The sequence below is a fragment of the Helianthus annuus genome, chromosome 1, assembly GCF_002127325.2.
Source record: "Helianthus annuus cultivar XRQ/B chromosome 1, HanXRQr2.0-SUNRISE, whole genome shotgun sequence".
In the NCBI taxonomy this organism is placed as follows: Eukaryota; Viridiplantae; Streptophyta; class Magnoliopsida; order Asterales; family Asteraceae; genus Helianthus; species Helianthus annuus.
In genome coordinates this window covers 144,075,986-144,148,074 of record NC_035433.2, presented here as the reverse complement: position 1 = coordinate 144,148,074, position 72,089 = coordinate 144,075,986, and the positions used below count along the sequence as shown (strand labels likewise).

General features: G+C 36.6%; 5 protein-coding genes and 1 pseudogene across 6 annotated transcripts in view; 5 read left to right on the top strand and 1 right to left on the bottom strand.

The window, feature by feature from the left end:
• The window catches only part of LOC118480969 (disease resistance protein RGA2-like), a 2,062-nt gene extending 1,753 nt beyond the window's left edge, over positions 1 to 309 (top strand). The window contains exon 2 of one of the 2 annotated variants that reach the window (XM_035975998.1): positions 1 to 309. This exon is cut by the window's left edge and continues 348 nt beyond it. The gene's annotated coding sequence lies outside the window, so the exon portion shown is untranslated. The other variant, XM_035976001.1, reaches the window with a different exon arrangement.
• A 28,644-nt stretch (positions 310 to 28,953) lies between these two features.
• LOC110864308 (elongation factor 1-beta 2) lies at positions 28,954 to 33,647 on the top strand. The gene is made up of 6 exons (XM_022113362.2): positions 28,954 to 29,176; positions 29,291 to 29,410; positions 30,499 to 30,568; positions 32,074 to 32,203; positions 32,330 to 32,443; positions 33,254 to 33,647. The coding sequence occupies exons 1-6, from the start codon at positions 29,091 to 29,093 to the stop codon at positions 33,415 to 33,417; spliced, it is 684 nt and encodes a 227-aa protein (XP_021969054.1). The 5' UTR covers positions 28,954 to 29,090; the 3' UTR covers positions 33,418 to 33,647.
• Positions 33,648 to 35,065: 1,418 nt separating this feature from the next.
• On the top strand, positions 35,066 to 39,993 carry LOC110864310 (ATP synthase subunit d, mitochondrial). The gene is made up of 5 exons (XM_022113364.2): positions 35,066 to 35,370; positions 38,288 to 38,369; positions 38,614 to 38,678; positions 39,440 to 39,526; positions 39,675 to 39,993. Exons 1-5 carry the CDS (start codon positions 35,200 to 35,202, stop codon positions 39,774 to 39,776), a joined length of 507 nt encoding a protein of 168 aa, XP_021969056.1. The 5' UTR covers positions 35,066 to 35,199; the 3' UTR covers positions 39,777 to 39,993.
• A 2,044-nt stretch (positions 39,994 to 42,037) lies between these two features.
• On the bottom strand, positions 42,038 to 46,939 carry LOC110864309 (tetraspanin-3). Its single transcript, XM_022113363.2, has 3 exons — positions 46,771 to 46,939; positions 45,674 to 46,067; positions 42,038 to 42,752 (listed from the first exon to the last, which is right to left on the bottom strand). The coding sequence occupies exons 1-3, from the start codon at positions 46,887 to 46,889 to the stop codon at positions 42,405 to 42,407; spliced, it is 861 nt and encodes a 286-aa protein (XP_021969055.1). The 5' UTR covers positions 46,890 to 46,939; the 3' UTR covers positions 42,038 to 42,404.
• A 13,844-nt stretch (positions 46,940 to 60,783) lies between these two features.
• Positions 60,784 to 66,776, top strand: LOC110864311 (protein NRT1/ PTR FAMILY 2.7). The gene is made up of 3 exons (XM_022113365.2): positions 60,784 to 60,933; positions 61,044 to 61,797; positions 65,719 to 66,776. Exons 1-3 carry the CDS (start codon positions 60,864 to 60,866, stop codon positions 66,539 to 66,541), a joined length of 1,647 nt encoding a protein of 548 aa, XP_021969057.1. The 5' UTR covers positions 60,784 to 60,863; the 3' UTR covers positions 66,542 to 66,776.
• A 5,264-nt stretch (positions 66,777 to 72,040) lies between these two features.
• The window catches only part of LOC110864312, a 2,994-nt pseudogene continuing 2,945 nt past the window's right edge, over positions 72,041 to 72,089 (top strand).

The window sequence follows — 72,089 nt, the reverse complement described above, 5'->3', positions numbered from 1 at the left end:
AGGTAGTCGGGCAACAAGTTGCGCCGCCACCCCCTTAAAATGAGTTAAGATCATGTATATTTTGTTTTACGGTGTTTGTTCCAATGAAATTATATGTTGTTCATAGTTGTCTTTATCAATGTTTTAAAAACCGGTTTAAACCGGCCTATAGTACCGGTTGAACTGTCCGGTAAAACCGGTTAAACCATCCGGTACGGTATAAAAACTGGATTTTGAAACATTGGTCTTTATATATAATTACGTTTTGAAGCTTTCCAGTGAATACATATGTATTATTTGATGGAAAAAGACTCAAATCCTGGAAAAATAACATCACTTTCTCTCCACATCCAGGTTCCATACCCGACCCGATTATTGCCATATCCGGTTTTTAACCTTGTTGACCATACTTATGACCCAATACAGGATTTGTGCACCACTATTCTTTGATAGACATATGAAGACAGAAAACTTGTAACCCTTTATAATTCTAAAGTCCCGGTCAATAGTGATGTTTTTTTAATAGAGACCCAAAAAACCGACCAGAATAAAATTAACACGTACCCAATTATGGTGTTATCTGATTAAACTGAACCCGAACAAGATGGAACCCGAAACTTGAAAGTCTAAAGTTCCTCCCATATGTTTCGTTTTTTTGTTTTGAAAATGATGTCTTCTTTTTAGTTTATAATTGGTTGATACGGTTTGATTTTGTGCTTATTGTATCTGACGTTTTTAGGTAATAAATATGTTTAATGCATGGGTTTGAACGAAATATCATATTGGGAGTGTTTGTATTTGACGATTTTAGTTTCTTGATGTTTTGTTTATTTTGATTCACTGTGAAAATTATTATTATTATTATTATTATTATTATTATTATTATTATTATTATTATTATTTGGGGGGGGGGGGGTCGGATTGGGGAAGACAAAGCGGAAATGACAATAATTTCGGGTGTTAACCAAGAAAGTAAACGCCGTTTGTGTTAAAACTAGGAGGGGTGGGGGGGGGGGCTTGGTTTGGGGCTTTGAGCGACAAGTGGCAAGCTGGTGGGGTCACATGGATAGTGCGGCGTGGCGGGGCTGCTGGCTGGGTGTGGGTTGGTGTGGCCAGCAATGTGTCATTTGTTACTTTTTTATTTTTTTTAAACTATTTAAATTTTATTTTAACTAAAACAGAATACGAAATATAATTTAAAAAAACTGCAAATAAAATTAAGAAATAAAACTATATAAAATAAAAAAGAAAATAAATACTTCAAGATTCGCCCATATCATATTTCTTTAAGATTTCTTGTTTCATCTTCAGCGTCAATTCCAATTCTGGGCCGCTAAGGTGATCGACGTTCATGGTGAGAAATTTCATGTCGCGTTTTTCTTTGTTATATGTATTTTTATCGTACACGACTTGCATATTTTTCTTAATCTCCATCCTTTGTTGTTGGATGAAATTGAATGTGTCGATTCTCGTTCCAATTTTCCAACTGGTCGGTGTACAACCCTTTACCCGAGCTGGCCGAGCTAGGGGCCGAACCTGAGGCCGAACCCGATGCCGAACCAGATCTCCCTCTTTGAACCCGCTTTTTTGACGTGTCTCTACCTGGTGGGCGATGAGAATCATCAAAATCATCCAAATTTAGATCAAGCTCTTGATCACGAGTATCGGACTGAGCTTGGGACGAGGGTGTTCGTGCTCTTTTTGATGAAGTTGATTCGCTAGCAGTAGGCACTCTCGCTCATTTAGAAGCGTACCTACATATGTCCCAACAATGCATGTACTTGAACTCATGCTTCTTGTTATCTCTGTATTCCAGAATGACGTTCTTGATAAAGCCCGCCTCCCTTTCACCGCTCCTTGACGAGGTCCTCGCCTTATGGAAAAATCCGTTGAACGTGGTGACTTGTGTATTTATGTCACCTCACTTGGACGAGAGGCTATCATTTTCACGATACACCTCCTCGCTTCTCATTTGCGTGTGAAAGGATTTCTTAATAGAATCCCAAAAATGTTGGCGGTGTCGTGAATTCCCTATGCAAAGAAAAATAATAATAATAATAATAATAATAGTAATAATAATAATAAGCATTATAAAAAATATATTAAACTAAAAAGGTAATATTGTTATGAGTAAATTACGTTTTTGGCCCATGTGGTTATATCACTTTTACTATATTAGCCCAAAATAAAAAAATTTAACATATCTGCCCCCATGGTCTCTATAACTAACCATTTTGGCCCCTAACCACCATGATCTCTAGACTTAGGGGCCAAAATGGTTAGTTATAGAGACCATGGGGGCAGATATGTTAAAAATTCTTATTTTAGGCTAATATAGTAAAAGTGATATAACCACAGGGGCCAAGAACGTAATTTACTCTATTGTTATATAAAAAAAATACCTTCAATTAGATCTTGTGATTCGTTGATATAACATTTTGTCAAAACGGTTTCTACTAGTGGCGTCCACTTGAATGAAGTTCGTTGAGCGGCCGCTATGGCTTTCTCATCCATTTTTTGTGGCTTCTTTTTTTCGCGGGTTTTGATGACGAACCGCTCACGCCTTGCGGTTGTGTTTCAGGAACCGGATCGGGTTGGGAAAGGTTAATGACGGGAATAGATGATTCATCGTATGGAAAATTCGTGTAAACACGGTTTCCTATATATGACGCGGCAGCCGCTAGGTCGGGAAGCAGTGAGTAGATGAAAAGGCCGCTAGGTCGGTTTGTTGGTTGACGGTTTTGTGGCGGGCTAGGGTTCGGGGGTTCTTGATATCCAAAAGGGTTGGTCGGGTCGTATCCACGGCAAAAGAATGCATTGTAAAGGACGTGGGTTAAATTTATAAAAAAATAAAAAGATAGAAGAAGTAAAGATGTAGAAAAAGTGGTAAAAAATTGTACAAAAGGGGTAGTATTTATAGGGTACAAAAAATCATTTTTTTAATTTAACTAGCTGTTTCGCTAACGGCTACCCCCAATGGTCTGATTTCCCCAGCCAATCTCAGCTAGCCAGGCACCGAGCTTCATAGCGACGTTGGCTGGGTAACGCCAAGCCAACGCTGCCACAGAGTGAGCTAGCCAGCGTTGGCTAGCTTCTCCACCCCAACCAACGTCACCACTCACCGCGGTCTAAATGTTGTACTCTGTAGCAAAACATGAACTTAAAAGGTTGTTTTTAGCAAATCTTAAAATGAAAGGTAGAGTATATAGTTTCGATGAAACTAAAGATTGTTTTGTGTAATTATTATTATATATAAAAGAGTAAATGTTTGGCTAAAGTATAAAGACATTTGTCTTTTAGTGCATGAAAATTATAGTGATTTTTTTTAATGAGAATTTTGGTTATTTTTAACTTATGTTGACCACTAAAGACTATGGGGTTGTTTGTTTATCTTTGAGTAAACTGCAATTTTACCCCCGGGGTTTGGGGTGATTGGCACTCTTACCCCCCCCCCTCACAAAATAATTGAAATTTTACCCCCCAACGTTTGCTGTTATGTCGCAACCTTACCCTCGGCCTCAAATTTGTTAACAGATCTGTTAACTTTAATGTGAAATGACTATAATGCCCTTTCATATTACCCTATGTGTTTTGTTATATTATGTAATATTACCCCCTGCCACCACCACAACCACCACTGCCACCTCCAGCCACCACCCTCAACCACCTCCAGCCACCACCCTCCAACACTCTCAACCACTTCTCTCTCTCGCCGCTGTCCATTTAACTCAAATCACCCCCAACCCTCAACCACCTCAGTTCAATTCATCTTGTTCATACATAAAGATTCAATATTTTTGTCAGTAAAATTCACAATTTATCAAATATCAGTTTAATTCATCTTGTTCATACATAAAGATTCAATATTTTCACTGAAAACAACAAACAACTGCCTACTGTTAACTGTTAAACAAACAATAAGATAACTAAACCTGAGTAGAAGACATCTCAAATTTAGAAACCGACACAACGAGCTTATGATCATTCAACATTAAGTTTTGAGATGTCATTAAAGCTGCTTTCGGAACCCTAAGTACCAATTGGCCTACATAATCCTCCTGAATGTAAAATCAACCAAAACAACACACTATTTACACACAGAAGCTGAAATTTGGAAGGGATGAAGAGGTATTAGTTACCCGTCGGCGTTAGGGAAGTAGGATATAGAGAGATATTGTCCCAAACATGAAGGCGTGTGATGATTGTTAGGGTTTTGTTGTTGGTGTTCGTTGAGGTGGATGAAGTGAGAATCTGAAATTCCGAGAGCGGTTGCCCAATTCATGCAGTTGTGTAGCTTTTGTGTTTCCTCCATCTCCGTCGCTACCTCCTCTGTTGCTGCGTAACATCGTCACCACCTTCAATCACCGTACACCTCCACAACCACCACTACCCCGTGCACCACCAACCTTCACCAATCGTTAGGGTTAGGGTTTCAGATTTTGGGTTTGGAGAAGAAAGGGGTGAACGGAGACTGGTGCTGCGTAGGGTTTCATCGAGATGGTTCCAGACGACCAGAGGTGGGCGTGCGTATCTCGAATCAGCAAGGAGAAGAAGGTGTACGTCTCTTCAAATAACTGATTGTGTAATTGTTTGTTGATCGATCAGTGAGGGGGGAGAGGAAGAGGTTGTCTCTAATCGGCAAGAAGTATCCATCCCCAATCAACAACAAAAAGAAGAAGAAGAAGAGGCTGTGCTTATCCCCAATCAACAAGAAGAATGAGCTGCGGTTCTCTTCAACAGGCAAGAGGAGGATCTGGGTTATTTGATGATGATGATGATGATAATTTGATTTTATAAATAATAATAATAATAATAATAATAATAATAATAATAATAATAAAATATGGGGTAAGATTACCAAAATACCCCTACCTATAACAGTCAAGTAACTGTTGACTGACGGCAGGGGGTAAAATTGCGACAGAACATCAACGTTGGGGGGTAAAATTGCAATTATTTCGTGAGGGGGGTAAGAGTGCCAATCACCCCAAACCTCAGGGGGTAAAATTGCAGTTTACTCTTTATCTTTTAATGGGGCTCTTAGTGGTTCAGACCTTTTATTGATTCAACACTTAATGGTTCAGACTGTTTGTTTCACAAGCAAATGTCTGAATGGTTCAGAGATTTGTGTCTGAATGATTAACAATTATACAGAGTCTGAATGGTTAAAACCTCTAATCTGAATTGGTCAGACATTTGTCTCTGAACGATTAAGCATTATACTGGCTCTTAATGGTTCAGACTTCTTATTGGTTTAACACTTAATGATTTAGGCCTCTTACTAGTTTAACACTTAATCATTCAGAAGTTACCAAACAGCCCCTATAATTATTTTACAGCCCAAGAGTTTCCTTATATAAAAAAACATTTTTTTAAGATTCAACTCTCTTTATATTTTACTTTGTATTATAATAACTAGTTTATAAACCCGTATATTACACGGATTAAATATAAAAAAAAAACTTAGATTGAATAATATTTTAATTTATAAGTATTATAAGTGTTTTGGTCAAAAATCACACAAGGATAATGTAACCAAACTTTATGTAAACGGGGTATGATGCTTGGTTAATTATGAAAGTAAAGGATCACTTCTGTGATAAAGATGCAAAGACACAATGATTTATACGAGGAAAAAGCCCTTGATCAATGTATGATCTCCGGCATAAAAAACCTCGGGTGATGGCAACTACCGATCACCAACTTCAATATAAGAAAAATATAGTTACAACTTCGGATAGTAATGAGCTGAGTACAAGGATCACTATTGTTTTGAGTGTCTAAGTGTGTGAGAATTGTGTTGTATGTCGTGTCTCCCCTTCCAAATGATGGAGAGTGGTATTTATACAAGTGTAGGTGACCTATTTTAGGTAAAAGGACTAATTATCAGCTCATTACCCCTTTAGAAATAAAAGACAATCTAGCCTAAATTGTCGCCCATACATCAAGCCAAGTTTCCATATCCTGTGCAACGTCTATCTCTGATTATGCTCCTGCCATAATTGTGAAGACGCGTCCCTTGATCATGATGCTAAGAGCGTATCCTGCTAGATATTCCTGCAAAATAACATTGCATTAAGTGAAGGTGACCGTTAGCATGAGGATCCTTTGATGGTCCATGATCCTGATCCTGAAGTCCTGCTGAGGATCACTGTCTGCCAAAGAAACAAGGATCACTGGTTAGGATCACGTGTAAGGATCACCTATAATAAAAATCCAGCCCTAACAATTGCCCCCAAAATATAAGGAGTTTATTGTAAATTAATGAGTTGTATTTTGTTCCGATCTTATCTCCAACGGGCGACTCCGAATAACTAGCCGTTACACATGGACTAGCCGTTGTGATCATTACGTCATAGATGTGACAATCCCTGCAGATCATGATTATAAATAGGAGATAGGGTGAGGATCAGTTTGTATTTAAATTCAGGATATACTCCCTTTATAATCTCCACCGAAGATTGATCAGGTATTCTCCTCTTCTCTCTTTCCTTCCTATATTTTCTTTGCTCTGTTTTTTGCTCCGTCTCTATTTCTGTTCCGTCACAAACATGTTGCTCCGGAATTCTCCACATAAGGATTCCAAGAAGGATAGTCCCCTGAAAGGCCAGGGGATTATCAAGGATTCCCCTACGGAGCGATGTTGCTTTACTGACGTTCACGTAGACAGAATTCGTCATTGCTTTCCGGCGAATACTGTTTTCAAATCCTTCGTTCCTACAGCTTTGAGCGACTTTGTTTCAGATGTTTGGGTGGCTTTTCCTGCTACCCCGTTCACCATAGGGTTTTCATATCCTTTTCCAGACTTTACCCAGTCTTTCTTTTCCTTAACCGGCATTTCTTACATCCAAGCTATGCCGATGATCTGGAGGGTTCTGTATACCTTCGAGAGGATCATCGAGCAGGAAGGGATTGATCTGGGGATGGCGGAGTTGGCTAATCTTTATGATCTCACCACATTTGGTTCTCACCGGTATTTGTTGAAACGGAAAGCCGGGGTGGATCATCCTGTCTTCAAGGTTACTAAGAACGATACAAACTGGAAGCGTCGCTTTTTCTTTGTTAGGAGGGATTCTATCCCAGAAGGGAAGGATCTGCCCAAGGAATGGGCCACTCATGGTAGGATAGAGGATCCTCGAAGGATCACTATCAGCCCTGTCTCATATAATGAGGATCACTAATGTCTCTTTTTATCTCTTGTGCAGCTATATCCATTGCTCATCTGAAATTGACCCCTGCTGCAAGAGAAAGAGTGTTAGCTTTTAAAAAGCTTGATCCTGAGGTCAGAAGTTTTCAAGTCACCGTCCAAGATTCACAAGAAGTATCCTCTGCATCTGCCACTATGTCAAGTAAGTATCCTTATAGAAAATGAATTATATGTAAGATTGTTTGATTAATAAGGCAACTTATCTTGTTTTTTGATTGTGTAGGCGCTGGGAAGTCTGCCAGGTCTGTCAAATCTGCTTCTAAATTTGGGATAGATGATCTCACCAACGTCAAGTCTTCGAGGAAGAAGGCTCCTGCTGCCAGTCCTTCAGTTTCAGCCCCCAAGGCACCTATCCGGGGCAAGGGAAAAAAGAGGAAAACCTCTGAAGATCTCCAAGGATTTCCCCTCCTCCGTCAGCAATTCCTTGACTACGTGAATGAGGTAAGGATCACTGCCCCTGTTGATTATCCGTTTCGAATATCCTGTTTGTGTATCCTGTTTCTTTGAGGATCATCCGGTTCTGAACTTACCTTATTCCCCTCTTTGCAGAAACTTGCCGAGATCGAGACCTATCTTGGCCATGTTGAGGATCAAGAGAGCCAGATTGCCGACCTTCAACAAATGGGCATGCTTAAGGATCTCAAGATAGCAGATCTTGAGAAGGAACTCCGGGCCACGAAGGATGAGGCTGCTCAGAGGTTGATCGATATGGATAACGAGAAGCAGGAGATCACCCAAGATGCCAAGGTCTCCGCGGCAATTGCTATGTACAAGATACAACTTCAGATGGCTGAGGAGGCTCAGGATCCTATCTTTGACAAAAGCTCGTGGGACGTTGAAGGTTGGAAGGCAAGGCTGGCAGACCTTGAGGACGAGGATGAGGCTGAGGATATTCCCATGCTGGAAGGCGGTGATGCTGAAAAGGATCAGGGTGGAGAGGCTGGTGGTGATGGAGCAGCGAAGGAGTAGGCTGCATGATTGGGCGATGATGGATATTGTTGACTAGGCCGGAGCCCAATTTTTTTAGGTTTAGTAATGGTTTTTTGTGGTTGTTGATGGTTTGTGAACAATTATGGTCTGTAATCTTCGAACAATAGTTTTTAGGGTTAAGGATCCTGGATCCTTTGAACAGTAGGTAGGATTGCAAAAGGTGGAGGGATCCTCTGTTTGGGGGATGAAGCCTTTGTGATCCTGCCGCTTTTAATTTCCTGCACAATGCTAAGACCGCATAGACAATGGACACCCGTTGCCAACCCATGTGGACGGGCCACGTTTTGCTGGTAGAAACGTGGGTTGGCAATTTTGACAACTTTTTGCAAGGGTTAAAGATCCTTTTGCTAATAATATAACCTTAATCTTTCTGGCTTATCCCGTGTTGTTATCCTTATCTTCTTGTTTCTCAATTGTTTTTGGTAGTATATTTGTTAAAGTGACAAGAGTTAAAAATATGCTTAATAAATTTAGGATATGATCCTAGATCAAATATCCTCATATTGAAGATTCTCAAAGTACTTTAGTTCAAGGATCATAGGTTCAGTTGTCAAGGTCTAAAGGTTTTTCAAATGAATAATGAAATTAAAAATAGTTAAGGATCATACCTGAGGATCCAAGTTAGGATCCTAACCTTTAATCGGGATAACCACAAGTAAAACTTTAATGGATGATAAGGATTAAGGATCCTTATTTGTTTAACTTCGAGAACCTGAAAGATGTAACATATCTTGGGACTAAGCCAATGTAAGAGATAAATTAGTAGCTGGGGACATGCCCAAAGGATAACTGAGAATGATCCTGGAGGATCACTGGGGACAAGCCCATAGGATAACTGGGGACAAGCCCAAAGGATCGTATGTAAACTGGAGTATGGCCCTTTCTGGCGACTATCCAAACTTAGTGACATGAAAATGTCAAAACCTTAGCTAATGTGAAAACGTTAGAAACCTTAGGAACGGATGTATGGTACGTCTACCATTATACGTAGGATCCTAAATATAGCCAGTACGATGAGGTTGTCAGCCCCGGAAGTGGGTACTGGTCCCAAAGACGTGAACTATATCAGGATCATCGTGCGCTGCTGGCGGAAACTGGGGATAATCCCAAGGATAACTGGGGTTGGACCCAAGGATCTGCGGTGCTTTTGAAGATCTTTGACGATATGCTGAAGATACCTGAGCTATCATAACTCAAATGTTTCGTGAGTAGAGGATGAAGGATACATGATCCTTATCCTTAGGTAAAAAGTAAGAAAATGCAATAGTTTCTAGGATAAGCATATTACCAGAGTAAGGATCACTGATATCACCGGGATCCTTCAAGGATACTTCAATGTAAGGATCACATGCATGAAGGATCATGTTCACATGAAATATTTCTTTAAGTGAACAGCATTCCAGGCTCTTGGCAATAAGTTTCCTTCCATGGTTAGCAACCTGTATGCCCCTTTTCCTGCTTCAGCCTCAATCAAGTAAGGGCCTTCCCACTTTGGTGCTAACTTTCCGTCAGCAGGATTAATAGTGTTTTGGAATGCTTTTCTAAACACCATATCTCCGACTTGAAATTTCCTTATCCTAACATTTTTGTTGTAAGCACCAGCCATTCTTTGTTGGTAGCTTGCCATCCTTATCCTAGCCAGATCCCTGATTTCTTCAATAGTATCCAAATCCTGAGCCAGGATTGTAGCATTCTCTTCAGGATCACGAGCACTTGTTCTAGCAGTTGGGATCACCATCTTTGTTGGGATCACTGCTTCTGCCCCAAATACTAAAGAAAAGGGTGTTTGACCAGTGGCATTCTTGGGAGTTGTTCTATCAGCCCATAGCACATAAGGTAACTCCTCTGCCCATTTTCCCTTCTTGGATCCTAGCTTCTTTTTCAGATTGTTGATGATGATCTTGTTGGATGATTCTGCTTGTCCATTGGCTTGTGGATGAACTGGTGTTGATGTTATCATCTTGATTCCCCAACTGTCACAAAAGTTAGTGGTTCTGCTTCCAATGAATTGGGAGCCATTATCACATACAATTTCAGAGGGAATGCCAAATCTAGTTATAATGTTTCTTTTAATGAAGGATATGACTTCCTTTTCTCTGACTTGGGCGAAGGCTTCAGCTTCTATCCACTTAGAAAAATAGTCAGTCATGGCAAGCATAAATACTTTTCCACCAGGTGCTTTAGGAAGCTTGCCAACTATATCCATTCCCCATCTCATGAATGGCCAAGAGGATGGTATTGGGTGCAAAAATTCAGCTGGCTGATGGAGGATATTGCTATGTCTTTGGCAAGGATCACACTTCTTAGCATACTCTACAGCATCCCTTTTCATGGTTGGCCAGTAGTATCCCGTTCTAAGGATCCTCGAGAACAATGCTCTGCCCCCAGTGTGGTTTCCACAATCTCCTTCGTGGAAATCTTTCAATACTTCTTCAATTTCAGGATCCTCAATACATCTCAAGTATGGTCCTGCAAGAGATCGCTTATATAATACATCATTCAAAATTGTGAATTGAGATACCTTAATCCTGAAAGCTCTAGGATTTTCTTTCATCGGAATCTCCCCGTGTTGCAAGTATCTCATGATTGGTGAGATCCATGATCCTGAATAAGGTTGAGCTTCTTCACTAGGGATCATCGCAGTATCCTCTTCTATTTCCATGGCCACCTGATTTTTGATAGCAGGAGCCAGGATATGGATGATAGGGATACTTATATCTTCTGGAATCTTCAAGGATGATCCTAGGTTGGCTAATGCATCAGCCTCTGTGTTTTCCTCCCTTGGTACCTGTGTCAGACTGAAAGAAACAAAAGAGAGTGCCAATTCTTTGACTATCTCTAAATACTTGGTTAGTTTTTCACCTTTAACAGCGTAGGATCCATTAAAGTGATTAGTGATCAACAATGAGTCTACATATACTTCAAGATATTTTACCCCCATATCCTTAGCGATTTGCAAGCCAACAATTAAGGCTTCATATTCAGCCTCATTGTTAGTTGCTTGGAATTCACAGGCTATGGAGTGGGGTATTATGTCCCCCTGTGGCGATTTTAGTAGGATCCCGAGCCCTGTGCCCTTGATATTTGAGGATCCGTCAGTGTGTAATATCCAAGGATCCTTGGTTTCATCCAGCTGCTGGACCTCCAATTCTGCTTCTTTTTGTAGATCACTACTGAAATCAGCCACAAAGTCAGCTAAGGCTTGTGATTTAATGGCTGTTCTTGGTTCATATCTTATATCATGGGCACTAAGCTTCACTGCCCACTTAGCCATTCTCCCTGACATCTCCGGTTTCCTGAGGACATTCTTAATTGGAAAGTTAGTTTTAACAACAATAGTATGGGTTTCAAAATAATGCCTTAACTTAGTGGATGCCATGATTAATGCGAGAATAAGTTTTTCGAGGTGTGAGTACCTGGATTCGGTATCAAGTAAACTTTTACTTACATAGTAGATAGGATATTGTGTACCTTCATGATCCTTGACAAGGACAGCACTTACAGCGGTTGAGGATACCGCCAGGTATAAGGATAACACATCTCCTTTTTCCGGTTTTGCTAATGCTGGTGCTGAGGACATATATTCTTTAAGGGCTTGTAAAGCGTTCTCATGCTTCTCAGTCCATTCAAACTTCTTATTCTTCCTTAGGATATCGTAGAATTCTTTGCATTTTTCTGAGGATTTCGATATGAACCTGTTCAAAGCTGCTATCCTGCCTGTCAGTCTTTGAACATCCTTGGCATTGGCAGGAGATTTGATATTTACTAATGCTTTGATTTGTTCCGGGCTTGCTTCAATGCCCCTCTGGGTTACCATGTATCCTAAGAACTTTCCTGCCTTAACACCAAAATGGCATTTCGAAGGATTAAGTTTCATGTTGTAACTATCAAGGATATCGAATGCTTCTTCCAAATCCCTTAGGTGATCCTCAGCTTTCTTTGACTTGACCACCATGTCATCTATGTACACCTCCATAGTTTTTCCAATTTGATCTTTGAACATCATATTCACCAGCCTTTGATATGTTGCACCTGCATTTCTTAGTCCAAAAGGCATGGCAATATAACAATATAAACCGGTTGGGGTCATAAAGGCTGTATTCTCTTGGTCAGATGGTTCCATCTGAATTTGTTGGAATCCAGATGATGCATCCATAAAGGTCAACAGTTCATGCCCCGCCGTTGCATCCACCATGGAGTCAATGTGGGGTAATGGGAAAGGATCCTTGGGACATGCCTTATTCAAATCAGTGAAATCGACACATACCCTCCACTTTCCATTTTTCTTTTGGACAACGACCACATTGGCTAACCATTTTGGATATTTTACCTCTCTGATCATACCTGCTCGAAGTAGTCTCTCTACTTTTTCTTGGATAATGGCATTCCTTTCTGGTGCAAACTTCCTCCTTTTTTGATGGATTGGTTTGATAGTCCTGTCAATGCCGAGTTTATGAGTAATAATATCCTTAGATATACCTGTCATGTCTTCATGTTTCCAAGCAAAGGTGGATTTTCGTCTTTTGAGGAAGGATAGTAAATCTTCTTTCATCTTGCCAAGGATCCCTGACCCGATATAGATTTTTGACTCAGGATCACTAGGATCCAAAAGGGTTTCGTCCACATCCTTTTCCCTTGCCTCCAAGACGTTCCTCGGAGGATACTGTAATTGCTATTGCTCCCTTGGCTTCGAGGTTGGCTTCATAGATGAGGTATAACAATCCTTAGCCTCCTGCTGATCACTGTCGATCTTGATTATCCCCCATGGGCTAGGGAGCTTCACACATTGATGGTAGGTGGATGGGACTGCTTTCATATCGTGTATCCAAGGTCTGCCAAGGATAACGTTGCAACAAGATAAACAGTCAATAACACAAAATTTCTGATAATTATGTAATCCTTCCACGTAGATTGGGAGTTTGATGTCCCCCAGAGTTTTCTTCGTTTCTCCACTGAATCCTACAAGCACGGAGGATCTTGGTGTGATGTCTGATTCTGGGATACCCATTTTCTTCAGAACATCAAGCTGGATAATGTTCACTGAGCTTCCTCCATCGATAAGGATCCTGCGGACAAAATGGTTAGAGATAAAGAGAGTAATAACTAAACTATCATGATGAGGATCCTGAATGTTAATGCGATCATCCTCATCAAATGTTATCGTCTTCCCTTCTGAAACACTTGAAGTTCTAATAGGCCTTTCTCCATTATCCATTTTTGATTCTTTTGCATGTCTTTTGGCCGCCGAGAAGGATGTACCACAGATGTCTGATCCTCCGGATATAAAGTTGATCACTTGTGCATTTGCCGGAGGTGCTGGAGCTTTTTCGGGGATCCTTTCAGGATCCTGGGTCCTTTGCTTTTTTCTTCCCAATAATTCTTTTAGGTGCCCCTTGCTTAACAGATATCCAATCTCTTTTCTTAAAGCTATGCATTCTTCAGTTAGATGCCCGAAATCCTCATGGTATGCACACCATTTTGACTTGTCTTTAGTCCCAGATGGTTTATCATTCTTCCTGGGCCACCTAGCTTTTTCACCTAGATTCTGCATTGCAAGGATTAGTTCATGATTATCAACGGAAAAACAATATTCTGAGATTGGAGGATAATCTTCATCATCCTCTTCTTGGTCAACAGCATGCACATTCTTGTTCTCATTTCTATGGTAGGATTTGAATTTGTTGTTCTTGAAGGAGGATCCTTGCTTCTCCTGTTTTGAGGATCCTACTTGTCTCTCCTGGATCCTCTTGTCATCCTCTAGCCGGATGAACCTGAGTGCTCGAGTTCTTACTTCATCTAGATTCCTGCATGGTGTCATAACAAGATCTTCATAGAATAATGAATCCTTAAGCAGTCCCATTTTGAAGGCTTCAACAGCCGTAGCCATATCCAAGTTGGGAATGTCCAAGGATTCTTTACTAAATTTAGTTATATAATCCCTTAATGATTCATTATGATTTTGAGTTATCCTGTACAAATCACTAGTTAATTTTTCAAATTTTCTACTACAAGAGAATTGGTTATTGAATAAATTAACTAAATTAGCAAATGAAGTAATAGAATAGGGGGGAAGACTTAGCAGCCACTTAAGAGCTGATCCAGTAAGAGTGGATCCAAATCCTTTACATAGGCATGCTTCCTTCAACTTTTCTGGGATAGGATTTGTTTTGGTCAAAAATCACACAAGGATAATGTAACCAAACTTTATGTAAACGGGGTATGATGCTTGGTTAATTATGAAAGTAAAGGATCACTTCTGTGATAAAGATGCAAAGACACAGTGATTTGTACGAGGAAAAAGCCCTTGATCAATATATGATCTCCGGCACAAAAAACCTCGGGTGATGGCAACTACCGATCACCAAACTTCAATATAAGAACAAAATGGTTACAACTTTGGATGATAATGAGCTGAGTACAAGGATCACTATTGCTTTTGGTGTCTAAGTGTGTGAGAGTTGCGTTGTATGTCGTGTCTCTTTTTTTCGAATGAGGAAGAGTGGTATTTATACAAGTGTAGGTGACCTATTTTAGGTAAAAGGACTAATTATCAGCTCATTACCCCTTTGGAAATAAAAGACAATCTAGCCTAAATTGCTGCCCATAAATCAAGCCATGTTTCCATATCCTGTGCAACGTCTATCTCCGATTAAGCTCTTGCCATAATTGTGAAGACGCGTCCCTTGATCATGATGCTTAGAGCGTATCCTGCTAGATATTCCTGCAAAAATAACATTGCATTAAGCGAAGATGATCGTTAGTATGAGGATCCTATAATGTCCCATGATCCTGATCCTGAAGTCCTGCTGAGGATCACTGCCTGCCAAAGAAACAAGGATCAATGGTTAGGATCACGTGTAAGGATCACCTATAATAAAAATCCAGCCCTAACAATTGCCCCCAAAATATAAGGAGTTTATTGTAAATTGACGAGTTATATTTTGTTTTGATCTTATCTCCAACGGGCAACTCCGAATAACTAGCCGTTAATATTGAACTAGCCGTTGCGATCATTACGTCATAGATGTGACAATCCCTGCAAATCATGATTATAAATAGGAGATAGGGTTAGGATCACTCTGCATTTAAATTCGAGATATCTTCCCTTTATAATCGCTACCGAAGACTGATCAGGTATCCTCTTCTTCTCTCTTTCCTTTCTTCCTACTCTTTGCTCTGTTTTTTTCTGCTCCGTCTCTGTTTCTATTCCGTCACAAATATGTTGCTCCGGAATTCCCCACACAAGGATTCCAAGAAGGATAGTCCCCTAAAAGGCCAGGGGATTATCAAGGATTCCCCTACGGAGCGATGTTGCTTTACTGACGCTCACGTAGACAGAATTCGTCATTGCTTTCCAGCGAATACTGTTTTCAAATCCTTTGTTCCTACAGCTTTGAGCGACTTTGTTTCAGATGTTTGGGTGGCTTTCCCTGCTACTCCGTTCACGATAGGGTTTTCATATCCTTTTCCAGACTTTACCCAGTCTTTCTTTTCCTTAACCGGCATTTCTTACATCCAAGCTATGCCGATGATCTGGAGGGTTCTGTATACCTTCGAGAGGATCATTGAGCAGGAAGGGATTGATCTGGGAATGGCGGAGTTGGCCGATTTGTATGATCTCACCACATTTGGTTCTCACCGGTATTTGTTGAAACGGAAAGCCGGGGAGGATCATCCTGTCTTCAAGGTCACTAAGAATGATACAAACTGGAAGCGTCGCTTTTTCTTTGTTAGGAGGGATTCCATCCCAGATGGGAAGGATCTGCCCAAGGAATGGGCCACTCATGGTAGGATAGAGGATCCTCTAAGGATCACTATCAGCCCTGTCTCATATAATGAGGATCACTAATATCTCTTTTTATTTCTTGTGCAGCTATATCCATTGCTCATCTGAAATTAAGCCCTGCTGCAAAAGAGAGAGTCCTAGCTTTTAAAAAGCTTAATCCTGAAGTTAGAAGTTTCCAAGTCACCGTCCAAGATTCTCAAGAAGTATCCTCTGCATCTGCCACTATGTCAAGTAAGTATCCTTATAGAAAATAAATTATATGTAGGATTGTTTGATTAATAAAGCAACTTATCTTGTTTTTTGATTGTGTAGGTGCTGGAAAGTCTGCCAGGTCTGTCAAATCTGCTTCTAAATTTGGGATAGATGATCTCACCAACGTCAAGTCTTCGAGGAAGAAGGCTCCTGCTGCCAGTCCTTCAGTTTCAGCCCCCAAGGCATCTATCCGGGGCAAGGGAAAAAAGAGGAAAACCTCTGAAGATCTCCAAGGATTTCCCCTCCTCCGTCAGCAATTCCTTGACTACGTGAATGAGGTAAGGATCACTGCCCCTGTTGGTCATCCGTTTCGAATATCCTGTTTGTGTATCCTGTTTCTTTGAGGATCATCCGGTTTTGAACTTGCCTTATTTCCCTCTTTGCAGAAACTTGCCGAGATCGAGACCTATCTTGGCCATGTTGAGGATCAAGAGAGCCAGATTGCCGACCTTCAACAAATGGGCGTGCTTAAGGATCTCAAGATAGCAGATCTTGAGAAGGAACTCCGGGCCACGAAGGATGAGGCTGCTCAGAGGTTGACTGATATGGATAACGAGAAGCAGGAGATCACCCAAGATGCCAAGGTCTCCGCGGCAATTGCTATGTACAAGATACAACTTCAGATGGCTGAGGAGGCTCAGGATCCTACCTTTGACAAAAGCTCGTGGGACGTTGAAGGTTGGAAGGCAAGGCTGGCGGACCTGGAGGACGAGGATGAGGCTGAGGATATCCCCATGCTGGAAGGCGGTGATGCTGAAAAGGATCAGGGTGGAGATGCTGGTGGTGACGGAGCAGCGAAGGTGTAGGCTGCATGATTGGGCGATGATGGATATTGTTGACTAGGCCGGAGCCCAATTTTTTAGGTTTGGTAATGGTTTTTTGTGGTTGTTGATGGTTTGAAACAATTATGGTCTGTAATCTTCGAACAATAGTTTTTAGGGTTAAGGATCCTGGATCCTTTAGACAACAGGTAGGATTGCAAAAGGTGGAGGGATCCTCTGTTTGGGGGATGAAGCCTTTGTGATCCTGCCGCTTTTAATTTCCTGCACAATGCTAAGACCGCATAGACAATGGACACCCTTTGCCAACCCATGTGGACGGGCCACGTTTTGCTGGTAGAAATGTGGGTTGGCAATTTTGACAACTTTTTTGAAAGGGTTAAAGATCCTTTTGTTTAATAATATAACTTTAATTTTTCTGGCTTATCTCGTGTTGTTATCCTTATCTTCTTGTTTCTTGATTGTTTTTGTAGTATATTTGTTAAAGTAACAAGAGTTGAAAATATGTTTAATAAATTTAGGATATGATCCTAGATCAAATATCCTGACATTGAAAATTCTCAAAGTATTTTAGTTCAAGGATCATAGGTTTGGTTGTCAAAGTGTAAGGGTTGGTTAGGATAATGAGTATAATCAAAATGGTCAAGGATCATACCTGAGGATCCAAGTTAGGATCCTAACCTTCAATCGAGACAATCGTAGATAAGATTTTGATGGATAATAAGGATTAAGGATCCTTATGTGTTCTAACTTTGACAATCCTGAAAAACGAAGCACAACTTGGGACTAAGCCAATGTAAGAAATAAATTAGTAACTGGGGGCACGCCCAAAGGATAACTGAGAATGATCCCGGAGGATCACTGGGGACAAGCCCAAAGGATAACTGAGAATGATCCCGGAGGATCACTGGGGACAAGCCCAAAGGATAACTGGGGACAAGCCCAAAGGATAACTGGGGACAAGCCCAAAGGATCGTATGTAAACTGGAGTATGGCCCTTTCTGGCGACTATCCAAACTTAGTGACATGAAAATGTCAAAACCTTAGCTAACGTGAAAACGTTAGAAACCTTAGGAACGGATGTATGGTACGTCTACCATTATACGTAGGATTCTAAATATAGCCAGTACGATGAGGTTGTCAGCCCCGTAAGTGGGTACTGGTCCCAAAGACGTGAACTATATCAGGATCATCGTGCGCTGCTGGCGGAAACTGGGGATAATCCCAAGGATAACTGGGGTTGGACCCAAGGATCTGCGATGCTTTTGAAGATCTTTGACGATATGCTGAAGATACCTGAACTATCATAACTCAAAGGGTTTGTGAGTAGAGGATGAAGGATACATGATCCTTATCCTTAGGTAAAAAGTAAGAAAATGCAATAGTTTCTAGGATAAGCATATTACCAGAGTAAGGATCACTGATATCACCGGGATCCTTCAAGGATACTTCAATGTAAGGATCACATGCATGAAGGATCATGTTCACATGAAATATTTCTTTAAGTGAACGGCATTCCAGGCTCTTGGTAACAAGTTTCCTTCCATGGTTAGCAACCTGTATGCCCCCTTTCCTGCTTCAGCTTCAATCAAGTAGGGACCTTCCCATTTTGGTGCTAACTTCCCGTCAGCAGGATTGATAGTATTTTGAAATGCTTTTCTCAACACCATATCTCCGACTTGGAATTTCCTTAATCTGACATTTTTGTTGTAGGCACCAGCCATTCTTTGTTGGTAGCTTGCCATCCTTATCCTAGCTAGATCCCTGATTTCTTCAGTAGTATCCAAATCCTGAGCTAGAATTGTAGCATTTTCTTCAGGATCACGAGCACTTGTTCTAGCAGTTGGGATCACCATTTCTGTTGGGATCACTGCTTCTGCCCCAAATACTAAAGAGAAAGGTGTTTGACCAGTGGCATTCTTGGGAGTTGTTCTATCAGCCCATAGCACATAAGGTAACTCCTCTGCCCATTTCCCCTTCTTGGATCCTAGCTTCTTCTTCAGATTGTTGATGATGATCTTGTTGGATGATTCTGCTTGACCATTGGCTTGTGGATGAACTGGTGTTGATGTTATCATCTTGATTCCCCAACTGTCACAAAAGTTAGTGGTTCTGCTTCCAATGAATTGGGAGCCATTATCACATACAATTTCAGAGGGAATGCCAAATCTAGTTATAATATTTCTTTTGATGAAGGATATGACTTCCTTTTCTCTGACTTGGGCGAAGGCTTCAGCTTCTATCCACTTAGAAAAATAGTCAGTCATGGCAAGCATAAATACTTTTCCACCAGGTGCTTTAGGAAGCTTGCCCACTATATCCATTCCCCATCTCATGAATGGCCAAGAGGATGGTATAGGGTGTAGCAGTTCAGGTGGTTGATGAAGGATATTGCTGTGTCTTTGACAAGGATCACATTTCCTAGCATATTCTACAGCATCCCTTTTCATGGTTGGCCAGTAGTATCCTGTTCTAAGGATCCTTGAGAATAATGCCCTGCCCCCAGTGTGGTTTCCACAATCTCCTTCATGGAAGTCTCTCAACACTTCTTCAATTTCAGGATCCTCAATACATCTTAAGTATGGTCCTGCAAGGGATCGTTTATATAGCACATTATTTAAGATTGTAAACTGAGATACCTTGATCCGGAAAGCTCTAGGATTTTCTCCCATTGGAATCTCTCCGTTTTGCAAGTATTTCATGATTGGTGAGACCCATGATCCTGAATAAGATTGAGCTTCTTCACTAGGGATTATTGCAGTATCCTCTTCTATTTCCATGGCCACTTGATTTTCAATAGCAGGAGCTAGGATATGGATGATAGGGATACTTATGTCTTCTGGAATTTTTAAGGATGATCCTAAGTTGGCCAATGCATCAGCTTCCGTGTTATCCTCCCTCGGTACCTGTGTTAAGCTGAAAGAAACAAAAGAGAGTGCCAATTTTTTGACTATCTCTAAATATTTGGTTAGTTTTTCACCTTTAACAGCATAGGATCCGTTAAAGTGATTGGTGATCAATAATGAGTCTACATATACTTTAAGATATTCTACCCCCATATCCTTAGCAATTTGCAAGCCAGCAATCAAGGCTTCATACTCAGCCTCATTGTTAGTTGCTTGGAACTCACAGGCTATGGAGTGGGGTATTATGTCCCCCTGTGGCGATTTTAGTAGGATCCCGAGCCCTGTGCCCTTGACATTTGAGGATCCGTCAGTGTGTAATATCCAAGGATCCTTGGTTTCATCCAGCTGCTGGACCTCCAATTCTGCTTCTTTTTGTAGATCACTACTGAAATCAGCCACAAAGTCGGCTAAGGCTTGTGATTTAATGGCTGTTCTTGGTTCATATCTTATATCATGGGCGCTAAGCTTCACTGCCCACTTAGCCATTCTCCCTGACATCTCCGGTTTCCTGAGGACATTCTTAATTGGAAAATTAGTTTTAACAACAATAGTATGGGTTTCAAAATAATGCCTTAACTTAGTGGATGCCATGATTAATGCAAGAATAAGTTTTTCGAGGTGTGAGTACCTGGATTCGGCATCAAGTAGACTTTTACTTACATAGTAGATAGGATATTGTGTACCTTCGTGATCCTTGACAAGGACAGCACTTACAGCGGTTGAGGATACCGCCAGGTATAAGGATAACACATCTCCTTTTTCCGGTTTTGCTAATGCTGGTGCTGAGGACATATATTCTTTAAGGGCTTGTAAAGCGTTCTCATGCTTCTCAGTCCATTCAAACTTCTTATTCTTCCTTAGGATATCGTAGAATTCTTTGCATTTTTCTGAGGATTTCGATATGAACCTGTTCAAAGCTGCTATCCTGCCTGTCAGTCTTTGAACATCCTTGGCATTGGCAGGAGATTTGATATTTACTAATGCTTTGATTTGTTCCGGGCTTGCTTCAATGCCCCTCTGAGTTACCATGTATCCTAGGAACTTTCCTGCCTTAACACCAAAATGGCATTTTGAAGGATTAAGTTTCATGTTGTAATTATCAAGGATATCGAATGCTTCTTCCAAGTCCCTTAGGTAATCCTCAGCTTTCTTTGACTTGACCACCATATCATCTATGTACACCTCCATAGTTTTTCCAATTTGATCTTTGAACATCATATTTACCAGCCTTTGATATGTTGCACCTGCATTTCTTAGTCCAAAAGGCATGGCAATATAACAATATAAACCGGTTGGGGTCATAAAGGCTGTATCCTCTTGGTCAGATGGTTCCATCTGAATTTGTTGGAATCCAGATGATGCATCCATAAAGGTCAACAGTTCATGCCCCGCCGTTGCATCCACCATGGAGTCAATGTGGGGTAAAGGGAAAGGATCCTTGGGACATGCCTTATTCAAATCAGTGAAATCGACACATACCCTCCACTTTCCATTTTTCTTTTGGACAACAACCACATTGGCTAACCATTTTGGATATTTTACCTCTCTGATCATACCTGCTCGAAGTAGTCTCTCTACTTCTTCTTGGATAATGGCATTCCTTTCTGGTGCAAACTTCCTCCTTTTTTGATGGATTGGTTTGATAGACCTGTCAATGCCAAGTTTGTGAGTAATAATATCCTTAGATATACCTGTCATGTCTTCATGTTTCCAAGCAAAGATGGATTTTCGTCTTCTGAGGAAGGATAATAAGTCTTCTTTCATCTTGCCAAGGATCCCTGACCCGATATAGATTTTTGACTCAGGATCACTAGGATCCAAAAGGATTTCGTCCACATCCTGTTCCCTTGCCTCCAAGGTATCCCTTGGAGGATACTGTAATTGCTATTGCTCCCTTGGCTTCGAGGTTGGCTTCATAGATGAGGTATAACAATCCTTAGCCTCCTGCTGATCACTGTCGATCTTGATTATTCCCCATGGGCTAGGGAGCTTCACACATTGATGGTAGGTAGATGGGACTGCTTTCATATCATGTATGCAAGGCCTGCCAAGGATAACGTTGCAACAAGATAAACAGTCAATAACACAAAATTTTTGGTGATTATGTAATCCTTCCACGTAGATTGGGAGTTTGATGTCCCCCAGAGTTTTCTTCGTTTCCCCACTGAATCCTACAAGCACGGAGGATCTTGGTGTGATGTCTGATTCTGGGATTCCCATCTTCTTCAGGACATCAAGCTGGATAATGTTTACTGAGCTCCCTCCATCAATATGGATCCTGCGGACAAAATGGTTAGAGATAAAGAGAGTGATAACTAAACTGTCATGGTGAGGATCCTGAATGTTAATGCGATCATCCTCATCAAATGTTATCATCTTCCCTTCTGAGACACTTGATGTTCTAATAGGCCTTTCACCATTATCCATTTTTGATTCTTTTGCATGTCTTTTGGCCGCCGAGAAGGATGTACCACAGATGTCTGATCCTCCGGATATAAAGTTGATCACTTGTGCATTTGCCGGAGGTGCTGGAGCTTTTTCGGGGATCCTTTCAGGATCCTGAGTCCTTTGCTTTTTTCTTCCCAATAATTCTTTTAGGTGCCCCTTGCTTAACAGATATCCAATCTCTTTCCTTAAAGCTATGCATTCTTCAGTTAGATGCCCGAAATCCTCATGGTATGCACACCATTTTGATTTGTCTTTAGTCCTGGATGGTTTATCATTCTTCCTGGGCCACCTAGCTTTTTCTCCTAGATTCTGCATTGCAAGGATTAGTTCATGATTATCAACGGAAAAACAATATTCTGAGATTGGAGGATATTCTTCATCATCCTCTTCTTGGTCAACAGCATGCACATTCTTGTTCTCATTTCTATGGTAGGATTTGAATTTGTTGTTCTTGAAGGAGGATCCTTGCTTCTCCTGTTTTGAGGATCCTACTTGTCTCTCCTGGATCCTCTTGTCATCCTCTAGCCGGATGAACCTGAGTGCTCGAGTTCTTACTTCATCTAGATTCCTGCATGGTGTCATAACAAGATCATCATAGAATAATGAATCCTTAAGCAGTCCCATTTTGAAGGCCTCAATAGCCGTAGCCATATCCAAGTTGGGAATGTCCAAGGATTCTTTACTAAATTTAGTTATATAATCCCTTAATGATTCCTTATGATTTTGAGTTATCCTGTACAAATCACTAGTTAATTTTTCAAATTTTCTGCTACAAGAGAATTGGTTATTGAATAAATTAACTAAATTAGCAAATGAAGTAATAGAGTAGGGGGGAAGACTTAGCAGCCACTTAAGAGCTGATCCCGTAAGAGTGGATCCAAATCCTTTACATAGGCATGCTTCCTTCAACTTTTCTGGGATAGGATTGATCTCCATCCTCTCCCTGTATTGTGCTATATGCTCCTCTGGATCCGTTGTGCCATCATACAGCTTCATGGTAGGGATATGGAACCTTTTGGGTACCTCTGCATCACAAATTGGTGGTGCAAAGCGAGATACCTTGTGGCTTCCATCTGCAATCTCTGGGATAGGCTTGACTACCCCTGGAACACTTGAGATCATATCTTTTAGCTTCTGCAACTCCCTGGCCATAGCATGATTGGTACCTGTATCCTGCATGAATCCATGGTTAGTGGTAGGATAACTATTTAAAGTGTTACCTCCCATTGGGTTCAAGTTAGGGAACCCATATTGCTGGGATTCTGGAACAACGGAGGGACCAGTGGAAGCAATGGTCTGCATTGGAATGAAGTCCCCTTGATGGACATCTAGACTTCCTGTTTGCAAACTTTTTAGGGATCCTGGTATCTGGAAGGATCCTGGTGTCTGGGATGATCCTGGAACGAAGGAGGATCCTTGAACCTGGGATGATCCTGGAACAAAGGAGGATCCTTGGCCCTTGAATGATCCTGGAACAAAGTAGGATCCTTGAAACTGTTGTGCCCCCGGATAGGCTCCTGAATTCATGAAGGATCCCATGTACTGAGGATAGGATCCTACTGGCTGAAAATGTGAGCCTGATGTCTGAGTCATTGCTGCCGACTTGAGATGTAATCCTCTTGACTCCCCTATGATTTGCACGTCCGGGATCCCTGATGGCTGGGAAGTGATCATTGGAGTATCGAAGCTCAAGGATTTGGGCATCAGTGGGGAATGATCCTCTGCCGCTTTCTTTTGTCTTTTGAGGTCTCCAATTTCCCTGAGGATCCTGTCATTAGTCTCATCCTGCCGCTGCATACGATCCTTCATCTGCAAAATTAAAGCAAATACATCACTAGTACTGGGAATAGAAGAATTCATAGCAGAAGAAGATGGAGGTTTAGAGAAAGTGGGAGTTGATCTCTTCTCAGTATTTTTCTGAGATCCTGCCGGTGGAGGAGGCAAAGTGGTCTGTGATGAGGTGACTGCAGACATCGCCGTGGACGTGTTCTTCAATGATGAAGCCATGTAACTCTTTGAAATAATTTCGAACAAAAGATTTTCTTATGAATGAAGCACCAATTGCCCCACGGTGGGCGCCAAACTGTTTTGGTCAAAAATCACACAAGGATAATGTAACCAAACTTTATGTAAACGGGGTATGATGCTTGGTTAATTATGAAAGTAAAGGATCACTTCTGTGATAAAGATGCAAAGACACAGTGATTTGTACGAGGAAAAAGCCCTTGATCAATATATGATCTCCGGCACAAAAAACCTCGGGTGATGGCAACTACCGATCACCAAACTTCAATATAAGAACAAAATGGTTACAACTTTGGATGATAATGAGCTGAGTACAAGGATCACTATTGCTTTTGGTGTCTAAGTGTGTGAGAGTTGCGTTGTATGTTGTGTCTCTTTTTTTCGAATGAGGAAGAGTGGTATTTATACAAGTGTAGGTGACCTATTTTAGGTAAAAGGACTAATTATCAGCTCATTACCCCTTTGGAAATAAAAGACAATCTAGCCTAAATTGCCGCCCATAAATCAAGCCATGTTTCCATATCCTGTGCAACGTCTATCTCCGATTAAGCTCTTGCCATAATTGTGAAGACGCGTCCCTTGATCATGATGCTTAGAGCGTATCCTGCTAGATATTCCTGCAAAAATAACATTGCATTAAGCGAAGATGATCGTTAGTATGAGGATCCTATAATGTCCCATGATCCTGATCCTGAAGTCCTGCTGAGAATCACTGCCTGCCAAAGAAACAAGGATCACTGGTTAGGATCACGTGTAAGGATCACCTATAATAAAAATCCAGCCCTAACAGGATTGATCTCCATCCTCTCCCTGTATTGTGCTATATGCTCCTCTGGATCCGTTGTGCCATCATACAGCTTCATAGTAGGGATATGGAACCTTTTGGGTACCTCTGCATCACAAATTGGTGGTGCAAAGCGAGATACCTTGTGGCTTCCATCTGCAATCTCCGGGATAGGCTTGACTACCCCTGGAACACTTGAGATCATATCTTTTAGCTTCTGTAACTCCCTGGCCATAGCATGATTGGTACCTGTATCCTGCATGAATCCATGGTTAGTGGTAGGATAATTATTTAAAGTGTTACCTCCCATTGGGTTCAAGTTAGGGAACCCATATTGCTGGGATTCTGGAACAACGGAGGGACCAGTGGAAGCAATGGTCTGCATTGGAATGAAGTCCCCTTGATGGACATCTAGACTTCCTGTTTGCAAACTTTTTAGGGATCCTGGTATCTGGAAGGATCCTAGTGTCTGGGATGATCCTGGAACGAAGGAGGATCCTTGAACCTGGGATGATCCTGGAACAAAGGAGGATCCTTGGCCCTGGAATGATCCTGGAACAAAGTAGGATCCTTGAAACTGCTGTGCCCCCGGATAGGCTCCCGGATTCATGAAGGATCCCAAATGCTGGGGGTAGGATCCTGCCGGCTGAAAGTGTGAGCCTAATGCCTGAGTCATTGCTGTCGATCCGTGGTGCAATCCTCTTGATTCTCCCATGATTTGCACGTCTGGAATTCCTGATGGCTGAGAAGTAATCATTGGAGTATCAAAGCTCAAGGATTTGGGCATCAGTGGAGAATGATCCTCTGCCGCTTTCTTTTGTCTTTTGAGATCTCCAATTTTCCTGAGGATCCTTTCATTAGTTTCATCCTGCCGCTGCATACGATCCTTCATCTGCAAAATCAAAGTAAATACATCACTAGTACTGGGAATATAAGAATTCATAGCAGAAGGAGATGGGGTTTTAGAATTAGTAGGAGTTTGTCTCTTCTCAGCATTCTTCTGTGATCCTGCCGGTGGTGGAGGCAGAATGTTCTGGGACGAGGTGACTGCAGACATTGCCGTGGACATGTTTTTCAATGATGAAGCCATGTAATTCTATGAAATGATTTCGAACAAAAGGTTTTCTTATGAATGAAGCACCAATTGCCCCACGGTGGGCGCCAAACTGTTTTGGTCAAAAATCACACAAGGATAATGTAACCAAACTTTATGTAAACGGGGTATGATGCTTGGTTAATTATGAAAGTAAAGGATCACTTCTGTGATAAAGATGCAAAGACACAATGATTTATACGAGGAAAAAGCCCTTGATCAATGTATGATCTCCGGCATAAAAAACCTCGGGTGATGGCAACTACCGATCACCAACTTCAATATAAGAAAAATATAGTTACAACTTCGGATAGTAATGAGCTGAGTACAAGGATCACTATTGTTTTGAGTGTCTAAGTGTGTGAGAATTGTGTTGTATGTCGTGTCTCCCCTTCCAAATGATGGAGAGTGGTATTTATACAAGTGTAGGTGACCTATTTTAGGTAAAAGGACTAATTATCAGCTCATTACCCCTTTAGAAATAAAAGACAATCTAGCCTAAATTGCCGCCCATACATCAAGCCAAGTTTCCATATCCTGTGCAACGTCTATCTCTGATTATGCTCCTGCCATAATTGTGAAGACGCGTCCCTTGATCATGATGCTAAGAGCGTATCCTGCTAGATATTCCTGCAAAATAACATTGCATTAAGTGAAGGTGACCGTTAGCATGAGGATCCTTTGATGGTCCATGATCCTGATCCTGAAGTCCTGCTGAGGATCACTGTCTGCCAAAGAAACAAGGATCACTGGTTAGGATCACGTGTAAGGATCACCTATAATAAAAATCCAGCCCTAACAATAAGTATTACAAACCTATGTATTACACACCTAAAATATAAAAAAATGTAATTCATGCTTCTATATAATACTATTCACATAGTTAAAAAAAAGTGTAATAATAGTATAATCTAATAGTATTTTTATTTTACGATAGTTATTAGCCAATAATAATCCGACCTCGTCCAATTTTTTTTGTAAAATAGTCCGCCGTTAAAATAGCTTAACGGAGTTAAGTTTTTTTCCGAATTACAAACCGATATTTTAGGGCTTTTGAGCAGAACGAGGATACGAGTCGATTGATGTAAAACTTACCTCAAAATACTGCCCAAACCCACGAAAACGGTGCTTCAATCCGGGTGTTTAACTTCCAATTAACAAAATTCAAGCCATTTCGAACACAATTTCGAGGTAAGTTTTACATCAATCGACTCGTATCCGCGTTCTGATCAAAAGTCCTAAAACATCGGTTTGTAATTCGGAAAAAAAACTTAACTCCGTTAAGCTTATTTTAACGGCGGTCTATTTTACAAAAAAATTGGACGAGGTCGGATTATTATTGGCTAATAACTGACTTGGGATTATTATCGGCCAATTTCAGAAAGATGATATTATTATTTTCCAATTTGTCTATTTAATAGAATACATTGTATTTATTTAATAATATTAATTAAATAGTGCATCCTAATATGGTTATTAACATATTTAAGTTAAATTTATTATATTAATAAGGATAAGGATTAAAAAATATTTTGAAATAAAATGTAACTCTAAATTGTAAGGTTAAAAGCGAGAGTGACACGTGATAATAATTGGAATTCTATATTAAAAGTTAAATTAGATTTGCAGTTTTATTTGTAACTTTACCATCTTTATCAATAAGTAATATTTTAAATCATTTGGTTTTTAAAATATGTGTGGCTAATCTTAACGGGGAGTTATATTACCAAATAAAGTTAATATAACAATGCGTAAATAATTAAATTGAAGATATTAATATTAATAGAAAAATAATAATAGTTTTGTTATAGATAATAATAAACAAACGATAGAGATAAAGTAATTTTTATATTTTTATCTCTATATCATATAGTATAATTTATTAACCCAAACATCATGGCATATCAAAATTTTTTAAGGGAGAGAATGTTTATTTAGAATTATTTATTAATATGGATAATGGTCCTTATATTAATTACTTATTATTATTATTTATTTATTTATTTATTATTGTGATTGAGGTAATATAATAAATTGCCATGTGGCATTTTTATGAAATCCTTTGTTATGAGAGAATGCCAAGTGGCATTAAGAAGACTCTTTTATTAGTATTAGATTAATCGTCTAGTATCTATAATATAGCTTCTAATTGTTTTAATATAATCTTAGTCATACCTTATATTTTAAATTACTTGTGTTCGTTCACTATATTGATTGTCTGTACCATATAAGTTACGAAACAAACCCGACTGATACCAACTGAACAATGTTGGTACCAGTTCGGTATTCCTTTTTAGTGTTTTCGATCTATATTAGTTTTTATTGTTGTCGATTGATTGTTTTTTCTCCTTTGATTGTTATAGTGAGCACCATCATCTTATATTTATTATATAACTTCTAATTATTTTAATCTAACCTTAATCCCACCCTTATACTTTAAATAACTTGCGTCCATTAACAATATCAATTGTTGGTAGTTGGTACCGTATAGGTAATGAAAAGAATACCGGTTCAATATTCTATTTTATTGTTTTCTTTTTTATTGTTACTGATCGATTGTTTTCTGTTTCTATTTCGGTTGTTATTGCGAAACGAACTGAATCGATACCACCGATAAAAAATTGTAAAAAATTAGAGTCTCGCCGCGAAGCGCGGATATAACCCACTAGTTTTATTTAAAAAAGAATTGAGATATAACATAAGGCATCTAGGAATTATGCTTCATTAGATCTAGGGTTTTTGTCACACCATATAAATAGAGATATATAAACATCCCCACAACTCTTCCAGCCGTCACTCCTCTCATCTCAACGATCATCCACACACACAAACTCCATTACAATGGCCGTCACATTCTCCGATCTGCACACCGAATCCGGCCTCAAATCGCTCGAATCTTTCCTATCGGGAAAAACCTACATCTCCGGGTCAGTATCATCTGATCATATCTCTTTGTTCTGTTTCTTTTTTTTTTCTTTTTTTTATAGATTCGTTTAATTGCTAATTGTTGTGTTTGAATTTGAATGATTATTATTGTTCAGTGATCAGATCAGTAAGGATGATGTGAAAGTTTACGCCGCTGTGTTGGATAAACCCAGTGCTGATTTGTACCCTACTGCCAGTCAGTGGTATGAGTGTGTTGCTTCAAAGCTTGCTGCAAGGTTTGTTTGTTTGAATTTGTTCTTTTCAAGTTTATGTTGTGTTTTGGTTTGGTTTAATAATTATGTGTGTTTGGTTGGTTATGTGTTAGTTGGTGATTAATCGGGACGAGGGGTATCGACTAGCGATTAATCTGGATTAACAGGGATTATTTGGATTGGAATTTTGTATGTAGTTTTTCAATCTTGTATATATTAATGGGATTGGATTAGTAAGTATAATTTTTCAAAAACTTCAATGATTTTGACAAAAAAATTGGTTAATTTTGACTGAAATTTCATCGCTTTTGGTCGATGTTGACCGCCTAACGATTAGTTGCCTATTACGGATATAAAAGGTTGTACCAAAACCTTTCTGACATAACATGTTTTTTTGTATAAATAAAAATTATAAAGATTGGTTTTAATGTCGGTTTCGGTTAATTCAGTTATATCACTCGGTGCGGAATAGAATGGATTGTTTCTAACAGTTATTAAAGGCACTAGGCGCACTCAAGGCGCATAGGCCTCGCCTAGGGCCTAGGCGCAAAGCGCAAAAAAGGCGAAGGCCTGAGAAAAATAAAGCGCAGAATGAAAAAATTTAAAGAATATATTATGTATTAGAAAAAGAATATTATTCTTCAAATAAAATAAACAAAGTCTATTATGTAACACTTTATATCATCTAATTAGTACCAAAATATTTGTGTATTAGTGTAGAAAAGTAGTTTTCCTTGATTAAAGTAGAAATTTGGCTAGAATCTTGTCGGAATTTAGCCGGAAACTCTCCGGAATCTAGGAATCTTGCCGGAATGTGCGCCTAAACCATCACCTGGAGAGTTAAAGCGCAGTTCCCTCGACTTGAAGCGCAACTGGCTCGCCTCGCCTGAAAAATGGGCCTAGGCGCAAGAGGCGATGGCTTTTAACAACTATGGTTTTGAAGGAATGAAATAGAACATGTTTGGTTGTCATGTATTAACAACAACATGCACACATGTATTTCCTATATATCACCTCTCAAAAAACGAAAAAAAGATCACGGCTTTCATTAGATTTTTTTCAACCGAATTAATTTACATTTCGTACTCACTTTACACAATTAATTTATGTAGTTTCCCTGGCAAAGCTGCTGGTGTTGGAATCTCTGCTCAAACTCCATCTGCAGATGCTGCTCCCGTCAAGGTACGTTTCACTCGTTTTGTGATATTATGATCTATGCAGTTAATATCGGTGATATATCGGTTATATCGGTCATATCGGTCCCTTAGTAAAATATCGGTGTCAAATATCGGTCAAAATATCGGTACCGATATTATCGGCGATATTGACCGATATATCACCGATATTTGACCGATATATCACCGATATTTGACTGATATAACCATAGTCACCTAATTCGCTGGGAATCACGCGTTTTTCGAATTGGTACGTTTCGTATGGTACGGAATACGCATACGAACTGGTACGCTTCCAATTCGCGAATTTAGGGTTTCCATTCGTCGATCTGATTAAGCAATTCGTTTGTTCAATTCGCTTTGGGGTTCGATTTAGCGTTCGTTTTAGATACGTACCTTAATTTTGGAAATCGAATTAAAGATTGCGAATTTAGGGTTTTTTTTTGGCGGGAAAACAGAGAATACCGTATAATCAGGCAACCAGTCAATTCGTTTCCCTAATACTTAGTTTCCAAAATCAATTCACAACAATTCCTTTCCATAATACTCAGTTTCCAAAATTAATTCACAGCAATTCGTTTTCAAAATCATGTATAAATTTGGTTATTTATGCTGTTTGTGTATCTCAGCGGGTGATTTATGCTGTATATAATTTGGTTAACTGTTTTAGACTTTTGGTTGTCCTTTGTAGCACATGAAAGTATAAAACAGCAGTTTGGTTAACTGTTTTGATTTGGCATAAAAGATAAGTAATTTGGTTTTAGTTGTATAATTTGATTCAGCATAAAAGATAGGTGTATAATTTGGTTAACTGTTTAGAATATTAGAACTTTTTTTATGTTTTCTATTACCAAATATTGGATTTTGGTTATTTGGATTTATGAATTTAGTAATTTTTGTTTTAATTTGTTTACACCGAACCAGACTCAATGGTACACCGTACCGGATCGTACCGAAATGAACCTACCCCCCTCCGTACCGAATTCGTCCCATCTAGCGAATTGCGAACCCGAACCGCGTACCCGTACCGGAGCGAACCGCGAATTAGGTGACTATGGATATAACCGATATATCACCGATATTTGACCGATATAACCGATATATCACCGATATTTGACCGATATAACCGATATATCACCGATATTTGACTGATATAACCGATATATCACTGATATATCACTGAATTATTGGTGTTAAATTGCTATATATATAAATTCTGCATTATATTAAAATTACCGATATCCCACCGATATCTCACCGAGATAACCTATATTTCAAATATCGGTCAAGGACCGATATCCGATATTTTACCGCATTAGCTGCATAGATCATGATGTTTTTTAATGGATATGCTTATCATTAACTGTTAAAATTTAGAGTTACTCAACAACAAGCATTTATATTTTCGTCTTTAGACGTGCATTAACCGGCAAAACTGTATTTTTGGTTCAGCTTCGTCATCTTTTTTATCATCTTTAAACTAAACGGTTTTGGTGCATGTGTATGTTTCAGGAAGCTGCACCTGCAGCTGCGGCTGATGAAGATGACGACGATCTTGATCTGTTCGGTGACGAGACAGAAGAGGAAAAGAAAGCAGCAGAAGAGAGGGATCAAGCAAAAGCATCCACAAAGAAGAAAGAAAGTGCGTTTGTTGGATACTTAAAATATAAATTTTAGCACCATTGTATCATTGAATGAGCTGCTTCAAACAAGAGTTATTTGTTCTTATGTTACTCATATAAAAACATGTATAAATTATTGTTTGTAGGTGGGAAATCATCGGTTTTGATGGACGTAAAGCCATGGGATGATGAGACCGACATGAAGAAGCTAGAGGAGGCTGTTCGTAGTGTTGAGCTACCTGGGCTTCTATGGGGAGCATGTATGGTTTGCTACTTTTGTTTTGCATTTATAAGATATTATATATTATATATATGGTGTAAGGATCAAATACAAATGGGTCTTAACATACAAAATAGACTTAACATGAGAAGTGAAGGAAGTTTTTTTTTATTTTTTTGTTTTTGAATTTTTACCATCTACTTAAGTATGTTGTTTAATTGAAAAAGAGTAAATTATGATTTTGGCCCCGTGGTTATATCACTTTTACCCTTTTAGCCCAAAAAGAATTTTTTAACATCTGAGCCCCCGACGTCTTTTTTTCTAACCCTTTTAATTCCTAACACTAACCCCATCCATTAAATGTTAGGGGCCAAAAGGATTAGAAAAAAAGACGGTAGGGGCCAAAAGGATTAGAAAAAAAGACGGTAGGGGCCAAAAGGGTTAGAAAAAAAGACGTTGGGGGCTTAGATGTTAAAAAATTCTTTTTTGGGTTAAAAGGGTAAAAGTGATATAACCACAGGGGCCAAAATCGTAATTTACTCATTGAAAAATGTAAAAAAAAGAAAAATTCGTGATTTTACACTAGTAAAGTAATTATGTAATTTTTGTAGAGTAGTTATATTTACTCTACAATATAATTATATGTAGAGTACTTATCTACCAGTATAAAATCACGATTTTTTAGTTTTTGCGACTAAAATACATGATTAATAAGATGGGATTTTTTTTTAAAGAAAATCCTTCCTTAACTTCACACGTTAAGCCAATTTGTATCTTAATACCCATTTGTACAATAACTTAACCTTATATATGACGCGACTAACGGTGTTCTTGTGGTTTGAATATGTAGCAAAACTTGTTCCAGTCGGTTATGGGATAAAGAAGATGACAATTATGTTGACGATCGTTGATGATCTTGTTTCTGTTGATGATCTTATTGAAGAGCGTCTTACAGCTGAGCCGATTAATGAGTACGTGCAGAGCTGTGATATTGTTGCATTCAACAAGATTTAAATGCAACAAGTCTCAGATTATGATCAGGGCCATTGGATTCAAACCTCGAGTTTTGCTTATATCGGACGGTTGTGATCGTTCATGTTTTTTTTTTCCTGAAACTTTTTAGTTTGATGTTTATCATTGTATTTGTAACCTTTAATACTAAGTTTTATTGGGATTACTGTTAGGTTTTCTTATGACATCTGTTTTTGTGTTTGTTTAAAGTGAAACAATTATAAAGTTGTGAATCGCAAACTGTTGCAACAATGATCTGTGGCGGTGTTTGGTATCGCAAGCACCAAGTGTCGATATGATAACGGTACCATGACGAACCTAACCAAATCAGCCCGGAACATTGATATGGTATAATGGTACCATGACGAACCTAACCAAATCAGCCTGGAAAGATTGATATAATTTCCGATATTTGTTTAAAGTGAAACAATTATAAAGTTGCGAATCGCAAATTGTTGCAACAATGATCTGTGGCGGTGTTTGGTATCGCAAGCAACGAGTGCCGATGTGATAACGATACCATGACGAACCTAACCAAATCAGCCCGGAACATTGACATGGTATAACGGTACCATGACGAACCTAACCAAATCAGCCTGGGAACATTGATATGGTTTCCGATAAATGTAAAACATGTGTCGATATCTAGTACACATCTCTTAGACCATGTGTAGTGGGAAGGTGAAGTGGGCTTGAAGTCCCATAATGCCCCGTACACCGCCCTCTGTGGTGTGATTCGATCAAGAAAAGTTCAAACGTGTTTATGAAAACGCCTCCATTTTCAAATGACCAATAAGAAAGTTCCAACTCATCCATCATAATATTATTTGTTTTATTTTCTAAAAAGATAACATTTGGGTAATCATTGTTGGGGGGGCATTATGAGACATTATACCACACCAGTTTTGAACTTCATATCATATAAGCGACATGTGGCATATAGGGCTTTTTGGGGCATTAAGGGAGTGCCTGTAGTAGTTATATCGAGTGCGTATAATGTTCCAAACTGATACCAGTAAAAAAAAACATATATGTGAAAGTTTAAAATACAAAAGACTCTTAATATGCGACGGTATAAGACCACCAAAATAACATGCTTAATTATGTAAATAACACTTATGGTTTAACCCAACCCATATATAATTATGCAAATAGGGGAAGGTTCAAATGAAAACCACGAGTTATTGTGAAAACTCGAAAACTAATTAAAAAAAGCCAAAAAAACATACAAAAAATTTTTTTTTAAAATTTTTTTTTTTGCAATCCAAATTTCGCAGGTTTTTTAATATAAAAAAAAATTTTCAAAAAAAAAAAAAAAATTGTGTAGTGCACATGTGTAATACTGCACATATGTGTACTACACATGTGTATTATTACACATGTGCACTACACAAATTTTTTTTTTTTTTTTTTTGAAAATTTTTTTTTTTATATATAAAAACTAGCGATTTTTATAAAAGAAATTGAAAAAAAAAATTTTTTTTGTGTGTTTTTTATGCATTTTTTAATTAGTTTTCGAGTTTTCACAATAAAAGTGGTTTTCATTTGAACCATCTCCTATGCAAATAACATACATAATTATGTATTAAAACGTGTGTGTTTTAAAAATAACATGCTTAATTAAGTTCGCACAAGAGTGACAATTCTGATATTATCAAATTAATTATCTTTTTCTTTTCTTTTTACGGTATCAATAATCACTTTGAAACCCTAGATCAGGTTACCCCCAAATTAAAAAGAACTTGCAGGGTTTGCAATCGGCGATATTCATCCAATCGATCGAAAATGAGCGGTGCAGGTAAGAAAGTAGTGGATGTTGCATTCAAGGCATCAAAATCAATCGATTGGGATGGTATGGCGAAGATGATCGTCTCCGATGAGGCTCGCAAGGAGTTTTCTTCACTCCGTCGTGCTTTTGAGGAGGTCAACTCAACTCTCCAGACCAAATTTAGTCAGGTATCCTTATCAATCGCTCGTATTTCTCCGATTCTATTGATTTGTTTGTGTACGTATTGAATCTGTTGATGTTGATGCGTTTGAGCGATTCGGATCTACGATTAATTAGTTAGTTAAGGTTTTATTTTATGAATCCAAAACATTCGGATTAAGGTTTCATACTGAATTGATTATTAGGTTTATCTCTATGCGTTAAACGATGCGGATCTACATTTGATTGGATAGTTAGGGATTTTTGTGAACCCAAAACATTCGGATTAGGTTTTCTACCGAAATGATTCTTTTAGGTTTGAATCTGTTGATGTTAATGCGTTGAGCGATGCGTATTTACGATTGATTAGATAGTTAGGGTTTTTGTGAATCCATAAGTCCATAACATTCGGATAAGGTTTCGTACTGAATTGATATTTAGGTTTGAATCTATTGGTGTTAGTATGTTGAGCGGTGAGCGAAACGGATCTAAGTTCGATTACATAGTTAGGGTTTCTTTGAACACAAAAAGTTTGGATTAGGTCTGATACTGAAATGATAGTATATTTGTTTAAATTTGTACATCATTAATTTGTAAGTAGTATTGTAGTAATGAGATGAGAATTTTTTTTATATGGAGTTTTTTAATTTGTAAGTAGTAATGAGATGGGAATTTTTCTTTATATGGAGTTTTCATCTCTATTTATCTATAAGACTGAGAATCTGGAGTTCTGGACTCCTATCGTTTATTTTAGAACTCGTGAATTTTTGTCTTGGACTGCTAAAAGCAATTGTTGTTGACATGTTGAGTGATACAATGTGTATTTGGTTAGATAGCTGGGGTTTCTATGAGTCTAAAGCATGCCAGTTAGGCCTGTTGCAGAGAACTTTAGGATTATGGCTTGTGATTTTGAAATCTTGGTTTAAAAAAGCGCGAGGCGCTCCGAAGCGTTTTGGTTCCAAAAGCTTTAAGCGAAGCTTGAAGCGCGAAGCGAGAGCTTCACGTATTCGAAGCGCTCAAAATAAAAAAAATATTGTACACATCAATATGACCTATTCTACTTGTTAATCAATAATAAACACAAAAACATGATTAAAAAACACACTTAACACATAAAAAACATAGTTAAAACATAAATTAAAGTCGAAACACACGTAAAACATAAACATAAATGAGTTTTTATTCCAAACGAATGCAGCTCCGAAAACCCGGGCTAGCGTGAGGCAGTTTTTTGCACGCACGATTCGTCGTTTTTAATGTTACCTTTTGTTTTCTAAAAACATAAACATTTAAACCTATGCTGAAGCGTCGTTTTTTGCATCTAATTGGGCTGAAGCGTCGCCTCATAAAGATTGGTATCAATTGTATATTGATTGTAATTGTAATTGTGTGAATGATACAATGTAGGACAAGATATATATAGATATTCTAGACCTAATCTAATTAAGGTAATACAATTAGCGCCAGCTGTATTAATATTCAGTCTAATATTCCCCCGCAAGCTAAGGCCGGGGACCGACTCTTAGCTTGGACTTCAGAAAGAGAAAGCGGTCTGATGGCAGCGGCTTTGTGAAGACGTCAGCTATTTGATCATTTGTAGAGATATGTTGAACACATAGTTTTCCTTGAGCAACCTTTTCACGAACGAAGTGAAAGTCAACTTCAACGTGCTTTGTTCTAGCATGAAAGACAGGATTAGCGGATAAGTATGTTGCCCCCAAATTGTCACACCATAAGTTTGGAACAGAATGCATGGGAACTTGAAGTTCTGCCAGTAATGTTTCAAGCCACGTTAATTCTGCCACCGTATCAGCCATGGCTTTGTACTCCGATTCTGTAGATGACCTCGAGACAGTCTTTTGTTTTCTTGCAGACCAGGAGATGAGATTTGATCCAAGATAGATAGCATAGCCCCCTGTGGAACGACGGTCATCAGGGCAACCTGCCCAATCAGCATCGGAGTAGGCACTCAAGGTATTGAAATGAACATCCGTGTAGGCATGCAAAATAGAGGATGCAGATTGGGTAATGACAAGACCCTGATCGGCAGTTCCATGAAGATATCTCAAAATACGTTTAACTGCGGACCAATGATTTTCAGTGGGAGCGTGCATAAATTGGCAGACCTTGTTAACTGCAAAAGTAATATCAGGACGTGACAAAGTAACATACTGTAGTGCCCCCACCATTTGTCTGTATCTAACAGGATCATCAAAAGGAGAGCTGTCACCAAGAGAGAGAGGAGCAGTAGTGGTGCATGGCGAAGGAACTGGTTTCGCCTTGGAAAGAGATGCCCTGATCATAAAGATTGGTATCAATTGTATATTGATTGTAATTGTAATTGTGTGAATGATACAATGTAGGACAAGATATATATAGATATTCTAGACCTAATCTAATTAAGGTAATACAATTAGCGCCAGCTGTATTAATATTCAGTCTAATACCTCATACCAAGGTCGCTTCGCGCTTAAAGCTCGCCTCAAAACGCTTCACATGTTGTGACGCTTCACACCAAAAAAAGCGTTATTCCAAACGCTTCATCGCTTCACGCTTTAAGCGCGCTTAAAGCTCGCTTTTTTAAACCAAGTTTGAAATTATGAATTTATAACTCTTTAGTAATGGGATTGATTATATGGGACAATGTTATATTAAGCAGTTTTATTTATTTGTGGATAAGTCAACGAGTATTTGACAAAATTGGTGATAAGTTGATGGCTTTATGCAATTTTTTGGTTTTGATCATTTGTTGCAAGTGCCACAGACACTTAAGACAAGAGTATGTTGATAATTATTTACTGTTGTATTTCTGAAATTATCTTATCTAAGACATTAGGCTCTTGATATCTACTGTCCTTATTTTATACTTTTACATCACATAAAGTTGTTATCTTTATGATTAGAATCTATATATTTTAATCGAGGTGATTTTTTTGGATAATACAGGAACCAGAACCTATTGACTGGGAATACTACAGAAAAGGGCTTGGATCTCGTATAGTTGATTCTTACAAAGAATACTACGATAGTACGTCTTTCTCCAACGTAATATAACATGTATACTTCTTTACGTATATGTTAAACAGAGTGGAATTATGTGTTACATGTTATCTTGCCAGAAATAAAATGAATGTGATGATTGACGATTAGGTAAACAAAATGGCAGCCTATATTTATACAGTTGGTTTGCAAGCAGTTGAGATTTTGCTGTTTCTGATTTTAAACTGATTAAATACCTGATATTTACATTCATGATCCCATTCCTTGTACAGGTGTTGAAATCCCAAAGTTTGTTGATAAGACTACTCCCGAGTACAAACCCAAGTTTGATGCACTGGTAAGAAATCATATAAGACACGTAGTTGTACTAATTTAGCCTTTTTATTATATATATATATATATATATATTTTTCTGTTTTCTGTATGACCAGCTATTTATACATGAGAAATATATTGATGTGGTATGAATGCAACTATTTGTTATGTTGACAAAAGAAACGAACACCCGAATACTTTTTTAACAAAAGTTCTAGCTTGACTTACATGAACAAAATCAAAATGTAAAATGCCATTTTCGTTCCTGAGGTCTGGCCAGTTTTACGACTTTCATCTAAAGGGTTTTTTTTCCACATATGGATCCAAAAGGTTTGAAATCTTGCCATTTTCATCTGGCTTGTAGACTCCATTCATTTTCTACATTAAGTCAAGGGTATTTCCGTCTTTTTTTGCTAACTTAAGGGGCAATTCGATCTTTTATGTAAAAAGACCAAATACCCCTGAAAAAGTCCGAATTGCCTTTAATTTGACAAAAAGACGAAAATACCCCTGACTTAACGGAGAAAAATGAATGGAGTTAACGAGTCGGATGAAAATGACAAGATTTCAAACCTTTTGGATCCAGATGCGGAAAAAACGAACCTTTAGATGAAAGTCGCAAAACTGGCCAAACCTCAGAGACGAAAATGGCATTTTACATTTTATATTTTAGATGAATGTGTGCAAGGAAAATAAAGATTATTGTTACGTATCAATTTGTGTTTGGGCGGCGTGGAATCCTTTTTTTTAATCTTTTAATTATTTGTCGTTTTGTAATGACAGTTGGTGGAACTGAAAGAAGCTGAACAGAAATCTCTTAAGGAATCTGAAAGATTAGAGAAAGAAATTGCTGACGTCCAAGAGCTGAAGGTAACAATAATAATAATACTCACGTGTCCATACGAGACGTGCTGATTGCGTTGACCCGGGACCCCTTTCAGTTAGTTTGACCTGGTTTTTTTAGATATATATTTTTGTTTGACCTACGATGAAACTGATTGTTGTGTTGCAATAACAGAAAAAGCTTAGCACGATGACTGCCGATGAGTACTTTGAGAAGCACCCAGAGTTGAAGCAGAAGTTTGATGATGAAATCAGAAATGATTACTGGGGTTATTGATTTTCTCAGGTGAATCAATTTCATTTTGTTTTAGCATAATACCGAAATAAAGCAAAAGCGACACAGATGCTCTAAATTTTTATTTGTTTGGGTGTTTTGAGGAAATATTATGGAGTTGTGTACTCCGTCATGATGACGAAATCTTATTCGAACATGCAAGTCTTGAGTATGACTTGATGCGCTTTCATGTTGAATACAATCGTTGTTTTTTGGTCAATCCGTTTCATTTAATAATGGGTACGGTTATGTATGGGGGTGTTCATGATCTGTAAAAAACGGTTTGACTGAACCGCCTAAATGTATACAGTCCGGTTTTAACGGTTTGACAGTACGGTTCAGTTCAGTTCACTTCATTTTTAAGCCAAAAGAAGCTTCTGTTTGTTGTATGTCTCATTTAGTTTTAATATCTTCAAAGTTTTTTTTACTCTTATGAAGAAAGTAGACATTGTTTCTGATGCAGTTTCGCGTGCAATCAAATGGCTCAAGATCACTTGATTAATCAAAGACTATAAAACGAACCAAAGGGTTCAAGAACAAAGTTCTTATCATTAAAAATCAATCAAAAACTGAAAACCAATAAACCCTAGATGCCCTATTTATACTAAACAATTAAGAAGATAAAATTGGAAATTTGAATTTTAAACAAATAAAAGATATGCATGCTCCTGCATCATACTCCCCCTCTTCGAAAAAAACTCGTCCTCGAGTTTTGACTTCGGACCAAAGACACCCGGATCAAAAGGAACGTCAACCCGATTCTTATTTATAATTATCACAAACCATCCAAATAATTCTACTCCACGATTCGTCTCGCCTAGTTCTTGACCTGAACTACTTGGGCCGAATGGGGCATGGGAATGTCTTTTGTTCAATATCGACTTTTCCCCCTCAAACATCCTGTGAACTACCAAAGTCTGGCTCCAAATGAACTCAAATCGTGGTCCATAATTTTTATCTATGTGTGGGCCATCTCTGTTTTTCGCATGATGAACACCAGAGTCGCAAGACCCATCCTTTGGTTTGTTTTGTGAGGTTTGATTGTCATCAACGAATCCATGAGGGCCTCTATTATTCACTTTAAGAAAGTTCATGGTCTTAGTAACCAAATTTGAAATACTTTCATACATTTTTAGAGGCCCAATAAAGGATGGACTTTGTTGGACAGGAACATTCCTAACATGCATGGCAATATTTTTTTCAAAATTTCCAATATATCTTTGCAAGCCATGTGTAGACCCAACATGTAATGGTGACATTATGACATCCTTGTCGTTTAAGGGATGCTTATCAATAAAATCCATTATTGACTTTCCACCAATTTTAAAATCAATTCTATTTTGAATTTCCATATACTTAGGAGATAATACCTTTGATTTCGTAATTGACAACCGAAATAATGGAGCTTCTAATATTTTATCACCACCATGAGCCACCGTATTCATTGACAAATCCCTATCGATATCATTTTTTCCTCTTAAAACCTCATATATGGGTTCAGCTCCTTGAGCACTAATCCCGCTAAGAACCTCCCGCACAAGCAAACATTCCTTCTCATCGGGTTCAATCCCGTCTTCATCGAATATTGGTTCTTCTTCAGATAAACAATCTTGACCAAGTGGTTTAAGGATTCGGGGGTGGGGATGGCAGAAAGGATGCTCCTCTTCCTCGTTCTCATCGTCCCAGACGATAGTTCCCGATTCAGTTTCCTTAACGCGCATCTCCCGTTGTAATTCAAGATCTCGGACTCGTTGACGGAGCCACCTGATCTCTTCAAGATCTCGGACTCTTTGACGAAGCCGCCTGATCTCTTCAAGATCTCGAACTCGTTTTCTGAGTTTTTCGATCTTAATAATATCTCGTGGATCACGATGACTGATCTCGTTGCCTCGGCCGGCGGATCTACGGTCATAGTTTAATCGATCTCCACGAACACGTGAATCACCAATGCTCTTATCGATGCCTCGGTCGGCGACTCTTCGAACAAGAAAACACTCGCCTCCACGTTGAGCCATTTGATAAACCATAGCTCTGATACCACCTGTTGCAGTTTCGCGTGCAATCAAATGGCTCAAGATCACTTGATTAATCAAAGACTATAAAACGAACCAAAGGGTTCAAGAACAAAGTTCTTATCATTAAAAATCAATCAAAAACTGAAAACCAATAAACCCTAGATGCCCTATTTATACTAAACAATTAAGAAGATAAAATTGGAAATTTGAATTTTAAACAAATAAAAGATATGCATGCTCCTGCATCAGTTTCTTCTAAAATCTGGCATTTTTTATGACTGTTACTTCACAAAATCTACAAAATCTTTTAAATAGACTTTAAATTTCAGACAAGCATGAAACATTACAAAGAAATATCCAAACAATATACGTATCATATGTACGTTTTGTGTTCCGACTCTTAACCATCCCAAACACCGCCGCTTTCGCAAACCAAAACCAAAACCCGAGCAAAGAAAATGATTACAGTATTCCACTTTTTTTTTTGAACGGCGAATTTCTTTTATTCCTGTCGTCTGTTGGACTTGAACCCAAGACCTCCCTTTCTAAGGTGTTTAAAGCTCTGCCTTTGCCAATAGACCACCACCTCATAGTTACAGTATTCCACTTGGTGTGATTAAAACCGTATCCAACTGGGCCGAGATTTCTCCATACGGGTCTCTCCGTATTGTTCATGGTTATCCATCCTCCTGTTGTTTCTAAAAGCCGCACAAGCAACAACATAGACAATTATTAGGATGATGAGAACAACAATGTTGATAACCGAAACCTTTCTCCAACTCTTCCTTAAACTAGCTAGCACTCCGGCCTTGCATGAGTTACAGTTGTAGCACCGTTGTTCTTGGTCGTTGCTCCATCTGATGCAGTCACGGTTGTTCACCATCATACCGGAACTAACCGGGTTCCATGTGGTTTCGTTCACATACGTGAACCCACATTCTGATGGCGGCTTGCAACATCCTGACTGCGATAGTCATAAAATAAAAAATCAAGTAGAATGAATTATTTATTGTTTGTGATTTGCTCATTTAAGTGATTTTTCTGGTTATTGTGGGTTGTAAACGAGTCGAATAAACACGAATACAATTTCATTAACTTTTAAGTGAACTAGCACAAGAAAATCCGTTTATTTAAGCTAATATATATGTTCATGTTTGTTAGCTAAGATATTCGTGTGCTCGTTCATGTATTAGACAAACAAACATAAAGAATGAACTTCCTATGTAATATAATATGTTCATGTTTGTTAGCTAAGATATAGGTGTGCTCGTTCATTTATTAGACAAACAAACATAAAGAAGGAACTTACATGAAATAAAAAGATTATCCGAAAAAAGTAGTTTATCATGTATTTATGTTGATTTATACAAAAGCAAATGTACATGAAAGAACAATTTACCAAAACGTAAACAAACCAGTGACGGATCCAGGGGGGGGGGGTTTCCTGGGTTCACAGGAACCTCCTCTGTTTAGAAAAAAATAGTGGAAACCTTATATGAGGAAAAAAAATAGTGAGAATATACCAAAAGGAACCCCCTGAAAAAAAATTCCTAGATCTGCCATCGAACGATCGAGTAGCAAGCTTGTTTATGTTTATTCATTTAACTTGATAAATATTTACATAATAAATAAATGAACGAAAACAAACTTCCCTTCAGACAGTTAACGTTTGCTTCGTTTACGACTATTGTATCTATCACATTTTATTATGTGTGTGTGGGTGTGTACACATATTTAACACCGCACATATAGTTATACAAATTTAACACTATATATAAATTGACATATTTAATATTCATTATCATGGATTTGAATTACATAGCTATCAATTGCCTACTAAATAATGTATGGTGCCTAACATGGACCCATTACCCTTCTCTTACCCAACCACTAAAAAACTCTAGGGCTCTAGATGAAGCTACAAGGGTCCATGGACCCATTCACCAACTAGATTAAACAAAATATTTCAACATCATCCCTATCATAATTGATATCAAAATGATATCATTGTGTGGTTGTGGCTTGAAATTGGAAAGAGGGACAAAGAAGGCTAAAAGAAAAAAGATAATAATAAAAGAAAACATTCAATATAAATAAATACACAAATTAGTTGCTTACAAAATCGGGTTATCGAGGTTGTATCCAAATTACATTGTTCAAGCGCGCTTGGTTTAAATTTTGTACACAAATAACTACATGAGTCATGTTGGGATAGGGTGACGCTAACCCGATCCTCCAACCAACCACGAGGTTCCTTTATTGGTTTTAGCAAGTTACGGGTGTTTGGGGTTGCTTATTTAAACCATAAAAGTTTTTTTCTTTATATATTCAAAATTATTTAAAGGTTTGAAACAAAATGGGATGCATAAGATAGTGTTTTAAATTTACTTCTTTTAGTTTTGTTTACCGTATATGAAGAAGTTAGAAATGTTTATTAAATTCACCTATTAATCATAAAAAAGGGTTTGAATAAACAATTCCAAGCTTTTTATTTAAACTTATCTGCTTCACCCTTTAATAACTTAATAATAATCAGTTAATCATAATAACCTATTTACTTAAACAATATTATAAAAGTATATGTTATATTAACCCTTTAAAAACATATATCATTATTTATACTCTTTCTTTTCCTTTTAAAAACGATTTTTCTTTGTCATTAGTGACCCCTATCATGAGGTATCTTCTATAGTCAACACCCACACCGCCCACAAGAAATTTCACAACAAACACCTTACAATTTACAAGGCATACGTGTTTCTAATTACACATTTAAAAATAACAACAAAACAAAATCCAACAATTTTATAATATATATGTTTAGAATGACGACACACCATCAAAATTCCATCTAAATTCTAAATACCCACAATAGAGTTTTATTTTTCTATCATTTACACACTCGTATTGTTTACCTTTTAATGAGGCTCTTAATGGTTTAGACCTATTAGACATTTTGTCTCTGAATTGTTAAGATTTATACAGAGTCTGAATGGTTAAGACATTTAATCTGAATTGGTCAGACATTTGCCTCGGAACGGTTAAGCATTATACAGGCTCTTAGTGGTTCAGATCTTTTAGACCTTTTACTGGTTCAACATTTAATGGTTCAGACCTCTTATTGTTTCAGCACTTAACCATTCAGATGTTACCAAACAGCCCCTAAATATGACACAGTGTTATATTTTCTCTCATTTATACACTCTCATGTACGATATAACATTAAGTTTTTAAAATACTAAGTAAAATCATTAATAAGGATTTATTTTATAGCAGAATTTTAACCATTGTGTCACCACTATCAGATTGAAACCCGCTCCCCAGAATTTGGTTGGGACACCCGTAAACCCAAAAACCCTAAACTGATTGGACACCTACAAAAAGTGAAAGATATCCCATGAGTGTCCGCGTGGCTCTATCAGGTTTGGATTTGGGTTCGTGTTCAAGTCCAAGTGTCCTCATTCTATACGGTTAAAAGCTATACACCAAAATTTCCTTAAACATCTCAAATATCACATCAATTTTCCCCATACTCCCCAAATCGAGAGTACTCTCCAATCCCAAACTTTTTTAATAGTATGAAACGGAAAAGCACGGTGTTCCCTGTTGGAAACACCGCCTTGTTTCGTTCCCAACTCCATACCGTGCACCCTAAGATTAGGTTTTGGAAATATCCTAACAATTTCACCCAACCACTACTAAGCATGGAAAATGACTCAAATCATTTTTTATTTGCATAATATAACCGAAAAATCTCTTGTCAACATCCAAAGGTCACTAAACGTGTGTCACCAATTGGGTGTCATTAAAAAGTAAAAACTTTAGTTTTAACCAATTTGTTGTTCCAATAAGACTATGCCACGTGTCAAATTAAAAGTCACTAACCTCAATAGAACTAAGCTTCCGCAAGTAATACATCTCAGCCGACTCCGGATACCCACCAACGACCCGACCCGAGTTGCTACAAGCACCCGAATCACGGATGCAAGAACTTATCTTCCTCCAATATTCATCACTCGCGACCCGATCCTTCAACCAACCCGAATAGTCGGGTAAATAATAGTCCTTGTAAGCCCGGTTTGGGACGGACCGACCCGACCCTTTGTCCGTTACCACATAGGCAAATATCACAAACCCGATTAGCACAACAATGATGAGAAACATGACCCAAAGGTATAGGTACATTAGGAGAGTGTTCCGGTAACACGCGCCCGCAAACCCGGCTATTGAAACTATCATGATTGCCACTCCGATAACGATCACCGGCCATTGGAGAAACCTGTAAAATAATAAAATATTTATCAATTATATATCCCATCGTGTATTATTAATTAACTATATATATAAAAAGTACAATAAATTTATTAACTATCTATATAAAAAGTACAACAAAAGTAATCACAAAGAAAAGTTAATTAAGTTATTTGTCTATCGTAAATATATTTACGGTAAATCCTAACTAATATATTATATGTAAATGAGTTAATTACTGTTTTCGTCCATGTGGTTTGTCAAAAATCACTTTTCAGTTCATTAGTTTAAAAATTGCAATTTCAGTCCATGTGGTTTCATTTTCGTAACCATTACAGGCCACCTCGTAACCATTTCAGTCCCTGTACTTAACAGAATAATGGATTGAAATGGCTACGAAAGTGAAACCACAGGGACTGAAATGGTTATGAAAATGAAACCATAGGGACTGAAATCGTAATTTTTAAACTAATGGGCTGAAATAGTGATTTTTGACGAACCACAGAGATGAAAACAGTAATTAACTCTATCTAAATATATATCGCTAACATGCCCCTCAAACTAAGTAATGATAATCTAAACGACTAAAGATTAAAGATTATAGTAAAACGTTAATTATTATGCTAATATAACCATAGATAAAAGTAATAACTAGACAACAAACATAAAGATAAGTGATAAAACAAATAATAGTAATAACTTTACTAGATAATAAACTCGGCTAACATAACCTCATGCAGTCGGTGTTGTTTGCGCGCGTGCTCAGCCATATTCCGCCGCCAAGAATCGGAATCGATAGCAAGAAAGTGAGGAAGTTCAACATACCGATTAGATGATTGGTTGTCCTCATGACTATACTCTCTCTCTCTCTCTAAAAGTATATGTTTCTCTCTTTAGAATGTTTGTATGTTGGGTGGTTTTTATATAAGTATGAAACATGTTGGTGTGTCAAATGACGAAAATGGGTTTGTGATGTGAGTGGGAAAAGAAGGTGGAGGGTAATTGTGATTGTGATTGTGACAATGTGTGTTGAATTAAAAATGTGACGTGTCATAAGTTCATTGTTTTTTTATTTATTTTTACAGCAAATTCCAATCACATTCATCACCAAACATTTGTACAATACATATTGACCAATCCCTTACATAATCACCAAAAATATCTTCATATAGCCAAAATATCTTCATATAGTCAAAAGTATATGTAAATAATAATTTTGAGTAAAATGCACGGATAGTTCCTGTGGTTTAATGAAATTTAAACTTTAGTCACTAATTTTTTAAAATTACACTTTTAGTCTCTGTGATCTGACAAGTTGTTATTCGGATAGTCCCCAAAGCGGATAGGTGTTAGTTTTTCTGGTTAAGTGGGTGTGAAATGACAAGGACTATCCGAGTAACAACTTGTCAAACCACAGGGACTATCCGAGTAACCTTCATCCGCTTTAGAGACTATCCGAGTAACAACTTGTCAAACCACAGGGACTAAGAGTGTAATTCTGAAAAGTTGGAGACTAAAGGTGAAATTTCACCAAACCACAGGGACTATCCGTGCATTTTACTCTATAAATTTTGATGGAATAAGATTGTAATTTATTAATGTTTGCCTTTCTCACGGTTAAGAAATGATTACTATAGAAAAATATGTGATGGTAGATGATTAAAAATATTGCGCACGTAAGCAAGGTAAGATAACAAATCTGAGTAATGGGTCTAAAAGTGTTACGAGCAAAAATGAGTTTGAGTCAAAACGCGTCGTTATAAAGTATTAATTTGGTTTGGAACAAAATGAGGTCTAAACAAAATGGGTATGGAATGATCAATAAGTTGTTTTAGGAAAATTTTTTTATCAAATTTGGTTCACTCATATATCTGGTGGCTAGTGGTGACGGGTGGAGGCAACAGTAATGTTGGTGGTGGTGGAGTGTCGGAGGTGGTGGAAAAGGCGATGGTGGCGGCAAGACGAGTAGGTGGTGTCGAGAAGCAATAGTCGTGAGTGGCGCTCATTCATTTAGACATGCTTTAGTTTGGTTTTTATAATCTGTTTTAACCTGTTATGTAATTTGATTTGACCAAAGCAAAATCATATGCAAATTTTGCTACCGAAATCAACTCATTTCTCAAAGAATTGGTTGTGATTGTCACATCTACACGCACGTAACAAAGGATGTTACATGAAGTAACATGTTAGTACCGGATGTAATATATGTTGTACATTATAATATTAATCCTTTTCAAGCCGTTATTTTAATTTAAATTCGTCCACAATCTTTGTCATAGATTTTTAATAATTATAGTTTCTGTCAAATCCCAAAGTAACTGACGACGTGTTTATCACCGTAGATCCACCGACATTCGCCGCTTTCTGGAATTGACCTATAAAAGAGAACACCGTTAGCCTCGTCACGAAGAGCTTGGGGGAGATCCGTGACCAAGCTCCAGCGTGAGAATAAGTCTCGTGCCTTGGATCAAATTTAAGAGTAAATGAGGGTAGTAAATTGGTCGGAATATTATGGAGCTCTTAGTTTCAGGTAGGGTATATTTGATAACTTACTTTTTCGTATCATCTCTCCCTCTTATATAAAATGGACCCTTTACTCGAGGTGACGCTTCCTCAGTTAATAACCACTAGATCTTTTCCCGGACAACAAGAATGCCCGGTTATTCTCAGAAGGTTGTTCCCTCCGCAGGATCTCTTAAGATCTGTCCAATTAATGTATACTTTCTTCATAAGCAAACAACTCACCTCCTGTAGGCTCGAGCCGTAAAAGTCATCGGCGCCCTTCGGAGCATTTAATGCGGATGTGTGGTCACATCGCATGTTGCTCTAATGGAACAATAAATCCTTATGCCTTGGTCATGGGCGGGAAGGTAAGCTCTTTTGACTAAGTCTTCTTTTCCAAAGATCGATTAATTAGAGAAGTTGTAATGGGTCTTAGCCCAACATGTAGTCCAACGTAACGAGCCCAGTTTCTATTTAAACTAGTGGTTTTCCTCGCGCTACGCGGCGGGAACTCAGTTGGTATCGGTTGAGTTTGTTCCGATAGTGACAATTGTTATAACAGCTGAAAGAGGAAACTAAAAAAATAAAGTCGTGATATGCCGAAAAGGATATTGACCCGAGTTTTATATCAATGGAAAACCATAAAAAATATCGGTTTTGATACTACCAATATTGGTACCGGTGTTCGGTTGAAATCGGTTCAGTTCGTCACGTATCGATACTTGTATAGTTTACGATTAAAAATGCGAACTTTTAATATTGTTATAGGCACTCGTATAGTTTGTGATAAAATAAATAAATTACTATTCACCGTCGCTTTTCGTTCGATTTACAATGATAGCGGCACGCTATCGCTTCTCAGTAAAAGTCAAAATAAATATAATATTAAAACTTTAGATTTCTATTCATCGAGACTTTCTCTTATATATAAATAAATGAAACAACTTTTCATTTTTAAGAAGTTAAGCTATCTCAATTTAATATCTAATCCCTAAAAAATAAATATATAACTAAATATCCCCATTCTCATTTCCAGTAACCCTCAGTGCACTGAATATGTGAGTTCAATTCACATGTGGCGTACAAAAGTATTCGTCTCTGGATTTCAGAGGTCAAAGTTAATAGGCCCCAAAAAGGCAAAAACACCCAAAAAGAAAAAAAGCAGACAACCAACAAAAAATAATCATGATTCACCGTCCAAATTTTATAATTTCATATTAAGATTTAAAGATATAATTTTATCAAGAAGAATGACTAATTTTCCTTGATTTTAAAAGCTTAATGATATACCCAGACCAAAAATATAAATATAGGCTTAGTTCTTTTGCGATCTCGTCTTTTATAAACGAGATCGCAAGATTCTAAGTTAGAACACAAATTCTCCTTTTTGACAAGTGACGGCCTCTCAAATAATTAAAAATGGACACAAGAAACGTCTCCATGTTTAGGGCTTTAGGGCTTAGGCTCATAATACACAAATACAATATATGGGCTAGACTTCAATCAGTTGGGCTGGTTCAGTTATTTTACATTTCTAACTAACACTCTTTGTAGCCCTTTAGTCATTTAGCAGCGTAATAAAATTCATAGATGTTATAAGGTCTGCAAAGGGTTAAACACCATCAACGTTCGTCACTAGGGGTGTTCATTGAATCGAATAACGCATTTTTGAATTATTCGAATCGAATTGTTCGAATAATTTTTATTTTTCCTTGAATTCGTATTCGATTCGAATTCGATTAAAACCTATCGAATTCGATTCGAATTCGTATTCGAACAAAAAAACCCAATTCGTATTCGATTCGTATTCGATTAAAGTTTCAAATTCGAATCGAATTCGAATAAATTCGATTTAATGCAGATTCTTTAAAACATGTAAAAAACTATCAAAATGAAACATAAATTTTAAAGCAGCCATAAAGCACGATATCACATTAAAAAGTTTCAAATAAAGTACCACAAGTCTAAAATTCAAAACGAGAAGTCGGGAATAATCACTCCACATTACAAGTTAATATTTTTATGGTTAGAAATCTATTGATAGATACTTAGGTTTTACTTATGGGTCATGTAATGGGTTTGGTAATGGGTAATTTTAATACTTGGAAATAATTTTGAAAATAATTTATAGTATAGCTTAATAAAAGTTATATATGTATTATATATAAAAATAATAAATAAAAATGTACAATTTTTATTCGAATTTCGAATCGAATCGAATTTGAAATTATAAATTCGTATTCGATTTACTTGACTCGAATTGAATCGAATTCGAATTCTTAAAATCGAAACGAATTCTTGATAATCGAATCGAATTTAAACGAATTTCGAATTTTTCGAATTCGAAACGAATCCTGAACACCCCTATTCGTCACCACCGTCCACCACCCACCACCGTCTACCACCACCACCCACCATCCACGTCCACCACCCACCACCACCATCCAGCACTACCACACACCACCACCGTTCGTACACTACCACCAGTTTATTTTAGAGGTCTACATACGTTAAAAAATAAACAACTTTTTTCTTGCAGACTACAGAGGTTTGGTTCACCTCTTCTTCTACAGATGCCTGCAGACATTTTACCTCTTAAAAAAATAAACTACCCCTCTTTTCTATTGGCGGATTTTGACATTAGTTTTTAATAAAATCAATGGGAGCTGGACTCGATACATATAAAATTTTTGGTAAGATCCGCCTATGACTCTTTCAATCTATATCTTCCTCAAAATCCAACATAGAATACAAAACTTTGTATTTTATTTAATTTTTTATCAAACATTACATCAATGGGAGCTGGACTTGATACATATAAATTTTCGGTAAAATTTACACTACGAAGCGAGAAAACAGAAGGAGACATGGACCCCCTGGCTCAGGCTAAGATCCGCCTATGACTCTTTCAATCTATATCTTCCTCAAATCCGACATACAATACTAAACTCTGTAAGTTTTTTAAATTTTTTCAAACATTACATCTAGTTGGAGGGACACAAATGTTACATTTGTTAGAATAAACAAAAATTAAACTAAATATAAAATCAATTTCGAAAAAAAAAAAAAACAAATAAAAAGATATACAAATTATAGGGAAACGTCACCCTTGTTAAGGTGGAGGAGGCGCTTGCATGTACAAGCTGGAGGGTAAGTATCTTCGTTGGGTACATCACCGCCACCCTTGGGGGTAGTCTTGGTAAGTTTGTTTAGAGGGTAGTTGAAGCTACATCATGGAGGTCAAATGTGACCGTTATGATTTAAAAAATAAAACTATTTTACAATTAAAACCTTACAAATACAATATATATAAATCTCTACACAAACATTACACTTTCTTCTATCAATCAAATGGTTGAGTGGACCGAAAACAAAGAAATGATGTTGGCGAGTGTTTAGGTTACTATAGGCACGAACAAGGTTCGAGGGTCTTGTGAGATATGACTACAAATCCTCGACGTATTTCACGAAAAATGGGTAACAAACCCACAAAGTGTACGAGCTCGTGAATAGGTGGCATTGAATGTATTATCCAAATCAATGGTGCCAAGTTCGACAAATTGCTTAAAGAGGCGATGAGCAACCAACAAATCTTAAACGAGAAATACGCCATTCAGGTTGCCATAAGTGAATATAAATGCACATACGAGCCCAAGAATTTGATTCTCACCTTGAGGCTTGGAAGATTGTGCGAACTCATCCGCAATGGAAATAATTTCTTTAGTTTAAATTTAATTCATGAGGCTACCTACGCTTTGCAAGGGGTAGTCGGTATCATTTGGTAAGAATCAAATGACAAAAAAAACTACATAAATTAAAAATGTATATCATATTAAGTATAAGAGACGAAACTGGTAAATAAAATAAAATATATTAGTTAGACCAAGTCACTGTTTACGTGACTTGGTTTTTGTATATATAGTAGTAACAGTAATAGTAATAATAATAATAGTAATTACACTATTGGTATCGACTTTTATGAAATTTAAACAAACATTACTCAAAAGTATTATACTGTAGTTATTTGGCTTGGATTTTAAACTTTATTCAATACGTTCTTGAATTCTTAAATTCACACAATACTTTTAAAACAAAAGAATAAATTTGACATATTCTTTCATTACTTGATTATTTTCAATAGTCATTCAAAAAATAGTTGCTTTAGCATAACTTATTAGAAAAAATAACCAAACTTACAAACTTGTAAGAGCATTAAGGTTTAATACTAAAACTAACAAAAATATTAGTGGTAAAATCATAAATTCAAAAAGTGTCATGTAGTTTTCATGACCTTATTTAATATAGGATTAGGATCAAATACAAAGGATCCTAATTGTAAGAAGTGTAAGAAAGATTTATAGAGTGACAAGTGTCCAATAACCTAAAAAAACCCACTATACAAAAAAAAAACCCCACTACAAAAAAAAACCCCTTAAACATCCACCACTACCAAAAACCTAAACCCCACTCCCCCCCCCCCACACATCACCCACCCTAAAAAAAAATTATTTTTTTTTTGCCGAGGGGGTGGGGGTTTAGGTTTTTGGGTGGGGGTGGGTGTTTAGTTTTTTTTAGATTTTTTTTAGGTTTTTGGGGGGTGGGGAGGGGGGGGGTTAGGTTTTTTTAGGTTTTTGAGGGGTGGGGTGGGGTGAGGTGGGGGGGGGGGGGTTAGGTTTTTTTTAGGTTTTTGGGGGGTGGGGGTGGGGGGGGGTTTAGGTTTTTTGGGGGTTTTTTGGTGAGGTATAGTTTTTTTTTTTTTTTTTAGGCCCGAGGGGGGGGGCGGTGGGGGGTGGGGGGGTTTAGGTTTTTTGGTGGGGGGGGGGGGGTAAGGTTTTTGGGTGGTGGTGGGGGTGGGTGTTTAGGTTTTTGGTGGTGATGTAGTGAGTTTAGTTTTAGGTTATTGGACACTTGTCACTTTATAAATCTTTTTTACAATTCTTACAATTAGAAGCCTTTGTAGAATAACTTAACCCATTTAATATATATAATAATGTATTTTTATTAATTTTAAGTTATGTTATTTGTTTTTTCTAACTTATGTATTATTTTTATTTTGTAATGAAATTATAATTTAGTTATTTTAATTTGTTGAATTTGTTTTTTTATTTAAAAATAAATAAAAAAAGTTCCAAGGTCGTTTAACGTGAACATGATACGACAGTGCAAGATTGGAGGCAACGAGGGTACTTAAATGGGGTGTCTTCTCCACCCTTATGACCGCAACACCATTAACACCATTTCTAGAAACGTTTCAAGAAAAAACCTATTGTAATCACAATCTTTCAGAGCTACCAACTTAAAAAGAATTTTTTATGGTTTTGTATATAAAAAAAATAAATAGTTCAATAGTTGATTTCGGAAACTTTATAAAATTTTTTGTTTACAACTCAACCAGACCGATACTAAAAACAACTCATTCAAGTCGAAATATGTTTTGACATGTGACCTAATGTTTTCGACTTTCTGTTAGAAATAACCCGTTGATGTGGCCTTAGAGATCATTTGGTAACATTACCAATATGACATAACTAGTACCCGACAATTACTTGATGGTAGTAATTGTAATTATTGATTAGTATTAAGGGGCAATTATGATTTCCCTTTAGGTACCATTAATAGAGAAAACATAGAGTTTTATAACGGATCACCATTCATGACTATTATTCATTGATCTTTATATATTGATAACAAGTGGTGATCAAAACTCTAGAGTAGAACACCAATACTAAGAATTTTCTCTAAGGTGATCCATCAACCCAAGGTACCATAACGGGAATCATGGCCTTATCTTCGTTTTCAAAGATGACCACTCCCACAAGTAAGTGTCTCTAACTTGGTATCTATATTTACGTTATGATTGAATAAACATAATTAGGTTCTATATTTTGACCCATGTTTATAGATATAATCAACATGTGGTATCAGAGCAGTGTTAATTATGTCAATTCAATCAAGAAATTTGATGTTGATGATTTGTTCTTGATGATCGTTTTAAGTTCCTTAATCGTAAAAAAAAAAGGAATAAAATTACCACTGCCATAAACATATGTTTCCTAATTATCAATTCATATTGTTATCTGGTTTTAGTAATATAATATATGATGATGGAATCTTACATTATCTGAAGTAATTTTTGATTGTCCATTATATAAATCAATTTAATAATATCATAGGTAAAATTAGATGGAACATTTTAGTTTCCTGAATTCATTATGTGGATTCATGAATGTTTTATTTGAGTTATTTTATAACTAATTCCATTGATTTGACATGAGAGTTTTATGTAATATTGGATTAATGAAAGTAATGCAATTTAAAATCTTTTGCAATGAGGATGAACTTATAATTAATAATTTTTCAATGCACTTGATTATGTGTTCATGCATTCTTGAATTAATCGGTTACAAAGTCCTCATGAATTAATGTTTGAATTTAATGATTGCAATTAATGAATTGATTATAGAAATTCTAGATTATAATCCATGAACTGAATAGTTGATTTTGTGTCTAAATGTTTGTACACTTAAAGCCCTTTATATGCAACTTTTATGTGAGATTCTTATTTTGCAAATGGCCCAACTTTAATTTATACCATTTTATGTGATTATGTGTATTGTTGGATAATGAAACCAACAACAAATTGTTTGATGATGCACATAATAAATTATCAGCCTAATTTACATAAATATTTCATTACTGGCCCAAAGGTGTTATGTTATATTTATGTGTGTTCATGATACATGAATTTTGGTCAAAGCCAAAGCGAAGCTAGAGTTCATGTGGAACATTGAGACAATCTATATTTATGTGTGTTCATAATATGTGAATTATGGTCAAAGCCAAAGCGAAGCCAGAGTTCATGTAGAACACTAAAGACGGTCTATTATTTATATCGTTCATAATGCTGAATTTTTGTCAAAGCCAAAGCGAAGCCAAAATTTAGGTAGAACATTAAGCCGAGGTTTATTATTTTTTTTTATCGTTCATAATGCGTGAATTTTGGTCAAAGTCAAAGCGAAGCCAAAATTCAGGCAGAACATTAAGTTGGTTTTATTTATTTATATTCATATTATATGTAATTTGGTCAAAGCCAAAGCGAAGCCAAATTTCATGTAGAACAATAAGTCAGTCTATTATGTATGTTCATAATGCATAAATTTTGGTCAAAGCCAAAGCGAAGCCAAATTTATTTAGAACATCAAGACAATCTGTTATTTATGTACGTTCATAATGTCTGAATTTTGGTCAAAGCCAAAGCGAAGCCAAAATTCAGGTAGAACCTTAAATTAGTCTGTTATTTTGGTGTTATAGTAGACTCTATATTCAATATAATAATTTGTGTCTGCCTTACTTGATTACCCTATAATGTAAATCACTCCAAACTTTTTCTTAAGTTTGTATCTCATCTATTTCATCCAATCTAATTTCAAAAACTAAAATGTTTTGCTTACTAAAGAGTTTCTACAAAATTTACTCTTGTTGGATTGTTGATTATTTCTTAAGATATGATAATCCTACTGCTCTTTTCTGATAAGAGTTTTACAGAAGAAAACTAGAGCATAACTAGTGGGATAAGTCAAACATTATATCTCTTATGATAATCAAGAACCCACTTAATTATTGCTATCATGTGAGCCATTCTAGATTCTAAATTTCCTAAGACTAATTTATTTTCTTTGGAAGAATCAAAATAACTCCTAAGACGCATGCATTACTCTATATTCTTACTATAAAGATTAGTGGCATATGTGAATACATCATGATGTACAATACCATGACCCATAATTTAAAGGTTTACACATGAAAATCAGTACACTTTTCTGGTGCATTACATATAACTTTTCCACTAATATCATAAGTTGCCTTAAGAATCAACTATTACACTCAAGAGTACCAAAGGAAAATGAATGTGCTGATTAGCAGCATATGTATAGGAAAAGGAATGCATGAAACTGGAAAATTAGATGTTGTTCATCTCATCGTCACTAAACCTGAAAGGAGGATACTTTTAAGATTCAGAGATAGTGTACAAGTACTACTTCCAGCTATAAGTTTCTTCAAAGGAAAGTCTCACTACAGGTTTATGCCATTAAACTAGGCATGAGCATCGAGACTATCCATAATTCAATGAAACAGCTGGCTAAGATAAGTAGTAAGATATTTATGATATTTAAGTCTGCTAATGGTAATATTCTAACCAACACATGACCGGTTGACTCTAGTTCTATATGTTTCCTTACTAGAAATCAACAAATAATTAATATGAGAGTTAGTGGCAAAATTTTATGTTAAGACTATAAGAACCATAATAAGCTGTTTTATAATCTGGCTTTATGATACCTTATATATTCTGTAAATTATTCAGAATTTAGTATCAATACGAAAGCTACATTATGACAGTTGTGAGGTTTGCATGGTCATGACAAAGTCACTCTTAACTTAAACTCTAATATTGTTTGTCATCACAATCTGGATAAGAAACCTTATAAGATAGAACTAGATGATACTACATTTTCCACAACTTTTGTTATCATGAAAATGAAAATTTAATAAAAGAAAAATGAGATCTACAAACTTTATCCATTAAGACCAAATTGCATCCGAAATTTGGACTAGGTTAATGAAGGATGAAATATTATCAAATCTCATTTTTAGTGACTTATGAGCATGTGTTAAAAGCCTTAATATTTAAATTGCTAAGGGAATAAATCAAGTTCCATCAGAAATTATATTTCATTGGAACTTATCCCAAAATGGAATATTTAGATATAAGTCATTTATCATTTCAAATAATATTTACTTGTATCTAATATGTCTCATATGGATCAATTTATTAAAGAAATTAATTCATATATACTATGATTCCTTCTAAATATGTCCCCAAAATTTTTTTATAACATATGGACATTAAGGAAATCAAGTCTAACATATATGACATGTTCCCACAGCACATACATCATTGGAACTTATCTTGTAGCATTCCTACAGATCTAAAAGGTTAGTGGGAGTATTAAGTGTCTTAATCTTAATTTGCAAGAGTTGCAAGAGGTGGGGGAGTGAAAACTTGTTATTACCTCAATTTCTCTTGTACAAGACATTGCTCCTTCACAACTTTTCTCTTTAAGAATATACTGCTACTCTAACAAAAGTTTCATTGTTGCTTAAACGTGGGCACACTCAGATTTCTTGCCAAAATTGTAATCCTCAAACAGAGAAACTACAACATTTGTTTCTTTATTAGAATTTATTGGTCTTTTAATGTTGACCATAAGCATGCTAAATTGTTAAAGATTTCTAAGTCAGTGGAAGCAGTAAAAGTCCTTATCAGGACTTGCCAGAAGTGCAAGAGGCGGGGGGGAAGAGACCTATTAAATTTTACTCCGATTACACCTCTTCCACACTATACTGCACCAACTCTTACACACTTAGAATCTTGAAAGTGATAGCAACTTAATCAAGAGTTAATCCATAAAACTGAAACTCATAATACAACCCAATAATCAACTACGGAGGTCATCTAGGTTTAACTTTGATGATTATGTATCATCCTTAACTTAAGTTGAAATGGATATTGGAAAGTTTACTGGTCCTACTTCCTCTAATTAAGCCATTAGCATCAATCAATTTTCTAAATGGAATAAAAATTGTTATTAGCAAATTTGATTTTAACGTTTGAGATTTGGTTGAATTACCTAAGGGTGTTCATCACCAAACAAAATCTGAATGCAAATGTTAAGACGCTAAAAGTATGATTGATTGTTAAAGGTTATGCTTAGAAGAGAATTATTTATCAAAGAATCATTTTACCTTTCTTACAAAATGTTTCTTTGAGGATCATTGTTGTTCTAGTGGCTTATAATCATTTAGAGCTACATTATATGAACATTAAAATAACTTTCCTTAAACAAAGACTTACATGTTCATAAAACAACCTGAAAGTTCTAAACTGAAGGTCAAGAACACTTCCTTTGTAAGTCAATTAATTCCATGTATGGGTTTTAAGGCAAACATCAAAATGTGATGAAATTTAATGCATTTTTTCATCAAGAATTAAGTGGATTTACGTACCTACCTCAAGATGAGTGGGAGCAACTAATGTAAACTTTTCCTTATATAGATAGCACTTTTTGGATAAGTATATGTTACACAAGTCAAATAATTTCTCACACATATTTTGATATAATGAATCTCGGAGATATCACTTACCAAGAGATATCAAAATATACCGAGATAGACTCAACAGGACATTAGTTTCGTCCCATAAGCTTTACTCTAAAGCGGGCTCTTACATGTGTAACAAACAATATAGCTCTCCTTTAGAGGCTAAAATGGTAAATGAGATTACTTCCTTATGCTTCATTAATTAGAAGCCTTACGAAGGTTCAAGTCTATACTCGTTTAGATATTGCTCACACTGATGAACATTAAACCACTCTAGATTATTGTGAAGCATCTGACGATATCTTTAAGAAACGAGAAAGACTATAAAGAAGAGGTTGATTATTCTTACCTTGATTTTGTAATATTCAAAAGAACCTAAAAGTCAATTTGGGGTAATCCTTATGTTTGCAGACAAATTTATCTTATGGAGGAGTCATAAGAAACTGTTAACAACAACCTAAATTATAATGACATAGTATGTTGTTAATTAACAACACAATTGTCACTAAATGTTGTTGAAATTTTATCAGTAGACTCATAAATTTATTAACTCCATATAAATACTATATACTGTGAAAAGTCAGCTACCTTATTTCCTCGAACAGTAACAGTTCGAGAGGTGCTGCATTAAACTTCGATACAAAATTATTGTTCGTTTATGAACAAGATGAGGAAACTAATTATTTGTATCGAATACATTACATTCATGATATGCTTGCGGATCCGATAACTAAGGTCTACACCCAAAGTCTTTTTAAGAGCTCATAATAAAGACGGGTTTTACTAAAGGCCTTACATAATAGCATATCGTACATATGAATGATTAGTTATTATTTTTCCTCAATTACACAATTTGTTTGTCTATAAATACGTATGTGCACCTGATGACGTATAGACAAGAATTATACAAATTAATTTCAAAGGACTTACCTCAGTCATTTTGGTCTTAAATTTACGTATGTTTTGATTTGGGGTTGTAACATGATTAATGGGGGTCTTAAGTTGACAGTAACTCAATGACTGTATTTTTCTATTGCAATTTCAATTTGAAACATTGATTAATGTTTTAACTTGGCCAAACTTACTTATACTTATCACAAATGATCACTCGGCCAAGTGGGAGAATGTTAGAAATAACCCGTTGATGTGGCCTTAGAGATCACTTGGTAACATTACCAATATGACATAACTAGTCCTCGACAATTACTTGATGGTAGTAATTGTAATTATTGATTAGTATTAAGGGGCAATTATGATTTCCCTTTAGGTACCATTAATAGAGAAAACATAGAGTTTTATGACGGATCACCATTCATGACCATTATTCATTGATCTTTATATATTGATAACAAGTGGTGATCAAAACTCTAGAGTAGAACACCAATACTAAGAATTTTCTCTAAGGTGATCCATCAACCCAAGGTACCATAACGGGAATCATGGCCTTATCTTCGTTTTCAAAGATGACCACTCCCACAAGTAAGTGTCTCTAACTTGGTATCTATATTTACGTTATGATTGAATAAACATAATTAGGTTCTATATTTTGACCCATGTTTATAGATATAATCAACACTTTCTTCTTATTATCACCACTATGAGAGGCTTTGACGTTAAAGACACTAAATAACATAATATTATCATGTTCCATACATCTACAAATGACCAAAACCCCATGCATTATCACCCATGTTTTAGTGTAAAATAACGTAACAATGTCTTTTGTATACTAAACGATCATTAATGATAAATCGCCGCATTGTATAATGTTATATTATTTTATAGTTTATATATATAATTTAATAATTTTGATATTAGTTAGGTCTAAATCAGGCCTCAAACTACCCTTTAAAAAATTATAAAGAAGGCTAAGATCTAGTGTAGTCATTTTCTATATATATTACTTCAATTACTTCAATCCTAAAGATTTAAAATATTAATATCATGACAGAACCAAACCATATCTATTATTATAAACATAACTAACAATAATCAAGTTGTGTAGATAACAATTAAACACCCCCTCAATCATTCATATGGCCTTGCATTTGACCATTCTCACATTTCATATATTTGCACAACATACACAATCATTTGTCACACACACACACAGTGTCTGATTTCTTAAACCAATAGAAGCTAGACTCAACATATTGTAGCCATGGATGCAGAACCACAATCATCTGGTGCACCCCAAAAAGGTGGTTGGGTCACCTTTCCTTTCCTCATAGGTATCATTTCTTCATAGTAAATCCAAGTATTTTTTTTTTCATATTTTTTTGTTTTCTTTTTGAACACCAAGAATTGAACCAGATGGAAATCGAATTTGTTGAATTTGTAGTGACCATGGCGGGGTTGACACTAGCAGCCGGAGGATGGAGTAGTAATATTATTGTGTATTTAATAAACGAGTTTAACATCAAAATCATTGATGCTGCTCAGATCGCAAACATTCTAGGTGGCTGTATGGCCTTGTCCCCGATTATTGGTGCCATATTAGCCGACTCGTATCTTGGCTCGTTCATAGTCATTTGGGTTTCATCACTTGTGTCCATGGTGGGGATACTAGTATTAACCTTAACATCAACACTAGATCCATTAAAGCCCAAACCATGTGAAAACGGCCAGAGTCCTTGTATAGGCCCGTCAAAAGCCCAAATTGGAATCTTGTACACGAGCCTGGCTCTTTCAACCATGGGCGTGGCGGGTACAAGGTTCACGTTAGGCTCAATGGGTGCAGATCAATTCGGAAACCAGAAGCACCAACAAGTTTACTTTAACTGGCATTACTTTGCTCTAAAAGTTGCGTCACTTGTTAGTATTGTGGGGATAGTTTATATCCAAGACAACGTGAGTTGGGGTTTAGGGTATGGTTTAAGTGGTGCGGCTAATTTAGTTGGGTTAGTCGCTTTTGTGATGGGTAGTCGATACTATTTGCTACTCAAGCCACAAGGCAGCCCATTTACCGGATTGGGTTGTGTTTTAGTGGCCGCTTTCCAAAAAAGGAAACTTTTATTGTCACCAATGATAGAAGATTACTGCCAAGAACAAACACCTGGAGGAACAAAGTTGATAAATACAACAAATAGCTTCAAGTAAGTATCCACAGGTATATGTCATCCATAGTTAATAACTATAAAAGTTTTGAAAGATAAAATAGTTTTTTATGACTATGAAGCAAAGTATTATAGAATTAGTATTTTCTTTTTTAAATATAAGATTAATAGAAAGTAAGTTGGTGTGTTTATTTGTGATTAAAAATATTTAAACGTCAAGTTTTGTCTCTTTAAAAGTAATTTATGGTGGAAATGGACAAAATACATTGATGGGGACAAATTAGCATGCATGATTCCCCTAATAGTTAATCACGTATCAATAAATAATGTTTTTGAGATGACAAGATCATATATATAAAGTTAAAAAAACAAAAGTACTATGTTATAGTATAATAAGATATAATATATGTTCAAACGATTTGAATGATGGAATAATATGTGCTGTAAAGATAAATAAACATTTACGCCAACTGTTAGGGTTTTTTTGGGTGGTGTAAATCAACAAAAATTATTTTTTTGGATAAATTGATTTTTTTAGGATTTTTGGTAAAAAAGTTATTTGATAAAATCTTTTGTAAAAGGTCGTGTTCTCCAAGTTCTCACTACTCGTAGGATTTTTCATTTATCCAAACCACACACACCCTTATATATATATATATATATATATATATATATATATATATATATATATATATATATATATATATATATATATATATATATATATAAGGGTTCTAAAGTGAACATTAGTGTATTTGTGAACTGAGTGAACAAATCTTGACTATTGATTTAGATCATCAAATCGTAAAATATACTAGTGTTTTCATCATTAAATTTTGGCCATTAATTTATACTTGTGTATTGATAATTAAGTGCTAAGATTAGTTCACATAGTTCACTATTAAGAGGGTTGTTCACAAACCTAACCCTATATATAAAGTGCTATGCAGAACACTAAATATTACGAGAACACGCATAACACTAGGAATTACCCATTTTTTAAATCTTAAAAACCTATAAAATAATGAAAAGGTTATAAATGTAAGATTTATTATTTCTCACACTAGAATTTGAAACAAAATATGAAAATTTTTAGTTTTCATATAACCTACACATATGTAGGATATATGTATGTTAAATTACCTACATGTATGTAGGCTATTTGTAGGTAAAAATATATGGTTTATATATAGGTGAAGTATAGGAAGAAAACTTACTTGAGTTGAAAAAACTAAAAAAAAAAACTCTATGTAAGATTTTTATTTTTTAATTTCTAAAAAAACACGGAATGTAATATACATATAATTGAATATTCTTATAAAAAATGTAAAAAGTTCCGACTAGTTTTTTATTAGGATATTAGATTTAAATAACCTCAACTTTCACCAATTAGCCGATAACACCCCAAACTTTCGATTTGTACATCAGCACTCCCAAACTTTCAACTTATTGGCCGATAACACTCCTTAATTAATTGAACCCTAACACAGTTAGCTGATGTTAGCTACCATATCATCAAAAAATGCCACATCAGCTTCCACATCATCAAATGCCACGTCAGCTGCCACATCATCATAAAACCATGTCAGCTGCCACAACATCAAAAACGCCACATCAGCTGCCACGTCATATGCTACATCAGCAAAAAGGGACACATCAGATGCTACATCAGCAAAACCTAACTGAGTTAGGGTTCAGTTAGTTAGGAAGTGTTATTGGCCAATAAGTTGAAAGTTGGGAGTGCCTGTGTACAAAATCGAAAGTTGGGAGTGTTATTGGCCAATAAGTTGAAAGTTGGGAGTGCCTGTGTACAAAATCGAAAGTTGGGAGTGTTATCGGCCAATTGGTGAAAGTTGGAGTTATTTAAATCCAATATTCCTTTTTCTTAAATGTTCTATGTTACAAATTTTTTGGACATGTATATTATGTAACAGGGAGTTTTTAACATTTAAAAAAAACTACTCGATACTTTTTTTGTTTTGTTTTTTTTACAAAAATGTTCTAATATATGTATATGACATTCCCTATTTTTTTTAGAAAAAAAACTATAAATGTTACATAGGGTTTTTACAAGGGTTTCTTGAATTTTTTCAACTTAAGTGGGTTTTCATTAAATTCTTCTTCTTCTCTCTCTCTCTCTCTCTCTCTCTCTCTCTCTCTGTATATATATATATATACACACACACACATGGTGGGGTTCATGCGAGAACCACCTTTCTTGCAAGAAACCGTGAGAAACAATGTGAACACAACATAATAAACCCACTACACCACCAAAAACCTAAAAAAATCTAACCCCCCCCCCCCCCCCCCCAAAAAAAAAAACCTAAACCCCCACCCCCACCCAAGCTAAATGCTAAAAACTAAACCTGAAAAAAATCTAAAAAACACACATTTTTTAATATTTTTTTATTTAAATTGCTACTTTTAGTAGCTATTTTTTTAAAATTAAAAAAAAATTCAATTTTTTTTAATAACGAAAAGCGGTGATTTTTTTCATAAAAAATCTTAAAATTTTTTTATGTGTTATATATATATATATATATATATATATATATATATATATATGGTTAGGTTCATTAGTGAACAACACCTTTGATTGTGAACACTTGTAAACTAATCCTAGCCCTTGATTATCAATTCACAAGTGTATGCACAAATGTAAATCAATGGCCAGGATTTGATAATGAAAACACATTATTTTTTTGCGATTTGATAATTTAAATCAATGGTCAAGATGTGTTCACTCAGTTCACAAATACACTAGTGTTCACTCACCATACATACATACATACATATATATATACATATATATATATATACGTATACATACATACATACATACATACATACATACATACATACATACATACATACATACATACATACATACATACATACATACATACATACATGCCTGTTAAGGTACAAAATGCCTTAATGTACATTGCGTACGCGAGGCATTATCAACATGCAATTTTGGTATTACTGAAGATCATGCGATTTGGGTTATTCATTATAACATGCGAAATATTTATAATAACATGCGATTTGGGTTATTTATCAATATGGGATTTATATAATTGTTTGACCATGCGAACTTCTGAATTTATCAACATGCGATTTCTTGTTATAACGTGCGACTTGCCATCATGTACGTAATGTACGTTAAGGCATTTTCATAACATTGCTATAAGTATTATAATACAGGAGAAAAAACATAATTTTATATAATTTAGAGAGACTAAGTAATTACATTTTTTGAAACGTATGGTACAATACTCTAAATATATACAGTTGATTATTAAACAAACTTTTCGACATGATTTCTAAAGGGACATAACTTTTGATCTTTAAGAAAATTACACAAAAACAACCATTTTATTACCTTTAATGTGAGTGTGGTATTATCTTTAATATTTGGTTTATTAATATATAGTAATGTTACTACATTTTATTATCTTTAACGTGATTGTTTTTCAAATACAAACATAGCAAATCAACCACACTCTTTGTTCTTTGAATCATTATTTATGCCAGAAACCGCTGCCGTCATCAGCATTATGTGAAATCACAGTTGAAGTTTTCTCTTACCCGTAACATCACATGTGCACCCCTCTAGTTTGTCTGCGTGTATGATAAAGATCATTTGAGAACCACTAGTGCAATTGAGAATCATGCAAATCAATGATCTAATCACTCTCTTAATGACCTTTTTTGCAAAAGAGCATAATACAAAGATAAAAATATTATTTCCTAAATTGTTGCTTACTTTTAAACCATATATCTCCGAGATTTTTAAATAGCCACGATTTTTTTATACGTTAATATTTAAGAAAAAAACTACACTGTAAAAACGAGTATGTTACAACTAACATGTGTACTACAAATATATACAAATATATTGTTTGATAGAGTTTTTACGAGTTTTCTTTATTTAACCGGTTAAATATGATACAGATTCCTTAACCATGCAGCCCTAGTGACCGAAGGCGACATGAACCCAGACGGCTCCGTTAACAAACCATGGAACCTATGCACATTGCAACAAGTAGAAGACCTCAAAACTCTAATCAGGATCTCCCCAATTTGGTCAACTGGTATCCTCTTGCACACCCCAATAGCCACCCAAATGAGCCTAATTGTCCTCCAAGCTCTAGCCATGGACCGCCATCTTGGACCACGGTTCCAAATCTCAGCCGGGACCATGATAGTCTTTGCTACGATCTCGACTTCTATCTCTCTAGCCCTGATGAACTGTTTCCTTCTTCCTCTATTCCATAAATTAACCCGCACCTCTCCCACACTTCTAAAACGAATTGGGATCGGTCACATTCTCTCCATTTCAAGCATGGCACTCTCAGCACTGGTTGAGTCAAAGCGGCTCACAACCGCTCGAACCCACAAGCTAACTGGCAACTCGATCGTGCCAATGTCAGTGTTTTGGATGGTCCCTCAACTAGTAGTTGTGGGTGCTGGAATAGCGTTTATGTTCCCGGGTCAAGTGATGTTTTATTACCAAGAGTTTCCAAAGTCGATTAAGAACACAGCGGCAGCGATGGTGGCAGTGGTTAGCGGGACTGCGTGTTTTTTGGGAACCGCGGTGGTTGATTTGATCAGAAAAACAACAGGGTGGTTGCCTGATGGTATAAATGATGGGAGGATGGATAATGTTTATTGGGTATTGGCAATTGTTGGGTTGATCAACTTTGGATATTATTTGGTATGCTCATGGATGTACAAGTACCAAAACGTTGAAAACAAGGAGCCCATTAGTCATTAGTTCTTATCCTTAGGAGATATATACACACACATGGTATATTGTGTATATATAGTTGTATACATTTATCAGTTTGGAATGAAGAACACTTATGGTGTTGAATGTTTAGTTTGTACCGGGATAATCGAACTAGACTGGAACGGAACTTGAAAATCTGAGTTCTGTTTTTTGTTTGGGTTTGTCCCAAATTTGCTCATCTATTTCGGATAATATACTTACCTATAGGGTGTTGACAGTCTGGTTTGAAGAGATTTTTATGCCGTTAACTATGGTTTAAGGAAAGCCAAACAAAATCACCCGGGTTGGGTAAATAATTAATTGTACATATTCATAACTAAGCAGATGAAAACATGTTGTATTGGGACATTAGATTACTAGTACATGACAATTACTTTTTTGTTAATATTTCTTTTTATAGTTTTACCACACTATTGGACCAAAAACAACTAGTTTGCCAACTGTTGGGCCCAAGCCCAAAAATTGTTCAAAAACCAATTAACCGAAATACCCAAACCGTTAGTGGCTCATGACCCAATAGTTAGTCATAACTAAAAAAAATGAGAATTTGATCATATGACCCAATTAACCGAAACACCCAAACCATGAGACCCATGCTTACTTATTATTAAAAAAAATTAAACAACATTTTTCTACATCTAAATATCGCATAACTTTGCACTTATAAGAATTTGATCATACACTATTTTTATGTGGGCAAACACCACGCCAATAGATCATTAAGTCATGCATGCTTGATATGTGCTAAGGGGAACACCCATCTTTTGTGAGAACACTTCTTAGCCAATCATTTATTTCCCTTATGTTTTAATTAAAAGGGTAAAGTGGTAATTGTAGCACTTTGAATCAATCATAACTATCGCATGATCTCTCTCATCCCCGATTATATAAACGATGATCCCTTGTCAATGCTCTTCAGTATTTGACCATTACTAGACCCGGCATATCTTATGTTGTAAATCAAATGAGTCAGTTCCTTCACATTGCTGCTACCTATCACTTTCAGAGTGTCAAACGGATTCTTCGGTACATTAAGGCACTTTGGTTTTTGGGCTCACGTTTTCCAAACTCACTCGCAATTCTATTATGGGTTATTCCGATGCTAATTGCGATTGGTGCCTTGATCCCATTGCTCTACTTTTGGTTACTCTATAATTTTGGGTTGGAATCTTCTCTCATGGAGTGCTAAGAAGGCAAGAAGTAACCCACAGTATTGTGTTCGAGTTGTAAATCTGAATATCAAGCTATGGCTAATACTACTTCTGAATTCATTTAGATTATTCATTTACTACGTGAGTTACATGCCCTGCCTCCTGATGGACCGACTTTGCTTTGTGACAATCAAAGTGCTCTGTTTCTCACACAAAATCTGGTCGCTCACAAACGGGCTAAGCATAATGATCTTGATTATGTAATTAGTTGCATCCGGGCAACTCTATACTAAGTTCATTTCAACTAAGCTCCAGGTGGCTGATGTTTTTACCAAAAGTCTCTCACGGTCTCAGTTCAAGATTTTTCGCTCCTTGATTCGTCTCATACCACCATCGTTTCGCTTGAAAGGGGATGCTAAAGCAAACTTTGTCTAATTATATTTCTCTTGTACCCTTTGTGTATTTTATATATTGTTTTGTAGCTTATTGCAACTTATTGTTTATATAATGATTACCCTTCCCACTCATTGGGTATGGGAGTTATAATTCGCATAAAGCAACCCATTTGAAAAAGAATCTTCTGTTATTTTTTATATAATAAAAAAAAACAGTTCAGTAGTTGATTTCAGGAACTTTAAAAAGAAATTGCTTACAAGTCAACCAGACCGATACTAAAAATAACTTATTATTTTGTATATAATGAAAAAACAGTTGAGTAGTTGATTTCAGAAACTTTAAATATAAGGGTGGAGGGTATAATCTTCGGGGAGTTGTGCGGTGACTTAAGTCACCGAATCGGTGACTATACCCTCCCTTCAAACGCATTCGGTGAGCATGAGAGAGAGTCTCAAAAAATCGGTGACTATACACCGATGTGATTGATGTTGATTGATGAGTATTTTTTTTACCGTTCGACATTTAATATTTTGACCGTTAATTTTTTTGAACGTTTTTTTTACCGTTGGACACCCAATTTTTATATAAACTCAAATTTTCAATCCTTTTTAACACACAATTCTTACAAAAAAATTCTCTTTCTAGACCCACAAACACCATGGATAAGCAAAACAAAGGTGAACCCAAGAAAAAAGGTTCCGCTAGCCGAGGATCGGATTCAAGAAAAAAAGGTTTTGCAAACGAGACAAGGTGATTGTAGAGGTCCAAGTGCATCGGTTCAAACCTCCTACGGATATTCACCAACCACTCAACCTCAATTTTATTACCCTCAAACTCAACCATCTTTTTTCACCCAACCTACTTTTCCACCACAAATATTTTCACACCCAAGCTTCACAAACGAGTTCGATCCATTTGGATTTAGGACCCCGCCAATTCAATCACCAAGAGAGAATGTCGAGCGCCCACTTCCTATCTACGATGATGTAGAGGTGGTCCCCGAAACACAACATTTGGATGTAGATAGTGGCGAGGACGAAGAAGAATATGTGGATGAAGACGATGATATTGGTGAAGCAAGTGACCCGAAACAAAAGGGAGTCAAGGCGGAGCGTCAAACTTGGGCGAAAACACATGAAGAAGCCTTAGCCAAGGCATGGGTTCATTGTTCCTTAAACAAGAAAAAAGAAAATGCACAAAAAGGGGATAGTTTTTGGAAAAAATTCTCGTCCGTTACAACGAAATGGTCTGCGGAAGTACTCGAACAGTTCATCAAGTACGTTCAAAATGGATCCCTATGTTGAGTAAGATAAATCACTTCAACGGTCTTTGGCAACAAGCGGTAATATTCCATAACATTTAAAAAATAACTTCCATTAAATTGTTTATGTTTAATTTTTTTTTACTTTATATTTGTTATCTATGTAGGATCGTATTCGTGGTAGTGGTGTTAGCGACCTCGACATCATGAATAGGGCTTTAAGTGATTTCAAAAAAAAATATCAAAGTGGTTTTCAACATATTGAGGCATGGGAGGTCGTTCGTAAACATGACAAATGGGCAACGGTACCATTGTTGGGTGAAGATAGTGAAAGTTCGGGACAAAAAAGAAAGTCGCCCGTTGCGGGTACATCGGGAACTGAGTCACCGATCGATATACCGGACATAAACGTAGATCCGTCACCAACAAGACAAAAAAGGAAAGACAAGAGGCCCGCATCATCATCAAACGATAGCCAAGAGGCCCTCACCGAGAAGCTCGCCCAATACACTCTTTTGAAAGAACAAGAAAAAGAACGGGCGATAGAGTTGACGAATATACGAAAGAAACGCGAGGAAGACACCCTAGCGTTAGTGGCGGAACAACGCGAGGCGGTGAAACAACTCATGTATGATCGGGATTTGAAGACATTTACTGAGTCACACGACCATGCTCCACCCGAGATGTTGCCATTTATTCTCGCGAGGAAACGAGATATCGCAAAAAAATATAATTGGCCATGCAATTTCTAAATATTAGTTTATTTTATGGTTTAATTTTTTAATTTTAAATGTAATGTGTTTTTTTTTTAATTTTAAATGTAATGTGTTTTTTTTTAATTTTAAATGTAATCTGTTTTTTTATTTAGTTTAAAAAATGTTTTAATTATTTATGGAATAGTTTATAATTTTTAAATAAAAAATATATAACTCAAACACCCTAGGGTGTTTGACTATACCCTCTAATTGAGTGCAAAATGGGGAGTGAAATGGGGAGTTGACATAGCATAATATTATTGGCTAGGATTTCACTCAAACACCCTAAGACCATGTTAGTGGTAACAATTTATAATGCCCCTACCATGGGGCATTATCTGACATGTGGCATCCTAGTCACACTTGGGCATTATAGCAAAAGTGGTGTAGTGGGCATAATGCCCTATAATGCCCCTACCAATCATTAAACAAAAAAAAAAAAAAAACATAGTATTTTCTCATTGGCTAGTCAAACCCATTCAAACCTTCCACAATTGATATTAGGCGTTTTCATTAAAACGCCAAACCCTTTTTTTCCCCTATAATGCCCTATAATGCCCTATGTAATGGTGAAGGGGGCGTTTTTTTGCCCTATAATGCCCCATAATGCCCCACTACACATGGTCTAAGGTGTTTAACTATACCTTCCACCCTAACTAAGACCATGTGTAGTGGTTAGCTCAATAATGCCCCCACCATGGGGCGTTTTCTGGCATGTGACAGTCCAGTCAGCATGAGGGCATTATTGGGCGTTATTGCAAAAATGCCGTAGTGGGAATAATGCCCAATAACGCTCATCCAATCATTACACAATTATTTAATTTTTTTTAAATTAAAAACTTAAAATACTTCATTAAATTGAAGTAAATTAAATAACAAGTCCTTCTATTTTTATAAAAAAAGTAAAAAAGAAGTGATGTACACAAATTGAATCTCACATCCAAAGTTTTCTCTTTAGACCTTAAGAGTAGATATTTATGTAATTAACTTAAATAAAAAGAAGTGATTATTTGTGGAAAAAGGTAAAAGAGAATGGAAAACGTGTAATTAACTTAAATAAAAAGAAGTGATTATTTGTGGTAAAAGGTAAAAGAGAATGGAAAACGTGTAAATAGGTGAGGGGTGATGTAGAGAGGTGGGACCAATGGTTTTGACCCAAAAAATTGAAGTTTCTTCTTCTCCAAAAAATCCGGCTGAGTTGCAACTTCTCCGGCTAAACTTCTCCAAAAATCCGGCAAACTCAAACCTCACATTCCATCTGTCTCTCTAAACCCACATGACCTCATCCGATTAGCCAGTCAAACCCCCCTTTAACGTTTTTTAAAACACGCCACAGCAAACAAATAGGCCAAACACGCCCACCGTAGCGGAGGGGAGGCGGTTTCCGGCCGGTATTTGGGGGCAAAAACGCCCCAGTACAGTCGGTCTAAAAACACTCCAATAGTTGATTTTGGAAACTTTAAAAAGAACTTTTTTACAAGTCAACGACAAGTCATTGCTCACCAGTGCCTCATTCTGCATCAAGTGGAAGTTAAACCTGCATCTCTCAAGAGAAATGCAAGTATTCCACCACTTGATCTAACTAGACAAATTTTACCATTGTCGGGCCTTGAACTACCCTTTTTAAATATTTTATAACAAAGGTTAAGGTCTCGTTTAGTCATTTTCTATATATACAGCTCTATCATTTCAATCCTAAAGATTTAAAATATTAATATCATGACAGATTCATATTTTAAAATAATCAAGTTGTGTAAAGACTTAAAATACTAATATCATGACATATTCATATTTTAAAAGAATCAAGTTGAGTAGATAACAACTGAACAACCTCTTAATCATTCATATATGGCCCTACATTTGACCATTCTCACATTTCATATATATATTTACACCAAAATAGACACTCATTTGTCACACACACACACTGTCTAATTTCTTAAATCAATAGAAGCTAGGCTCAACATATT

Coding starts and splice junctions, on each gene's coding strand:
- LOC110864310 (XM_022113364.2), top strand. CDS start 35,200: ATGAGCGGTGCAGGTAAGAAAGTAGTGGATGTTGCATTCAAGGCATCA. Junction 35,371..38,287: donor TCCAGACCAAATTTAGTCAG/GTATCCTTATCA, acceptor TGGATAATACAG/GAACCAGAACCTATTGACTG. Junction 39,527..39,674: donor CTGACGTCCAAGAGCTGAAG/GTAACAATAATA, acceptor TTGCAATAACAG/AAAAAGCTTAGCACGATGAC.
- LOC110864308 (XM_022113362.2), top strand. CDS start 29,091: ATGGCCGTCACATTCTCCGATCTGCACACCGAATCCGGCCTCAAATCG. Junction 29,411..30,498: donor GCTTCAAAGCTTGCTGCAAG/GTTTGTTTGTTT, acceptor TAATTTATGTAG/TTTCCCTGGCAAAGCTGCTG. Junction 32,204..32,329: donor ATCCACAAAGAAGAAAGAAA/GTGCGTTTGTTG, acceptor TATTGTTTGTAG/GTGGGAAATCATCGGTTTTG.
- LOC110864311 (XM_022113365.2), top strand. CDS start 60,864: ATGGATGCAGAACCACAATCATCTGGTGCACCCCAAAAAGGTGGTTGG. Junction 60,934..61,043: donor CACCTTTCCTTTCCTCATAG/GTATCATTTCTT, acceptor TTGAATTTGTAG/TGACCATGGCGGGGTTGACA. Junction 61,798..65,718: donor AATACAACAAATAGCTTCAA/GTAAGTATCCAC, acceptor AATATGATACAG/ATTCCTTAACCATGCAGCCC.
- LOC110864309 (XM_022113363.2), bottom strand. CDS start 46,889: ATGAGGACAACCAATCATCTAATCGGTATGTTGAACTTCCTCACTTTC. Junction 46,068..46,770: donor AACAACACCGACTGCATGAG/GTTATGTTAGCC, acceptor ATTATTTTACAG/GTTTCTCCAATGGCCGGTGA. Junction 42,753..45,673: donor GGAAGCTTAGTTCTATTGAG/GTTAGTGACTTT, acceptor TGACTATCGCAG/TCAGGATGTTGCAAGCCGCC.